This window comes from Pelmatolapia mariae, linkage group LG20, assembly GCF_036321145.2.
Source record: "Pelmatolapia mariae isolate MD_Pm_ZW linkage group LG20, Pm_UMD_F_2, whole genome shotgun sequence".
NCBI classification, from domain to species: Eukaryota; Metazoa; Chordata; class Actinopteri; order Cichliformes; family Cichlidae; genus Pelmatolapia; species Pelmatolapia mariae.
Genome location: NC_086244.1, coordinates 6,067,832 through 6,139,920, shown reverse-complemented (window position 1 = coordinate 6,139,920; position 72,089 = coordinate 6,067,832). Strand labels below are relative to the sequence as shown.

Genomic DNA, 72,089 nt, shown 5'->3' with positions numbered 1-72,089 from the left:
TACCCCTTGGTACCTGGACCTGGTCCTCAGTGCCCTTCAGTGCCATCTTTCAAACAGCTTGAGGACACTGACCTGAAATGTCTGTCCCTGAAATTGCCTTCTTGCTGGCTATAATATCTACCAAAAAGATTAGTGAACTCCATGCTCCGTAGGTCCACAGGCATTGCTGCAGGTGGTTGCCGGACAGGAAAGGGGTGATCCTCCAGCCCAACCATGCATTCATGCCGAAGGCTATGAATAACTCCCAATGAGGGCTTGGAGCAGGGATCAGCGCCAGGCTGCCCTGTGCCCTGTGCCCTGTTTGTGTTTTGGATGTGTATGTCAGGCATACCTGGCCAATTAGGAGGAAACACCAGCTCTTTGTGAGCTCCCACTTTAGGATCCTGGGCAGACATCTGTCTAAGTTCCAGATGTCCCGCTGGGTCGTGGAGGCTACTTGGCAGGCATATGTCTCTTCGAGGGTTCCCCTCCCTGCACCGTCTCTTCGTGGGGTGTCTTAAAGAGTTACAGAGTGGAGAGATAGTCTCAACATGATAGAGAATGTATGATTACTTTGTAACGTTGGTTCTATGAGTGAGAGACTATCTCTCCAGCTTCAGGCCGCTCAGAGACACGTCCCTAGCAAACCATCACCAGTTTCACATCTCACAGCTGTTTTAAATGTAAGCTGAGAAGATTAAAACTGAAAGAATATGAAATATTGTATTAATTAAATTGCATATTTGAAAATATAAAAATACAAGCTTTTTTCAAAAGTCAAAATCAATGTACATGGTCCCATTAGCCACACAGGTTGGACACTGAATTATTATTATTAATAATATCTTCTTGATGCATTCTCAATCATCCAGGAAAGTAAATCTCCAAAAGTTGAATCTGTTCATCTGGACGTAGTGTTTTTTTCTGTGGGAGAAACGTTTCGTCACTCATCCAAGTGACTTCTTCAGTCTCGCTACGTCCAGATGAACAGATTCAACTTTTGGAGATATTATTAATAATAGTAATTAATGTCTACACCTTCATAGCATCTGTTTTCAGCAGCACAAAAACCTGCCTCCTGTTAACATCAGAAAGCCATCCAAGAAGACAGAGTAAAGGGAAATTCTTCTGCCTTAGTTTAGATTGTGTACATATTTTATTTGACTTTGACCTTTGAGTCAAAGAACTGTAAGAGCTCTGTTTTTGTTTAAACTTTCTTCCTATTTTTCATATGCTCTTCATCATATTAGTCTAAACATGATCTAATACCTAACACCAGTGTTGGGTGTAACTCAGTACTTTGTAACACTTTGTAATAAATTTTTTAGTAAAGCAGTAATGTAACATGTTACCAACCAAATTCAGTCATGACATTACAGTTACAATTATGTTATTATTTGTCTTATACTTTGTGTTAAGTTATTGGGGTTTTTTTCCCAGCTGTATCCATAAAGGTTGAGTCGAAAGAAAACAAATCAAACAGGCTTTTTTTTGTCCTGTGAACTCCTCCTCAGCTGATTTCTGTTCCTGAGGGAGAGGAAGATAGTGGAGCAGTCTACAGCGGAGATATGGTCATTGTAACTATATATCAACTATATATTTTTAGTAAACTACCTGCCACAAACCTCACGGTAACTCACAGTTTTGTGTCACTCTTTGATGCAGCAATAGTGCTGTGCTCTTCATGCAAACTGATCCCAGGTGATTACAATATGATAGCAATCTGTCTGTGTTTATAAATTAGATGGTGATTAACTGCAAACCTTCACCACCAGGATCGGTTGCCTCATCCCAGGTGACTTGTGGACTTGCCTTGCCACCATAGTAGTCGCCCAGAGGTTGAGTACGCTGCACGCTCAACCTCTGGGAAGCCAGGTGGTTCCTGCAACTACTAGCTGGGTTACAATCAGTCCCAGATAGCAAAAAGGCCTAAATAAAAATTCTTAATCACTGGCTAGAAACCAAAAGGTAGCATGGAGGAGGATTGAGCGGAGTATATGATGCATTTGAAGAAGTGGTCTCACCATTACACGAAGTGAGAAGTTCTCGGTTTGCAAGTGACGAAGGAAGAGAAGCAGCATTAACTCATCAGAGTCTCTACATGAAAGTCTGTCACACTTTGATCTGCTTCATTGTCCTCAATTTTAATTTTTAATTTCTCTAATTTAGTGTTCTCTTTGTTTCTTGTCATTGTTTGTTGAACGTTGATTGTTGAACTATTTCAGTGATTCTTCATTTTCACCTACCATGAAATTTTTTCTGTGGTTATGACATACATGATGGTCAAAGTTGGAAATGGGTCACTCGATCATGCAGCTCATTGAACCTACACGTTTGCCCCTCAGTATATAAAGCTGTCCAACATCCATTTACATAAATGTTTATGTAAATTGCACTTTTATAGTAATTTTCTCTTAGTTTCATCCAAATTTCCTTGTCAAAAATGATTTTTCTCATTTTTGTTGCATCTTTTATTGTTTTTCATCCTTTCCACACATAGCATTGCCAACTGTCTCTCCATCACTCAGTAATTACTTTAATGCTATCCATTCACTTTCACACTAATTGTAATGAACTTCCTGTTCAACATTTTATAAAACGTATTTATTGAAGCCTTCCTTAGTTTACTTCCTTAGGTTCTATTTGAGGAACATGTCCTAAAGCTACATATTTATTTTCTACCCTGAAATGGTTGGAATGAATTGTGTGGTTTACAGGACCTCCTGAGCAAACTCTTTCAGTTTAGTAATGCAGTTCACTTAGGTACAGCTAATTAAAAAAAGTCCAATGATGAATCCTTTGAAGGTTATAATGTTAAATATCAATAAATATATTGTTAAAACTGTATTTTGAGAGATGAAAGACAGTATTTTTAAGAGAATGTTTGATCTCATCTTTTTCTTTCAGGCTCAAGATTACTTCAAAGTCAGTTGATGATGTCTGCTCTGTGCTACAGATACGTGCCAGCATTTCCTCTCACACCATAGATGCGCCGCCTTTTCTGTACTTGACTTCTGAAAAACATCAGTACTAATGCTGTGGTGAACACACTCTCCTTATTTTTATCTTAATTTTACTTCCTATATTTGAAATTTTACCATTTGTTAGGTTTATGTTGGCACGAACCTATTGCTGGAACAGCCGAGACAATTCTACTACAATGGCAAAAGCAAGACGCAAGTCACCAGAGCTCTTTGTGTGATCTCGTGCACAAGGGAGTTGACCGAGACGAGCGCTGTTCCTGCCGCTCGAACCCCAGTCACTCTCAGTCAGCTCCCCCGTAGCACTGCTCTTTATTGAGGTTACATGAATATGCATAGTCTCATTAACATGTGACATATACGTGAACAAAGAGTACCGTCTGTGTGTACGTGTAGGTATGTGTGTGTGTGTATGTATGTGTGTGTGTATGTGGGTCAAATTATGACCCTGTGAATGACTCCCTAAAGCTGGTGCTAGGAGTCCAGCGGACCACCTACACAAAGGGCTCTTATACTTAAACAGATACAGATTAGGTGTCCTCCCATAGTATAAATCAGGAAGAGAAGGTATGACCTCTCTCATAACCTTAGGATGTGTGTGTATGCCAGAGCACTCTGGAACGCACACAGTCTTTGCAGACTACTAAGGATCAGACATTCTATCATATGCAATCGATTATATAACTCTAAGCATATATGATTATATGTTTCTAAGCATAAATGACAATCCAACAATATAACTGCCAATTACAGTTTAACTTATTTTAAACAATAACTAATACCGGGATATTTTGCTGTTAATATTATTATAGTGATTTTATAGAATAGATTGAATGAATCCTGTGTGTGCCGTGCATACTGAAATAGCTTGCAGTGTTCCATACTTCTCCACAGCGTAGCCCATTATTTTGTTTAGGTGTTACGTTTCCAGAAAGCTGATCTGTAAACAGGTATGGGGGGATAAATATACAGGGCTAGCATCCAGGTAGGCTGTTCTTGGACAGAAAGTCATAAAGTAGTTAGCAAACTGGGTGCCACATAACATATAGTTATAAGCTGTTTGCCTGTTCTGTTTACTGTCAGACATAAGATATAGTGCAGGATTTTAAAATGATATATTAGCTCTACTGTGAGTAAACACCAAAGGAAGTGTGGTAGGCTGCATATCAGTGATGGTGTCATGGTGTGCTGAGTGGCAGGAGATTGGACCCAAATGTAGGACTCGCAGGACACAGAGGGATGAACTTAAAACGGCAGCTTTATTGCTGAAAAAACTTGTCATCAGAAATAAACTTCACAAAAACAAACCAAAACCTTGAACATGAAAACTAGAAAACTAAACTGGACTCAAGAAATTAAAAACTAAGAAGCATGAACTAGAAGTTTGCCAGAAACACAAAGGGAGAAAACACAGAGCAAGGAAAACACAGGGCTTACCTGTGTTTTCCACCGGAGTAATCAGGGAATGGGAGACAGGAGGGAAACACAGCTGGGATTAATTAGGCATAACGAGACAAAGGGAAGCAAAAGTAGACACACTGACATAGCACACGACACTGTCAAAGTAAAACAGGAAATACGACACATACTCACAGACACTCAGCAACACGAGCTTCACACTACAACATAACAGACTCGGTAACAGAGGGAACACAGAGACAAGGGTGACTCGATATGAGACGTGGGATCAGGACAATCATCTCTTTTCTTTTTTTTCCTTTTTTTTTTTTGCCTGTCCTGTTTGATTCTTTAGCCATCAGAATTATTGTCTGAAGCCCAAGAAATATGCCCAACGGATTTACTTTACCAAGTGGATCATCACGGCCTTGCCATATTGGTCCAATACTAAATACTAAATATTGAATGTTATTGTGCAGCACGCAGGACCGACAGCACACAATGTGCTTTGAGGTAGCAGCCAAGAAAGGTGTAGTTTGTGTCTGTGAACACCCGTGTGTACACCTGTGTGCACACCTGTGTGCATGAGCGCGCTAGTATTCAACAGGTTTCTCCATGTAATGATCTATTAGAGGGTGTGGGGAGCCATAGCTCTGCCCCCCAGGGCATGAAGCAGGCATGGAGGAGATCCAGGCCCCAGACATCCAGAGACCCCCAGAGTGTGAGAACCCAAGGAGTACCATCGGAGGGGCAACCGTGCCACCCTCCTGGAAAGAGCTGAGGAGAGCCACGGGCACCAGGCCCCGCCAAGCAGCCACCGGGAGTGTGCCGGTACATACCTTAGCGCCCAGCCCCGGACACCAAATATTCATCAAAGAATATTAACCTATTAACCAAAACACAACTATTGGATCGGAGACCCAGTGCCATGACAGATGGGGTTCATAAAATGTATTTTTATCTACTCTCTGCTGCCACCAGCGTGACAATGTTTGGCGGTTGCCAAGTTGTTGTCAATCAGACACAGATGTTTCTGTGTTCATAATTCCATCAACTTTGACAAGATTCCCAACACCACTGGGTGAAATCAGCCCCCAAACTATTACAGAGCCTCCACTGTGTTTAATGGATGGCTATACCTCTTCCTTACACATTGAGAATCAAAACTTTCAAAGACCTGTTACTGCTTATTTTCACTCCAGTTCTGGTGTAATTTGACATACCTCAGCCTTCCCCCGTTTCCCCTAATAATGGGATAACTGTAAGCCTCAAATAAAGGCAGTTTTCAGTTATCTTCACTTTTGGTTCCTCTGTACAACTGATGATAGAGCATTTAGTGTTTTTTTATCTCTTTATTGTTACTGTTTAAGTTCAGTCTATTGTGCATTTGTCAACTCAACACAATCTGAATAAAAACTGAACAGTACACACAACAGAAAAGTCAATTTAGTAGAGTAAAAACTAAACATTGTACAATACAAAATAATGAATAGCTGTTTGAACACCATCAAACTGGGTAAAAGACATTTCCCAGTGTTTCTATAACGTATTTTGTCAGAGAAAGGGGAAACAAGATGTCTCTCGAAACTTCTCACACCACAAATGCATGGTTCACTTCCTTTTTATGCATACATAATTAGCATATCTTAAACACTTTAAACACACAACTTCTGTTTCTGTCCAGGCTCACTTACTGTTACTGGGTGTATTTACTGTATGTCATCATACAGTAAATACATGTTAAAGCTTCTGCTTTTTTCTTTTAGGCATGCTATTAATTTTGCAAAACCAACGAATTTTTTGTTGCTTTGCACAGCTGGCTGCATTCACCAATCTATATAGCTAAGAGGTGAATCCCCTTGGCTAAGAGGTGAGTGGTTAAGAGGTGGCCATTTGGGGGGCAACCTTAGTAGTGTGCTTTGATTTGTGCTTTGATCGCAAGTGGCTACTACTAGTGAGTAGTTTGTGCCTTCTGTTAGTAGAAGTGTTTTTCTTTGGTCTAAACAAATATGTCTGATGCCATAACCATGGTGGTTTCTGACCACATGTATGTCTTTGATTTACTATCTTCTAACATGACTTTCAGGAAAGCAATGCACCGTGTCACAAAGCAAAAGCTGTCTCGGGCTGGTGCCGTAAACATCTCATTGAACACCTTTAAGATTATGATGAAACTGGAACTACAGTAACTTGTAAAACATAGGCCATTGTAAATTTCAACAATTTAAACATGGATCAAAAAAATGCATTAAAAAAAGACATTAAACATGCTGTCACCAAGAAGTTTGTAGAAAGATTTTAGATGGAAATTCTTGTTACGGCCAGCGGTCTATTTCCTGCAAACAAATCACTTTATGCAAGTTGGGTTTGGCTGCTGAAATCCCATCATTACTGATTATGTGTTGCAGATTTTTTTCTCACTCCATTATATTTTATTCTGTCTCTTGTCTGTGTCTATTAACGCTTCACTTTCTCTATGTGTGTACCAGATTACAGTGTGTACCGGAGGAATTCACTGTATTGATGATTTCCTCTGGCAGTCTGTACCCTGTTTGATGCTAAAGAAAAAGAAATGATGATTGACTTTTCATCTATTTGTGACTTAAAAAGAGTTGACAGACAAAAAATCGTCTGTCAACTCTGTGATAGTTTGTGATAATTTAATGTGTATTTCTTTATGGAATTTAACTCCTTGAAACTTCTGAAAATGGACCCATACTGTTGATTCTGTCTCCTGCATCGGAGTATGTAATGAGACTGGGATTTTGTGCAATTCTTGCAAGGTCATAAATTACATATTGTTATAATTCACAAAATCTGTTCCAAACCCTAAACAGTCCCTGACTACTAGGACCTCCAAGCCTGTGGTCAGCTCTTGCATTGGGTGGGGTGCAGAACCGACAGTGTGATGCATTTGAAGGCGTAACTATACACTGCTGAGAGAAGATAGAAGTTTCTGGTTTGCAAGTGAAGACGGAAAAGAGGCAGCATTAAATATGAAAGTCGGTCACACTTTGAGCTGCTTCATCTTCCTCAGTGAGTAAATTTTCCTATTTCTCTGATTTTCTCAGTGTTAGTTGTTTTCTTTTTTATTTGGAGTTCATTGGTACATTTTGCTCATTGTTGAACAGTTTCCATCTCTCTCCTGTGGTTAAGCATGTTGTTCAGATTCATAAATACACTTACACTGCAGTTTACTGAAAGCACGATAACTCCTTAATATAAACCTGTGTGGAATTTACACAAGCATCTTTTAGCACAACCACAGTTTGCAGCTTATTTTTGTTAGTTTCCTCCCACTTTGCTCCCTAGAAATAATCTTTATAATATATGAAGATGTTTTTCTTCCATACTGTTTCAAAAAGTGCAGTTTAACTTGTACAACCACTTAAACTGCACTGTTTCTTCATAACAAACCAGAGAAAATAGTCTTAAAAGAGACCTCGGCTAAGATTTTATAAGCAGTTAAATGATACCATAATTTTCAAAACTACCCAGAAAGTTGGTTCCTCCTTTTTCTTTCGTTTAGAAAATGTTTACAAAGCAACAATCTTTTTTTGCATGCATATTTATCAACATCAAGGGGAATAACATCGCTCAAGTGTTAAACTTAGAACTTGAAGTGCTAACCAACAGTTTAAAAAATGTCATTTGACAAAGAAACACACTAAAAGGAAATTAAGATGTCATCCCAGACCAATAATTTAAATCCATTTTCTCTCTTGCCGGATCTTAACTAAATCTTCCTCAGTAGATGGTTTGTGTACATGTCAGGAAGAATCAGGAAGTCCATCTCTTTTGAATTTAACGAACATAAAACATATTGCTGTATTTTACAGGAATATAGTGAGTCTATAATATTTATCATTTTCACAGGCCTGCATGGAACCATTGGTCTCTCCAACGCAGAAAGTTCCATCCATACAGGTAAGTGAAAACATCACAAGCGAATGCAGATTTGTAATCCCTTGAAGGAGAATGCTCGTCTGTGTCTCTTAAGACTCATTGGACTGCTAGATGACGAAGTGTGATTTGTCACTCCAGAGATCACGTTAATGCTCTAGAGTCCTCCGACGCTGTGCATTGTGCTTGGTGATCATGGAAAACCCATTCCATGAAGCTCTGTACACACTGTTCTTGAGCTAATCTGAAGGCCACATGAAGTTTGGGGGTCTGTAGCCAATGACTGAACAGAAAGTTGGCAAGCTCTGGGCACTATGCACCTCAGCATCTGCTGATCCCACTCGGTGATTTTACCTGGCCTTCCACTTTGTGGCTGAGTTGCTGTTGCTCCTGATAGCTTCCCGTTTGTTATACTAACACTAACAGTTGACTGTGAAATATTTAGTAGTAAAGAAATTTCATGACTGGATTTGTGGCACAGGTGGCATCCTTTCACGATACCATGCTGGAATTCACTGAGCTCCTGAGAGTGACCCTTACTTTCACAAAAGTTTGTAGCAGCAGTCTGTTTGCCTGGGTGCTTAATTTTATATGTCTGTGGCAATGGAACACCTGAATTCAATGATTTGGATGGGTGAGTGAATACTTTTGGGAATATAATGTATATTAATGCCTAATCAGGGAAAACAATAAGCAGGTGGGAACACAGGTAGAATAATCAGGGAACAGGGGACTAAGGAAGAAAAAGTAAATATAGAGCACAAGAGATAGAAGACTACCAAACTAAAAAAGAAAAAATAAATAAACCAAAAAAAAAATGCATATAACACAGAGACAGGGATCCAATAAAAAGAAAACACTAAGGAGAACAAACAAACTAAGAAGCATAGGAGGATATTTAATATAAATTAGTGCTGTCAGCGTTAATCTCGTTAAAATGACGTTAACGCTATAATCGCATTAAGGCGGCAAATCTTCGTTAGCGAGTTAACGGGAATCGCCCTGTGAGAGGGCTGCACGGAGTCAACGCTTTGGGGTGATTAGCTCGTTAATACGTTTACGCCGTGCAGCCCCCAGTGTGTATGTTAGAAAAGTGCTTGAAGCACAGAATAAAGCGCTGTATGAATATGGGTGAATTTGCCTTGCAGTAAAAAGCCTTTGTCTTTTTTGTCTTTCAGGGATGGACTGCAGTAATTCCCAGTGTGTTGACCCCTGTCATAACTACACTGTACTGAATGATGACTGGCGTTCAACGAATAACACAGATATTCAGGTCCTACACTGTGATAAAAACATTGACTGGCAAGGCTGGTATCGCCTGTTTCTGGGGGAATCTGGTGCTCGTATTCCAGAGAGGTGTCTAGACCCCAACAGGTGTGGAACTCATGCTCCACTGTGGATAACACAACCTCATCCCACACAGTCGGGTGAAATTCTAACTCGCACTGTGTGCAGTTCTTGGGAAGGCAACTGCTGCAAATTTGAGTCACACACCATCCATGTCAAACACTGCTATGGAAACTACTATGTTTACAAACTTGTGAAGCCAGCCACATGCCAGCTTGCATACTGTGCAGGTACTGCTCTGCTTTAAATAAGGTTGCACTGTAAAAAATAATATTTTTTTTCTACCTTGTCCTTAAATTCTGCTGTTTATAACAAAAAATGATTTCAACACCAACGCAGTACTATCTTTTTATTTATTGTAAACAGAGGTGAACATAACAGATCCTGGAGTTCCTTTTACCACACCTGCTCCAACACCACAGACCTCGTCACTCTATCAGGTCCATATCCATGTTACAACAGCAGTGGATAACAGCACAGCAGTTGAGGGGGAGGTCCGCCTGGTTAATGGAGGCAATGACTCCTGCTCTGGCAGGGTGGAGATCTTCCATGGTGGACAGTGGGGGGCGGTGTGTGATGATGCCTGGAGCCTGGGGGAAGCGCAGGTGGTGTGTAGACAATTGGGCTGTGGCAGGCTCCTCTCCATACCAACAAATGAAGAATTTGAACAGGGCAAAAGACACATCTGGTTGGATAATATCACATGCTCAGGCAGCGAAACACAGCTCTCTGAGTGCCATCACTCAGGGTTTGGATCTCACAACTGCAGCCACCATGAGGATGCTGGTGTCATCTGTGAAGGTAAATTTGTGCAGCTGGAGGTCTCTGTTTTACGGTCTGTCTATGGTATGTTTAGTCGAGAGGTTTGCAATCACTAACAATTATAGAAATATTATATTTTTGATTTTTACAGTATTATAACCACATTATTTTAACATAAAATATTTTGTCTTTTCATCATGAATTATTAGAAATAAAGTCTATATTTTTAGTGCCGAATCTAATTTTTCTTTATTTAGTCAATTAATCAATGATCATTTCAATAACTCTTATCTCTTCTTCCTGTGGGGAAACCTCCTGTTCAAGACTCCAGTACCTCACCTGCTCAAGTCTGCCCACCTGTGAATATCGACATGTTATCTCGTTCCACAGCATAATTAAAATAATGACCCCAGAAACATGTGAATTTAAAAATAATCAAATGTATTTTTAACATTGCTCAATAGGTCAGTTAGAATAAAAATGAAATACATAAAAAATGTATTAAGTAATAAAAATTAGTGCTAGTATTTAAATAAAAAATATTGTGCAAATAGGAAATCATTTCTTGTAAGTTCAAATAAAGCTTCAAATTAAATTAAGATTTGATTTTCCAGTCCAAAATAACAAGCTTCCAAAGTTTACAGATGATTCAGTTCATGAATTCACGATTGCAGTGGTCGGATTCAGCTTTGTTTTCTGTGAAATGCTTTCACATTTTTTAAAATCTCTTGTTCCATTTTCTTCCGTCCTCCTGGTCGCACTACATTCTTCTTTGCTAGTATTGAGTGCAGTCTTTGCAGATGACACAGGCGATACTGCCCTGTAACTTCCTGTAATGTATTGCAGATAAAAAACACACTTATGTGCTTTTAGAATATGACGAGTCGACAATAGTGGACACTCTTTGGACTCTTTTGAGATGACGTCCCCAGCTGCTAATAATCACTCTAAAGATGCTCTCTATAATGACTTCAACCGTTTGAGAGGTGCATGAGTCTCTTTTCAGGACAAATTCATTTATATGCATGTGCTTAATACTAGTAAGACAGAACAAAACAGAATTTGAAAAAGACCATTACTAATCACAAATTTGGTTGTATATTATAGTTTCTCCCTTGGTCTTCTCTCAGTGAGCTTCATGATGTAGTCGCCTGAAATGGGTTTCACTTCACAGGTGTTCCTTGTCAGGGTTATTTGTGGAATTTCTTGCCTTCTTAATGTGTTTGAACCCATCAGTTGTGTTGTGCAAAAGTCAAGTTGGTGCAGAGCTGAAGCCCTATTTGACAACTGTTAGAATTCATATTATGGCAAGAACCAATCAGCCAAGTAAAGAGAAACAACAGTCCATCAGTACTGAAGGTTAGTCAGTCTGGAAAATTGCTAAAACTTTAAATGTGTCCACAAGTGCAGTCTCAAAAACCATCAAGCACTATGACAAAACTGGCTCACGTGAGGACCGCCCCAGGAAAGGATGACAAAGAGTCAAGAGTCATCTGAGTCACCAGCCTCAGAAATCACAAGTTAACAGCACCACAGTTTAGAGCCCAGATAAATGCCACACAGAGTTCCAGCATGAAAATGACCCCAAGCACACCTCCAGACTGTGTAGGGACGTGCTGCACCAGATGGCCTGGCCTCCACAGTCACCTGACCTAAACCCAATCAAGATGTTTTGGGATGAGATGGACTGCAAAGTGAAGGCAAAAGGATCAACAAGTGCTCAGCATCTCTGGGAACCCCTTCAAGACTCAATGAAGCTCATGGAGAGAATGTCAAAAGTGTGCAAAGCAGTAATCAACGCACAGGGTGGCTATTTTGAAGAATCTAAAATATTAAACATGTCTTGAGTTATTTGACACCTTTTTATTTACTACATAATTCCCTATGTGTTCATTCATAGTTGTAATGCCTTCAGTGAGAATCTACAATGTAAATGGTTACGGAAATAAAGAAAAAACACTAAATAAGAAGGTGTGTCCAAACTGTTGACTGGTAGTGAGGCTACTCCTGTTTAATGGTTTACTATCACGTTTCTCTCATTAGCTAACAAAACTGAAATTGTGTTTGCTCAGCAAGCATCATCTATTAGATGTTTCCGACAGGTAGGCTAAGATAAACATTACTGTACAAATATTAACATACAATTTACTGTAGAAACATTAAGATAACCATTACTGTACAAACATTAACATAAACAAGGTATCAATGCAACGCACTCTCTAAAACTAATCTATTCAGAGTTGATGTCACAGGTGCTGCCGTGCACTGTAGTAGTGCCGCCGTGGAAGGAAAGCTCCACTTTGTACAGTCTCCATTTAACTTTGTTTGTTTTCTATGAAACACTTTTACATTTTTTTAAAATGTCTTTTTCCAATTTCTTCTGTCCTCCTGGTCGTGCTACGTTCTTCTTGTATTGAGTACAGTCTTGGCAGACGAGAGAGGTGATACTGCCCCGTAGCTTCCTGTAATGTATTACAGTTTCAAAAACACATTTAGGTGGTTTTAAAATATGACGCATCAATAATAAAATTTAACGTCAACGAATTTTTATAGTCAACGTCATTGATTATGTCAACGAATCGTTAGAGCCCTGCCTGCTATGGGTGTAGCCTATTGACCAAGTATTCATACTGATGTAGATGAGACCTTGGTTTCTTTTCTCATAATACAGTATGTATTGAAAAATCGAGACTATGCAACTTAAATTACACCCAGAAAATTAATACAAATTGAGAATACTGCTAACAGGACCTATGCATAAACTCCTAACACCTTATAGCAGTATGCAAATAGTGTTTACTATAAATACACACAGAGTATTTAAACTTAAGAGGGTCAGTTTCCTGATATTAAAATGAAAATAAGAAATATACCAAATTAAAGTCCTTTTTTGTTGCTTAACTGAAAATTCAATGCATTCTTATCAGTTACTGATAACTGTCTTATTATAAGCCGGCAAACCAATATAACAGAAGATAAAAGATGCAGGCCTGAATATGTAGCTGGGGATCGACTTAGCCGTCGCTTCGTGGATTTGGCAGTAGGCAATTTATGGATTTGAGTAATAGTTTTTACCATGACTACTGAAATGTATGTAATTGTTCATTGGGAAGAAGACATTTCACATTTAAAGTATTAATGTTATTATAACACAGCATGTTAAATATTATTGATTATGCATGTCATATAAACAAAGACCGGTTTACAGTTGAGATTATTTCTTTTTTTTTCCTCTCTCTCATCCAGGGTCTCACCCAGATTTCTCCCTGCTTTTGGTTGTTATAATTGTGGTCATGGTAGTACTAATGCTGCTTTCTGTTCTGATGTTGATCTACAAAAGGAGGACCAAGACCTCTTTTGGTGAGTAAACTTCTACCACTATCTGTACCTTTAACAGTTATTCAAATTATTTATCTTCAGACCTTTTATCCAACAGGATAGACACCAACTTCACTCACACTTAATTTAATCTAATGGTGTAAAATATCAATTTTTGTCTTTTTTTTAGATTTGGACAGAAGGAGAAACTCAGACCACAACCAGACTGAGGTGACTCGTCTGTATTTGCTTTACTATTACTCTGTAACAAAACAAAGCACAGTGTGAATTTGTAGTTCAGAAAAAGTCAGGCTTTTGCTTTTTATTTAGTAAATACAGATGTTCTCTCACCTAATGGAACAAATGGTTTTCCACAATTAACATTCAAATTCACTTTCCTAATTGGTGATTTATACCAAGAATGTATCAGATGTATTTGTGTAGTTTGAACATTAACAATCCCTCAGAGGCATATGAATGAAGGATAAGAGGCAGGTCAAGTTTGGAGGAACACCCCATTTAATCAGCATCTACATTTATGACAAAGGATATGGACATGAATCCTCCATTACTCTGAGGATTACTCACAATCCCCTGTAATTGCAGTATGTCAAGAATGGTTATGTCTCTAAATGCATGGAGTGATCTCTGTGGGAAAAGATGGCATCACATCAGAATTAACTAGCTACAGTGCAAATTATTTGATCCCCTGTTAAATTTGTATGTTTGTTCACTTCCAAAGAAATGAACAGTCTCTAAAGTGATTTCATGGTAGTTTCAGTTTATTGAAGATAAATAATCAACCAAAAATCTAGAAAAAACCCTACAAATTACATAAAATCACAACACAATTATAAATACTTATCAGGATGAATTTTGCCCCACTCCCAGTTGATCCCAATTGCCTTCAGTTTATTAACAAACTCATGTGAAGTTTTGGGCTGATACACTATCTTTCTAGTGATTATCCTTACCCCATGAAGCAAGATCTTGCATGGAGCTCCAGACTGAGAATGATTAATGATCATTTTATATTGCTTCCATTTCCAACAGTGCACCAATTGCACCAACAGTGGTGAACTTCTCACCAAGCTTCTTGCTGATGGTCTTGTAGCCATTCCAGTTGTGTTCAGGTCTACCGTGTTATTCCTGACATCCTTTGACAGCTCTTTGGTCTTACCCACAGTGGTGGAGAGATTGGAATGAACAAAAGCATTAAAAATCCACAAAAGCTATTATTTAACAGAGCCAGATGAACTTCTAATTGCATTCATATTTATGTCCATGACACACAAGCACATACCTCTGCATGAATCCCCTGTTACTCTGAAGATTACCCACAGTCCTTTGCAATTCCTAGTCAAAGTAGGGTGACATTTGAGACAGTAGGTGGTAGTATTGGCCCATTAACATTAATCTTTTTTGTGCAACCGCAGACACACGATTCCTTAGTATCTCTTAAAAGGGGCCTTACAGCTGTTATAATTTTTTTTTATAGTTTTTAGTGCTTTTCTTCCCTACCGGAGCACTCAAACCATCAGCTTTGGCAAGGGATATTTGTCATGCAGACTGGAGCAGCCAGGGATTGAACCACCAACCTTCCAATTATTAGACCTGCTCTGTCTTCTGAACTGCAGCCACCCGTGTTATTTTCTATTTTTTCTTTTCTTTTTTTTTTCATTTGAATATTATTTAAATAATTTATTTTGCTTTCTTTTTCCCCAGATTGCCCTCTATGAAAATTTTTGTCCAGTCTCCAGATGTGACGATTCAATCTACCAGAGCCTCGATCCTGCCAGCAGCGACCAAGACCAAACCTACTGCAGTCTCACGCACTCAAAATAGACAGTTTCAGACATGCATTCAGATCATGCCATATGACACAGAAAATGCTTATTTTTATGTGCGTGCACACAAAGTCTGAAGCAGAAATCTTGGCTTTTACAGAGGAAGTTGATAATGTGATACCCGTTATCTCCAAATGAGGTTTTAGTTTTCATCGAGCCAGCTAATTCAAAGAAAGCCTGTCTGTGTTCATAGTGTACCCCTCTGGTCAGACAAAGCTAAACAAGCACTTAACCTAAGGATTTTGCTCATTATCAGTTTAAAAGATGTTGGCTAATTTTTTAAAGTCAGTGTTCCTTTGTACCTTGTAATATGCCCGATGTAGTGAGTTTTTCATGTTCACCTGTAGCTTTGGTAATTCTTCATAACTGAGATCAGACAGTGAGATTCACTGAGCAATTCACACAGCAGCAGTAAACCAAAGTTTATATATTTAGTGAAAAAAGCAAAGTATGTTGTTTAAGGTTAAAATCAATTATTTTTGCAACAGCAAATATGATAGTAAAGGTATCATTTTTAGCGAAAAAAGCGTTTGACATTTTAAAGAAAGTCAATAACATTCAGTAACTTCAAGCAAAATACCTCCTGGTGATGCAAAATGAGCGGGTTGTGAGTTAAACTTCTCATGGCAAGCAACTAAAGCAACTACCAATGAGAGTAGAAATGAAAATATTGATGATTAACCTATGACAGTATAGATTAGGCAACCAGAAGCTGTAATTTCCACTAGGGGCTGAATGTTAGCGGCAAAGTGATGCACAATATGAGTCACTTCCTGTGTGAATGCCCTTTTACTTGTTTTGTAATCACTGCCTACAACAAACTCACAGTTTGAAGTCACCATGCTTCTGCTGCTGATGTTCTCATGGTAGGAGTCTTCTGTGGTCACTGTTTAAGTACCTTGATAACAAAGCAGTCAAGGTTTTATTGCCACATCCTGTCTGACTACTTTTCCTGATGATGTGCGTCAGTTTACCAACTTGTAATGTGACTTCCAGGAGAATAAAGCACCATGCAACAAAGCAAAAGTCATCTTAAACTGGTGTCATTAACACTTTGTTAAGCTTCAATCACCAGAACACTTTAAAGAGTGAAACAGAAATTTCAGTGTGCAGCTGACAAAATCTGAAGAAATTTGATTGCAGGATTCATTATTTTGGTGATTTTCTCTGTGAGAAACATATCTGCTACTCAGAAAAAAGAAAGGATTGAATTTTTCAAGCATTTGTGAATCTTTTTTTTTATTTTTTTTATTTATGTTTTATTGGTTTTTCTTATTTATACAACATGAACAACAATACAACTTAATCACCGTGGGGGGAGGGGAAGAAAAACAACAAACAAACAAAAACAAAACAAAACAACACAAAAATAACACCAGCAAACAGAAACAACAACAAAAAAAAAAAAAAAAAAAAAAAAAAAACACCTACCAACAACCAAAAAATACAATGGGGTTATACAAAATCAGACCTCACATTTTGGATATATTTCATCCATTTGAACCAGTATTCCTCAAATGTGTCCGCCTGCAACTTTAGCCTAAAGGTTGTTCTTTCCATAACAAAAATAGTATATATCACATCAATCCACTCATTTATAGTAGGAGTATCTTCTTTTAACCAATGGCGGGTTATGGCCTTTTTGGCAGCTACCAACAGCACACTACACAAGTATTTATCCGGTTTGCATAGATCAAGACTCTCTAAGTTACCTAGGTACAATACTGCAAAATAGAATTGTATTTTCTTTTGGAAGATTGTTTCCAGGACCTTATGTATTTCCTTCAAAAATGGAACCACTCGAGGACATTCCCAAAAAATGTGGAAATGATTTGCTGCTACATGTCCACACTGCCTCCAGCATGTTGTATTCTGAGAGTAGTTGGATTTTTGCGCCGGAATAATAAAATAACGAATTACATTCTTCCAACTGAATTCCCTCCACAAAGGGGAGCTTGTTACCGACCACTGCTGCCTACAGATCCCATCCCATTCCTCTCTTGTTAAGGATAGATTGCCCTCTATTTCCCATTTTGCTTTAACATATCCTGTATCATGACCCCTTAGGTTGGTCAGTGAACGATATGATTTGGAAATAACTTTTTGATAGGGTGCATCTCTATATGCATTCTCGAATATATAAATAATTTCTTCATTCTCAGTCGATAACTGGGGATGTTTTAACTTTTTATTCAAAAAATCCCTCAGTTGCAAATACCTAAAAAAATCTTGATTTTGCAACCCAAACTTATTCTTAAGATCCTGGAAACTCATCACTTTTCCATCTTTCAACAAAGTACTGTATGTGGTAAGTCCTTTATTAGCCCATGTTTTAAATGTCGAGTCGGTCTTACTCGGCAAAAATTCTGAGTCATATGCAAACCATCTAAGCAATCCGGCCCTCTGTATTAATTGATTCTTTTTAAGTACTCTTTTCCATGTTTTTATTGAGCTTACTATCCAAGGGTTACCCGGGTCTCCCAGGAGTCTTAACTCTGAAGGGTCTCCTATCAGTGCCCTGACAGGGAAATTACCTCCCAAGGAAAATTCCACTTCCTTCCATCTTGAACAGTATCCAGGTTTACACCAGCCCACCAGATTTCTTATTTGAGTTGCCCTATAATAGTCATGTAGGCAAGGGAGGCCTAGTCCTCCTTTATCCTTGGGAAGCTGAAGTGTTTTAAACTTAACTCTTGGCTTTTTACCCGCCCATATAAATCTAGAGAGAATCCTATCCCATTCTACGAAGTATCTATCAGGGTTTTCTATAGAAATAGACTGGAATAAATACAATATCTTTGGGAGCATATTCATTTTTATGATATCTACTCTAGAAGAGATGCTTAAGTAAGGGGTTAATGACCATCTGCTAATATCGACCATGATATTAGCAGATGGCGCGGCCACGTCCAGACTCCTTCCTGACCGCTCCGCTCCGACTATCCACTTTTCTTGTTTTTTACTTATTTTTTGCACTGGTTTACATTCCAAAATCCTCTAGTTTTATAGTCTACAACGGCAGATCACTTGTAAACATTGGTGACAAGGTTGCATATCTAATCTTGGACACTTTTAAACCTGACCCATCCTGGCCGCCAGAGATTCTACGCGGCGCGGAGAACAACAAAGGACGGGCCGCTCATCCGAGGCGTAGAACAAAGAAGCGCCGGGGGAAACGCGCTGGCATTAGGAACAGACTGAGACTGTCAGGGCTCTGTGTGCGGGCAGGCGGAGAGGAGGATCCAAGCGCAGGACTCAGACACTAACTTTAAACTCAAAAACCTCAGCTTTATTGCTGGTACAAAAACAAAACATGAAGTGAACACTGAACATGGAGAACCGGGAACACACAGGCATGATCTGATGGTACGACGCGACACCGAGCATGGGAAAACACAGGGCTTATATACACAGGGTAGTAATGAGGGAATGGACAACAGGAGGGAGACACAGCTGGGAGAGATCAGGGCTGACGAGACTGGGGAACCAAGCTTCACACACTAACATAAGACAAAGACTTTCACAATAAAACAGGAAACATGAATTACCAAACAAGCACGCAGACTTGACACTGAGAGACAGACAGAATGACACATGGAACCTGAACTCACACAAACATGAGAACACAAATCCTAAATATAAATAAACAGAAACATGGAACTCAAATAACAATAATCATCATCATCACCATCACCAAAACACCAAGATAACTGAAACACAGTACCAGAGAAACATAAAGAATAATCCATGATGCAAAAGTAAACCAAAACATCATAAACTCAAAATACTGGGTCCGACGGACCCAGAACCGTGACAGTACCCCCCCTCCAAGGGCTGGCTCCCGACAGCCCTAAACAAAAAGCACAACAGAGCACCAGACCAGGGCGGGTGGAGGGGGTCAAGGACGGAGGGTCCGAAACAAAAAACCAAGGAGCAGAAGAGTCCAGAACACAGGAAAACACATCAAGAAAGGAAACCAAACTAAAGCTCAACAAGAGTCCACGAACAGACCAAAAAACACAAGAACACAGGTCAACACAAAACAAGGCTATTCATGAGTCCACAGTAAAGTCAGGGGGTCGACCCGGAGGTCGACAACACAAGGACCAAGACAGTTCAGGGGGTCGACCCGGAGGTCGGCCATACAGGAACCAAAACAGGTCAGGGGGCCGGCCACGCACACGGCAACGGGCAAACAGTTCAGGGGGCCGACCGTGCACACAGCAACGGCGGCGACGGGCAAACAGTTCTGGTGGCCGACCGTGCACACAGCAACGGCGGCGACGGGCAGACAGTTCTGGGGGCCGGCCACGTGGAAGGCAGTGGCGGCCACTGAGCAGATCCGGAGGTCGGCCGCGATGCCAGCGGCGGCGACGAACTCTTTCTGGAGGCCGTCCTCGACGGCCATGATGCCAACTTAGAGGCCTGGAAAACGGCCGGCAGAGCGGAGGCGGAACAGGACGGACCGGGTCCCATGACGGTGCGGCAACCGCAGGGCCAGACGATGGCAGAGCAGAGGCCGGGCCAGGCGTGGACGAAGGCGGAGCAGAGGCCGGGCCAGGCGTGGACGAAGGCGGAACGGCTGCGGAACCAGAGGGCAGCGAGACGGCTGCGGAACCAGAGGGCAGCGAGACGGCTGCGAAACCAGAGGGCAGCGAGACGGCTGCGGAACCAGAGGGCAGCGAGACGGCTGCGGAACCAGAGGGCAGCGAGACGGCTGCGGAACCAGAGGGCAGCGAGACGGCTGCGGAACCAGAGGGCAGAGAGACGGCTGCGGAACCAGAGGGCAGAGAGACGGCTGCCGGCATGGATGAAGCTGCGGCTGCTGCAGGCGTGGATGAAGCTGCGGCTGCTGCAGGCGTGGATGAAGCTGCGGCTGCTGCAGGCGTGGATGAAGCTGCGGCTGCTGCAGGCGTGGATGAAGCTGCGGCTGCTGCAGGCGGCGATGAAGCTGCGGCTGCTGCAGGCGGCGATGAAGCTGCGGCTGCTGCAGGCGGCGATGAAGCTGCGGCTGCTGCAGGCGGCGATGATGATGATGCTGCAGGCGTGGATGAAGGTGCGGCTGCTGCAGGCGGCGATGATGATGATGCTGCAGGCGGCGATGATGATGATGTGGGTGACGGCTGAACAGCCCTCCCCGGACCGCCAGCAGACGGGAGGATGTGCTGTCTGGGTCCTCCAGGACCCTCAGCTAAAGAGGTGTGGTGCTGGGTGGGCTCCTCGGACCCACCAGCAGACGTGGCATAAGCCTGGACGGGCGACTCCGGCCCTCCAGCTGACGACATTTGAGGCTGGCTGGGTTCTCCCGAACCCCCAGCTGACAACACTTGAGGCTGGCTGGGCTCCTCAGGCCCTCCAGCCGACGAGGCAGGATGCTGTCTGGGTTCACCCGAACCCCCAGCCGACGAGGCAGGATGCTGTCTGGGTTCACCCGAACCCCCAGCTAACGAAACTTGAGGCTGGCTGGGTTCTCCCGAACCCCCAGCTGACGAAACTTGAGGCTGGCTGGGTTCTCCCGAACCCCCAGCTGACGACACTTGAGGCTGGCTGGGTTCTCCCGAACCCCCAGCTGACGACACTTGAGGCTGGCTGGGTTCTCCCGAACCCCCAGCTGACGACACTTGAGGCTGGCTGGGTTCTCCCGAACCCCCAGCTGACGACACTTGAGGCTGGCTGGGTTCTCCCGAACCCCCAGCTGACGACACTTGAGGCTGGCTGGGTTCTCCCGAACCCCCAGCTGACGACACTTGAGGCTGGCTGGGTTCTCCCGAACCCCCAGCTGACGACACTTGAGGCTGGCTGGGTTCTCCCGAACCCCCAGCTGACGACACTTGAGGCTGGACGGGCTCCTCGGACCCTCCAGCTGTTGAGACATGAGGCTGGACGGGCTCCTCGGGCCCTCCAGCTGGAGCAGATGCAGGGCCAGAGGCAATTGGGACCCCTGGCTGAGGGTGAAGATGAGTGGCTGACCGAGCAGTTGACAAAGCTAATGATTCCTTTACTAACTGCGCTACTGACTGGGTTATGGACTGTAACAAAGTTTGTAGTAAGTCTGATTGTGGAAATGACTGAGCTATGGGTAGCGGAGCTGAATGTGGTGGAGGTGGAGACCGAGCTACGGGTGACCGAATTTGAGATGAAAACATTGGTGGAGGTGGAGACCGAGCAACCGGTGGCTGCTGAGCAGGGAACACTGGACACCGAGCAACCGGTGGCTGCTGAGCAGGGAACACTGGACACTGAGCTACAGGTGACTGCTGAGCAGGGAACACTGGACACTGAGCTACAGGTGACTGCTGAGCAGGGAACACTGGACACTGAGCTACAGGTGACTGCTGAGCAGGGAACACTGGACACTGAGCTACAGGTGACTGCTGAGCAGGGAACACTGGACACTGAGCTACAGGTGACTGCTGAGCAGGGAACACTGGACACTGAGCTACAGGTGACTGCTGAGCAGGGAACACTGGACACTGGGCTACAGGTGACTGCTGAGCAGGGAACACTGGACACTGGGCTACAGGTGACTGCTGAGCAGGGAACACTGGACACTGAGCTACAGGTGACTGCTGAGCAGGGAACACTGGACACTGGGCTACAGGTGACTGCTGAGCAGGGAACACTGGACACTGGGCTACAGGTGACTGCTGAGCAGGGAACACTGGACACTGAGCTACAGGTGACTGCTGAGCAGGGAGCACTGGACACTGAGCTACAGGTGACTGCTGAGCAGGGAACACTGGACACTGAGCTACAGGTGACTGCTGATCAGCTAGCTGAGCTGAAGGTGTGGAAATGAAAGCTACACCAGTCCGTACTACAGGAGAGAATGTAAGTGTGGTTGGGTGATGATGGTGAGGGTTGCATTTCTTCTTTAAGGACGGATCAAACGATTTGGCGATAAACCTTGGCAAAAAATGCTGCTGTTGTTGAGAGCACCAAGTTGCGAGGGCCTCCAGGAGAACAACTGAATCCTCTTTCCCTGGGCCGCCCATGCCAAACAGTTCGAAATTTAGCCTCGCTCTTAGAGCTGTTATTATGTGTTTGAGTCCATTTATATTCAGAAAACTGATAGTCGAAGCAGTGGACGACAAAAAATTATCAAAAAATACTACCTCCAACAGCCTCTTCTCGGGGCTCGCTGCGTGGGCTATCCTCCAACAGTAATCCCATAGGTGTGCGAGATTCTCTCCCTTGGAGGCAAAATGTGAGTCCGCTGGATCCATACTGGTCGCGTCGTTCTGTCAGGGCTCTGTGTGCGGGCAGGCGGAGAGGAGGATCCAAGCGCAGGACTCAGACACTAACTTTAAACTCAAAAACCTCAGCTTTATTGCTGGTACAAAAACAAAACATGAAGTGAACACTGAACATGGAGAACCGGGAACACACAGGCATGATCTGATGGTACGACGCGACACCGAGCATGGGAAAACACAGGGCTTATATACACAGGGTAGTAATGAGGGAATGGACAACAGGAGGGAGACACAGCTGGGAGAGATCAGGGCTGACGAGACTGGGGAACCAAGCTTCACACACTAACATAAGACAAAGACTTTCACAATAAAACAGGAAACATGAATTACCAAACAAGCACGCAGACTTGACACTGAGAGACAGACAGAATGACACATGGAACCTGAACTCACACAAACATGAGAACACAAATCCTAAATATAAATAAACAGAAACATGGAACTCAAATAACAATAATCATCATCATCACCATCACCAAAACACCATGTTACGGCCCTAGCAGGGCCGCCTCCTGAATTTGTCTGTGTGGGCGTGTCCCACCACCTCTTCTGCCTGAGGTGCCACCTCTTTTCTTTGACACAGCTGACACTCGTCAGTGATTAAGAGTATTTAAGCACAGGGAAAGGTGAGCTCTGGGCCAGTGTGCCATTAGTGTGGTTACAGCTTGTGAGCTGTGCTGTTGTGGTTTGCAGCTAGTGAGCTGCGTGTCTGTTTGCAGCTAGTGAGCTGAGTGTGTCTTTGCCGTGTTTGCAGTGTTTGCAGCTAGTGAGCTGTTCTCTTTCTTTTTGACTTACTCTTATTTTATTGACCAACGCCTGAGTTTTGTTTGTTCCTTTAAATGGTGATAGCGGCTTGTCCGTCTCTTTTAGTTAGTTTTAATACCAACTTTAATAAAGCTATTTAATTTAACCCTCTTTGCCTTCTTGTCTCCTTTTTCTAACCCGGATACTTTTTGTTACTTCCCCCTCACCGCCTAGACCCCTCAGGGGAACGTAACAAGTGGGGGCTCGTCCGGGATATTTGAAGAGGGAGTTTTGAGTTGGTATGGGTTTTTGATTATCTTGCTTTTTGTCACCTTTAGAGATTCCCAACTTCCCAGTTAAGTTAGGTGAGTGTCCAGCTGAGCTTATTGAGTTCTTCCTTCGGGCACTCTTTTGTTATTTTGCCTTTCTTATTTTTGGAGTAATCCTGGGTGGGGATTAGTTCCCTGTTGGGGGTAGGCAATTCAGGGCTCCGGTCACTGAAGTTCTGCCTTTAAAGTTGCCTCGAGCCCAGCACGCTCCAGAAGATAGGTAGGTATAGTTTGGTGTGCTTAGGAACTGGGTAAGTTATGTGTGTTTAACGTGTGTACTGTATGGGGTAAGTTGGTCAGTTAAAGTAAGTTGTGTAGTTAACTATTACTTGGTTAATTGTTGGGTAGTCTCTAAGTGAGTTGGCAGGTGTGCGGTGCGGTGCGATGGCGTTCAAGTTGAATCAGCTGGAGCTGACGAGCGCTGGGCCTACATCTGTTGGTGAGCAGGTGTCCAGGGGCTCGTTTGTAAGTAATAACATCCACCTGGTTCCAGTTTTCTGTGAAGCCAGTGTTGAGAGCTTCTTCAGTGTATTTGAACGCATAGCAACAGCACTGCAGTGGCCTCAAGACATGTGGGGGGTGATGTTGCTGTGTAAATTCACAGGTAAGGCTCAGGAAGCTTGCTCTGGTCTGTCTAGGCAGGACAGCCTAGTTTATGAAAAGATTAAAAGTGCCGTCCTTCAAGCCTATGAGCTTGTACCTGAGGCCTATAGACAGCATTTCCGAGGTTTGGAGTTGGCACATGGTCAGTGCTACCATGACTTTGCTAGGGAGAAGGCAAAGCTCTTTGATAGGTGGTGCTCTGCAAGCCAGGTTAACAATTTGGGGTCGTTACGTGAGCTTATGCTGGTGGAGGATTTCAAGAACGCGGTGCCTGAGTCTATTGCTTTTTATTTAAGTGAACAGAGGGTTTCCACTTTACAGCAAGCTGCCACCTTGGCAGATGAGTTTAAGCTGACTCATAAAGCCAAGGCTGCAGGACACGATATCCCTTTGTGCCGTAGTACCTCTGGGAGAGGTAAGAGTGGGCCAGCTAACAAGGCTAATGCAGTGGTGGTTTCAAGATCCAGAGCAAAACTGTGTTTCTTCTGCCACAAGCCTGGCCATGTGGTTGCTAATTGTGTGAAACTGGCACTTAAGCGGAAAGCGCATCCAAACGGAAGAAGGCCTGATTTGAAAACAGTCAGTTGTGGTTCCCAAACTGACAAGGTTGTCAGGCCCAGCAAAAGACCACACTTGGGGCATAGTTGTTTAAGGGGCTCCTGTGGTCAGTGTAAGGGGTCAACTAACCCTGAGCTGCCGTTAGTTGACCATTTCTCAGGTCCTCAAAATGACCTGCAGGTGGACAGAGCATGTATAGCACCACCGCTCAGGCCTGCACCCATGACTAACAAACATGCCTGTACCTGTGACCTGAGCAATCGTCTTAAAACTGTTGCAGTAAGGTTTTCTGACTGCCTGCTGTGTTCTCCACAGGTGATGGCTCACAAAAGCCCTGACTATCACACAAGACATTGTTTTGAGGGTCTGGGGCCACTCTCTGTCGATGTTGTGAACCCACTGAGATGGGGGTGGCAGCTTCCGCAGGAAATGCCTAACCGTTGCTATGGGGTTTGGTAGGTGGAAAGCCTGCAATTTGGTGATGAAGCGGTTATGGACTTGTTTTGATTATCGTAATAATTTGACAAACCACGGGTTTGTATTTATGGGAGGGGGTGTTACGGCCCTAGCAGGGCCGCCTCCTGAATTTGTCTGTGTGGGCGTGTCCCACCACCTCTTCTGCCTGAGGTGCCACCTCTTTTCTTTGACACAGCTGACACTCGTCAGTGATTAAGAGTATTTAAGCACAGGGAAAGGTGAGCTCTGGGCCAGTGTGCCATTAGTGTGGTTACAGCTTGTGAGCTGTGCTGTTGTGGTTTGCAGCTAGTGAGCTGCGTGTCTGTTTGCAGCTAGTGAGCTGAGTGTGTCTTTGCCGTGTTTGCAGTGTTTGCAGCTAGTGAGCTGTTCTCTTTCTTTTTGACTTACTCTTATTTTATTGACCAACGCCTGAGTTTTGTTTGTTCCTTTAAATGGTGATAGCGGCTTGTCCGTCTCTTTTAGTTAGTTTTAATACCAACTTTAATAAAGCTATTTAATTTAACCCTCTTTGCCTTCTTGTCTCCTTTTTCTAACCCGGATACTTTTTGTTACTTCCCCCTCACCGCCTAGACCCCTCAGGGGAACGTAACACACCAAGATAACTGAAACACAGTACCAGAGAAACATAAAGAATAATCCATGATGCAAAAGTAAACCAAAACATCATAAACTCAAAATACTGGGTCCGACGGACCCAGAACCGTGACAGTGACAGCAGGCGCATCGCGCACCACTGCCCAGTATCCTACTGGCCAACGTACAATCCATGGAGAACAAGCTCGATGACCTAAGAGCAAGAGTCACCTTCCAACGTGACATGAGGGACTGCAACATTCTGTGCTTCACGGAGACATGGCTGACCCCCACCGTGCCGGACCAGGCCGTAACTCCGTCGGATTCATTCTTTGTGCTCCGCGCAGACAGAACAGCAGAGTCGAACAAAACCAAAGGTGGAGGAGTGTGCTTCATGGTAAACAGAAAGTGGTGTGATGCCAGGAGCATTTCTACTCTTTCCAGCAGCTGCTCGCCACATCTGGAATTCCTGAGCATTAAGTGCCGCCCTTTCTATCTGCCCCGTGAGTTCACCTCGGTCATCGCCACGGTGGTCTACATCCCACCCCAAGCGGACACAGGTATGGCTTTGTCCGAACTACATGATGTGCTGAGTTCGCTTCAAAACAAGGATCCGGGCGCAGCCCTCATTGTAGCAGGAGACTTTAATAAAGCGAACCTCAGACAAGTCATGCCAAACTTTTACCAGCATGTCTCGTGTCCAACGAGGGGGGATCGAATTTTGGATCACTGCTACACGCCATACAAGCAGGGCTACAAAGCTGTCTCACATCCGGCTTTTGGGAAGTCTGACCACAACGCCATCTTCCTCATTCCCCAGTATAAACAAAACATACGGAGGGAAGAAGTAACCACGAGGGAGGTGAAACAGTGGTCTGCCCAATCAGAAGCTACGCTACAGGACGCACTCGACGACGTCGACTGGGACATGTTCAGAGCATGCGCAGTCGACATCAACGAGTTTACGGAAGTAGCAGTATGCTTCGTCAATATGCTAGCGGAGGAGATTATCCCCACTGCGAGAGTCACCACATTCCCAAACCAGAAACTGTGGATGGACAGATCGATCCGCGCTGCAGTAAACGCCAGGACCGCCACCTACAACGCGGGTCTCGCCACTGGCGATATGAGCGCCTACAAAGCGGCCTCATACGGCGTGCGGCGCGCGGTGAGAGATGCTAAACGCCGGTACCGGGAGCGTGTGGAGTCCCGCTTCCTCCAGGGCGACACACGGAGTATGTGGCACGGACTACGCACCATTATGGGCTACAAACCCAGGGACACTGCGTCGATCAACGCCGACTCTGCATTCACCAATGAGCTGAACCAGTTCTACGCCCGTTTCGAGGTTAGCCAGGCGGCTAATGCCATCTACCGCCTGACTACCGAGGACAGTGACGTCATCAGCGAGAGACCGGTGACCAGCATCGCGGAGCATGACGTCCGAGCGGCATTGAGGAGAGTGAACACAAGGAAAGCGGCGGGGCCAGACGGCATCACCGGCCGTCTGCTGCGCTGCTGTGCTGACCAGCTAGCAGGTGTGTTCACTTACATCTTCAACGAGTCCCTGGCGAAGTCTGTGGTCCCCACATGCTTCAAAAGATCCACCATCATCCCTGTGCCCAAGAACAGCAAACCCTCATCCCTGAACGATTACCGGCCAGTTGCGCTGACCTCGGTAGTAATGAAGGTGTTTGAGAGGCTGCTGAAGAACATCATCTCCTCCTCCATCCCAGACACCACAGATCCGCTCCAGTTCGCCTACCGACCCAACAGATCCACTGAGGACGCCATCGCCCACGTCCTGCACACCACCCTCAGCCACGTGGACAAGAAACAGGGTAACTATGTGAGAATGCTGTTTGTTGATTACAGTTCAGCGTTTAACACAATAGTGCCCTGCAGACTGTTCACAAAGCTGAGGGATCTGGGACTCAACAGCCGTCTGTGTGCGTGGGTGTTGGACTTCCTCACTGGCAGAACTCAGGTGGTGAGGGTGGGTAGGTGTGTCTCCGACAGCATCACCATCAACACAGGAGCACCACAGGGATGTGTCCTCTCGCCACTGCTCTACTCCCTCTACACTTCAGACTGTGTGGCCACCCACGGCTCCAACACCATTGTAAACTTTGCTGACGACACAGTGGTGTTGGGTGCCATCTCCAACAGCGATGAGGTGGCCTACATGGACGAAGTGAAGAATCTGGCATCATGGTGCCAGGACAACCACCTCCAGCTGAACGTCGGCAAGACCAAGGAGCTGGTGGTGGACTTCAGAAGGAGTCAGCACAGAGACTACAAGCCCATTAACATTAATGGAGCTCCAGTAGAGAGGGTGCAGTCCTTTAAGTATCTTGGCGTCCACATCTCCTCAGACCTAACATGGGCTGCCCACATTCAGGCCCAGACCAAAAAGGCTAGGCAGCGCCTGTATCACCTACAACAACTGAGGAAGTTCAGGGTCTCTCCAAAGATCCTCAGGATCTTCTATACAGGCGCTGTGGAGAGCATCCTCACACAGAACATGACATCGTGGTTTGGAAACAGCTGTGTGAAGGACCAAAAAGCTCTCCAGAGAGTGATCCGTACAGCAGAACGCTGCTGCAGGATTGCTCTCCCCCCGCTTCAGGACACCTACACCAGGAGATGCCGGACTAGAGCAACGCAGATACTGAAGGACCCGTCCCATCCTGGCAACAAACTGTTCCAACTTCTACAATCTGGTAGAAGGTTCCTCATCATTCGGGTAAGGACAGAGAGACTCAAGAGGAGCTTCTATCCTCAAGCCATCCGGGCCCTAAACCAACCCCCCCCCCCCCACACACACACACACACACACACACACACCCGCCCTCTCACATCATCTATAATTGACTGAGACTCTCCTCCAGACACTCAATTCCTTTAACTTTAAATATGTTTATATTGTCCATTCTGTAAAATAGTCAGATGTCTATTCATATTAATGTACAGAATTCACCTGCTTGCTGTTACTACTGCACATTCACCCAATGTATATACTATATATATATATATTTATAATGTTATTCCTCTACCCCCCCCCCCCCTTTTTGTGCACATGTTGAGGAGCGTGTCAGGATACATTTCACTGTGTGTTATACTTGTATAACTATGCATGTGACAAATAAAGAACCTTGAACCTTGAACCTTGATATCTTTTTTAAGTGGGGAATAGTTGATTTCTTCCAAACTGTTTATATCCATTGATAAGTTGATGCCCAAATATTTGATTGTTTTTTTTATCCCAGCCTAGTTTGTATTTGCTGAGTAAATTTTGAGGGGGGCTATAAAAGCTACTGAGGACTTGTGTTTTTTGTATATTCAATTTATATCCTGAGTAGGACCCATACTCCTTTAACACTGACATAAGCTCCATAAAAGATTCAGTAGGTTGTGATAAATAAACCAAAACATCATCTGCGAACAGGGCCAATTTGTGCTCACTTCCAGCAATTTTAATCCCTTTTATTTTATCATTCTGCCTAATCCTTTGAGCCAAAGGCTCTATAAAAATGGCAAATAATAGTGGACTCAGTGGGCATCCCTGTCTTGTGGACCTTTCGAGCTTAAAAGCATCTGAAAGTTCACCATTGATCTTTATTTTTGCAATTGGACTATTATACAAAGCCCTCAATATTGTAATGACGGACCCATTAAACCCAAATCTATGCATTACTTGGAATAAAAATTCCCATCTCACAGAGTCAAAAGCTTTTTCAGCATCTAGACTCAGTAATATAGCTGATATTTTATTTAAATTAATGTGTCTAATAATTTGCAGAGTTCTCTTAACACTGTCATGGGTTTGGCGCGACCTAACAAATCCAGTTTGATCTAGATTTATTATCCTTGGGATGATCCCTTCAAGTCTCCGTGCTATGATTGACGTAAACAATTTGTAATCTACATTTAATACACTTATTGGCCTATAATTGGAACATTCTAATTTATCTTTACCATCTTTAGGTATAATAGAAATTATGGCTTGTTTCCATGAGGGGGGTGCTTCTCCCTTCATTAGGAACCAATTAAATGTTTTAAGTAAGACCGGTGTCAAAGGTTCCCTTAATTTCGTGTACCACTCCGCAGTAAAACCATCTATACCTGGAGATTTGTTTGCCTTGAGTTTAGCAATTGCCAAGTGAAGTTCTTCCCTTGTAATTTGCTTCACTAACGATTTATTATCTTCTACTGTAAGTTTAGGGAGGTGTAACCTGTCTAACATACTCTCCATTTGATCGTCATTGTTTGTGGGTGGTTGTAAATATAATTTTTCGTAATATCTCTTAAAGCAATACTTAATTTCCTCTATACCCTGCATTTCCATTTTGGTTTCCGGATCCCTTATCCTGTATATTGTTCTGTCTGCTTGTTGCTTCCTTAATCTATATGCCAATTGCTTCATATATTTAGCTCCCCCCTCATAATATCTTTGTTTGGTCCACATTAGTTTCGTTTGTACATCGTGAGTATATATCTCATCAATTAGATTTCTCTTCTTTACCATTTCTGATTTTGTCTTAGTATCAATAGTGTTTTTATGTGTGGCCTCTAATTGTATTGCATTTGTGAATCTTATATACATTATGCCGTGCAAATGGTCCAACCACTGTGTGTCAGTTTGACAGAAACCTTGCAATCTCATCTGTTTTACTGCTTTATGGCAAAAGTTTTGCACGAGAAAAAAACACAAGAGTGTCTGCTTTAAACTTTTGGCATAAACATAATTTCATAAACACAGCATCTCAGATGAGATGCTTTTTAGGCAGAAAATGAAATGAAAATTAGACTATGACACATTTAGAAGAAGGGGAGTACAATAGTGAGTGTACAGTGTGTGTGTGTGTGTGTGTGTGTGTGTGTGTGTGTACAGTGTGTGTGACCTCATTATTGAGAGAAGTTCCTGTTTTGTGAGTTAAGAAGGAAGAGAAACAGCATTTAACCATCAGAGCCTCAAGATGAAAGCCTGTCACACTCTGATCTGCTTCATCATCCTTAGTGAGTAAATCTATTCTTAATTCTCGTGTTCTCTTTCTTTCTTTGTTGTTTGCATCTTTATTTTCTGTTGATTAAAAACAGAAAATGGTGTCTGTTTATTAAAAATTAATCACCAGGTTTGTTTGTTTGTTGGTTGGTTTTTCGTATTGAATCATTGATTTCTGTTGAACCACAAACTGTTTCAATCTTTCTTAATGTTTTTCTCTAACATATTTGTTTTGTGGTGTTTAGAGCTGGAAACATGTAACTTGAACATGCAGGTCACTGAAAATAGAAGTTTTAAAACAATAAAACAAAATCACATAAATAATATTCTTTAAGCTGCATTTTGCTCCTTAGTTCTTGTTAGGTTCATCCTAATCTCATATGCAGAAATGGCTATTCTCATTTTTGTTGTATCTTTTGTGAACGTTGCCCATACTAAAACTCACAGGTGTCTTTTCATGTATAGACAGTCTCACTGTTTTGCCACATACAAATGTATCCAAGCAAAATAGCTAGAAATGTATATTTAGACACAACTAAATTCTACTAGCATTTCCAAAACCCCACATGCACCTGGTTCCTCTTTTTTGAACTAGTGAGGCATCAGTCAGGTTTTTTTTAGGCTCACAAGAAAAAACACAGCATGCGTGTTCAAAAAATGAAAATTTTAATGTTGAGCAACAATTCCAAAACCTTTTCCATGATAGAAACAATGAATATTCAATACACTGTAATAAAAAAAAATATGGAGATGAATACGTCATTAGAAACAAATGACACTCAAGTAACTCTCAGTCAGCAGATGTTTGTGTAGATGTCAGAATCAGGAAGTTTGTTTTTTAAATTTTTGAAATATTTAAATAACAATGCAAAGAATTTAACTGTACACTTAAAGCACACAATGATCCGTCTATATAGGATGATGGTAACTTATGACTGCTAATCTTTTCAGCAGCACAGCAGGATGGTCTTGTCAATGCAGAAACAGCCAGACACAGAAAAATGGAAGGAGAAGACATCACACTTGAATGCAGGTTCTTTATCCGTGGAAGCAGGAAGCTCTTCTGTAAGGAAGAATGTGAAAAGGGAAACATTCTGATTAATACAACTTCTGACACATTTCAGAGTGGCAGATACAGCATTCAATATGTCAAAAAAGGTGTTTCACATACTATGTATGTGAGCATCACACAGCTGAAACAGTCTGACTCAGGACGGTACAAGTGTACTTTGGATCGCACTTTGAAACCAGATTATTTTGAGATAACTGTCACTGAAGGTAAGTCTCTACAAAAATTGTATTCATATTTCTGAAGATGTGGATATATTCACGTCTCACTGGCAGCAACATTTCTTTCAACTGATCTCCATTCAGTCGTTTTTTTGAATATAAGCTTAGCGTTGCCATAAAACACCTGTTAACCCACATTACTCGCATGCAGACATACAAACTGCAGGATTGTTTTTGTACTGATTGTTTCTTTGTTCACAGCTGTAAAAACTTCAACACCAGGCTCTACTCCAAAAGCTTTTTCATCATCAACCTTTCTCCTATCAACCTCAACAACAGCAACAACAACAGCAACAACAGCAGCAACAACAACACAAAGTTTTAACTTCAGTTTAGTAAGCACTACATCTTCATCCTTCTCCACTGAAATCCTGAACCATTCTGAGACACCTGCAGGTCCAGGTACATATTATATGCACATAGATATGGGTTCGTCTGTGTATTTATCAAAAACCTCAACCACATTCATGAGCAGTAGAAACATCGCTCTGACATATTACTGACTACTAAAGTGTAAACATAACGTGTAAACTTTAATTTATTAATGGGTCCTCATCATAACCTTATAATTACTAATGATGCGTTGTCATTTATTTGATTTTGTAATTTTAAGCACAATTTACAAAATGAGTAAAGTTTTCAAACAAATGCAGTGCATAAACCGTGCAAGAGTTACATGAAGAACTCAGGAAATGCACATGAACAGCTGAGTGAGATCACGTTTGACTTCATCAAAGCACCATGACATGAGCTCTAGATGACAGATGTTATAGACTTCCACTTCTGTGTGGTTACCTGTTACTGTGTGGTCATGTCCTAGTGTTTTAAATGTGGTGTCAGGGGATAGAAAAAGGTCAAATGTTATATATATTCTCTCACGTCCATTTTGGAAGTTTCAACATTCTTCTAGGACTTTGCTGACATTTGTGACTCCTTATATTGATCCTATGACTATTATGCCATCAAAAAAGTAGACAAAAATACAGCGAGGAAAAGACAGCACAGAACTGGCCAATCACAATAGCTGTGGGCTACGTCGACCTGACATTGCGTTACATTTCTCACGATGTGCATGCAAGCTTAACGTAAAACATTAAACTTCACAGACATGCACACAGGACAGCTTCATTTGAGGCATGGTTGGTACTGAATGTTTTAACCAGATGGAGGATTCAAGTGCAACAGTAGAAACTGAAACCTTATCTGAAAATAAATTAGGAGGACCTAAAGTAATTTCATACAAATGAAATGTAACTCAGAGTATCTGTGTTTTGTTTGTATAATTTATTGCCTAATATTACGAGTGTGACAGTAAAAAGAAATATGTTCTCTTGAGGTGCAGATAAGCCGCTTTATGTGATTCTGATTCTGGTCATTATGATCACCCTCTTATCAGCCGCTTTGCTGATTTTCTATAAGAAGAGGAAGGTCATTAAACCTAAAGGTGAGTCTGCAGCACAGTGAGAAACCTGTGTTTTTTACCACTTCAGAGCACATCACATCAATGCAAATTTATTTCCTGCAGATTAACCCCAGAGTTAACCTTAATTAAGTTGTTATACTGCACTGCAAAAATTCAAAAACTTACCAAGTATATTTGTCTAATTTCAAGTCAAAAATATCTCATCACAGTTAAAATAAGACACAATCAGCTACACAGTAACATTTCAGTGAGATATATGAACTTGTATTTAGACAGTGCATCTTGGATCTGGAGAATTTTCACTTGTTCCAATTGCAGATTTTTTTCACTTATTTCAAGCAAAAAAAATGTTTCCTTGTATTAAGTGAAAAAATCTGCCCATGGAACAAGTGAAAATTTGGGCGTAGTCAGTGTACAAATTTGATTCAGGTCACAAAGTACAATGTTGTTGTCTACTTTTAGGATCATGGTTAAATGCTTATAGAAAAATAAAATTGTTGTTAAACTGTTTGCTGGCAACAGAAAACAATCAAAAAATAAAGTTGAGTGTAAGAATCTTTATTTCTGATTCACATCAGGCAAACTCAAAGACTTTCAACACAACTGAAAAACATTAGACTCTTATATTCTCTCTGCAGAGGTCTGAGAGAGAGGCTTCTGGAATAATTACAGTATTTTCTGGAGAACTGATTGGTCAGTAGGTGGTGATGTCAAACCTGTTGATTTCTAATCTGGAAAAATCTGCTGTGACAACATCTGATTGTTTGACTGAAAGGTGTTCATCACAGAGTCACATTGACCAGTTTTCATACATTGCTAAACAATCGACTTAGGAAAATTCAAACTCATTAAAAGAAAAATGAAAAATGATGTAGTGACAGAGGTTTTAACTTCAGTAGACCTATCCATGTCTGTGACTCTCAGATGCTTCTAACTAGAAGCTAGAAGTACTAGACTGATACCCACTGGGTTGACTTATTAAGATGTTAGGATATCTGAAAGTTGACAGATGTCCTGGTAAAGCTGGACATGAACCTGGACATTTCAGAAGCACAACATCTGCACAGCTGGAAAAAAAGATGCAAGATGTAGCAGATTACAATAGGCATGAATTAAGTCAAGTGTGACTTGGCTGTGGCACTAAATACGTCTGAAGATTAAGTTGAAAGATATTCAGTTTTCATTCTTCATATTGTTCCCAAGTTTAGTTCCTTTTTTGTAGTTGGTTGTAGTTCCTGGACGGTGTTTAAGGTGTTTGTGTTCTCACCTGCATTTCTCAGGACCTCCTGTGGAAACTGAATACGCCAATATCACACAGGTTAGTTTTAGAAATTATGAGACACACGAGCTTCATTACCTTTTGATTTTTATCATTTGGCCAGTATGTTCTCTTTTTTCCAGAATAACCGATTGTGTGAAGAGATAAGAGACGGCAGTTCGCCTCCTGTGGAAGTGTCTTCAGCTGATGCCTTTCCCAAAACCTGCCAGCGAGCTGGAGTTGAAAACCTTGAACTTTACAGCCTCGTCACCTATTCTCAGAGTAAAGTAAGTAGATGTGTGGTCTGACTGGTCAGAAACCAGAACAAACCTGTTTGAGTAGTGTCATTAGTAATCATTGATAGGATGTTTTCTTTCTGCCAGCTAATAGTAAAAATTAAAAATGTCCAAATTCAGTGAACACACTCTGGTTCAGGGTTATTAGGCTTGGCTAGCTTTTTTTTTAAGTCCAGGACAAATCCTTTGTTCCTAAACGTTATAATTTTCAGCTTCTGTGAGGTGATAATTTAATGCATTAGCTGAGGTTGTAGGTTGTAGTGATTTGTTTAGTTTTAGTAAAGCAAGTTTAGTAAAGCAAACAAGCATTTTGTTCACTCCTGTTTTATCTGCTGGATGGGTTTATTTTTTTAAGTACGTTTAAAATTTAACCTCACTTATCTTTCAGGCTGAAAATCACACAGATGAAGTTGATTACACTGAAGTGGATTTTTCCCACATTTCTGTAACCAACAGCGCCCTCTGTGGTAAATCGGGTGATGTTGTCTACTCCACACCTCAGATACATGCTAGCCCCAGGAACCATGTTAAAGATTCTTCACCTCCTCTGTACTCTATAAAACCGAAACTGAAATAAAATAAAAACTGAAAAGAGGCAACACCTGAAGAGTCTTGCAGTGTCACTGCAAAGAGAATAGAGGTTGCAGAGGGGCGTAACAAAGTGTTTGAGAAGTGTTTTTTTCACAATGATTCAAAGTTTGACTTTGAAGCCACAGCGAATGCAGTGTGAAACAAAAGACTTCACGTGATGTGATGATGGAACAGAATATTTATGTTTTATTTACACTGTGTATGCAGCAAATTTTATCCGACTGGATATTTAGTTTTTTGGAACGAAGCTTGTTCACGGTAAAAGCTGTTTGTTTATGTTGTTTTGCACTGACAGTAGCTGAAAGTACTTTATGAATAGTTATTATAGAGTAAACAAGGATACATTTCTCTTAGCTACTGCATTTGAAAAACGACCTGTACTGTCTTCTTTCAGTTTAGTTCTGTATTCTTATTTCACTGTTCTTATTTCATAGGAAACATATTGTACAGTGGGCTGAATTCAAAAGCCAGTTTATCTGATGGATTATGTTCACTATGTAAAAGATAATCTAAATCTAAAATATGCAGTCATTGTCATCTAAATCTTTCTGTTATAAACCTGTGGTGAGTTATAAATATTTTTAATAACACAGAGTATTGATGTTGACCTTTGTTTCCCTCTGGTGGCTACTTCTTTTAACCTTGCACAGTACACAGTACTTTAATGAATGTTACACTATGTTCCTGAACTTTTGCCTCCTACTAAAGGCCTCTAGTGCAAAAGAGGATTTCCTGTACTACAAAGTTTCTCTTCTTAGCAGGGTATATCACCATGGTAACCGGTATTAAACCTATCCTGCCCTGGAGCAGGTATTCTTCTAGATTGGAGCTGATCAGATATGAAATAATTCCCTAACGACCAGTCAGTTCAACAGATATTGGTTTCACTGTTGCTGAAAGATCCCTCAGACCTCTGTGTGTGGATATTAAAGAGTGTAAAGTTTACCAATACACATTTTTAAATGTCCTCTTTCCCTATAGACTATGCCTTGTTTTATTTCCCCCCCACTGGTTACAAACAATTTTATCTATTTATTTACTTTTTGTTTTTGTGGACTTCAGGGATGTATTGAGAGGTATCCTGTTCTATAAAACAGGAAGCTGATGACTCAGCTAACGTTTGAATTCATAATGGTTGTGACTTTCTCTTTTGATTACTCTGTTATTATTTTTTTTTATTCATATCCATCCATATTTATTTCTACAGCAGCGTGTCACGTTCTTGTGTTGAGCTTGCTAGCCATCTGGCTTGCGGCTTTGTTTAGACTCCAAGCATGTAAATCCAGCCTAATGCAGCTTTAGAAGTGATGAGGCACATTTTTGAAAAGCTAAACCAACACAGAATCCTTCACTCCGCAGTTCAAAAAGTTAAAGCAAAGGGGAGAAGTGTAGAGCTGTATGACATGTATGGGGGAGGGAGTCCATCATTAAGAGAAGTGAGAAGTTCCTGGTTTGTAAGACGAGGAATATTATACGATCAGACGGTCAATATGAAGACAGTATGTGGCACTGTGGTCTGTTTCATCTTTCTCAGTGAGTAAATTTTTGTATTATTTCTCCTTCTTGTATATCATTGCCTTATGTGGTTAAATATGTTTATTGGAACATGAAGTTTGTTAAAAATATGAGGTAACTTCCCCAAATATAAACCATGCAGGAACCTTTTTTAAGCATGGCTCCATTTTTTATTACCTAAGATTATCTTTTTTTCCAAAAGTCTCCAGATTCTCCATTGTAGTTCAATATTTAATAAAATATCCACGTATATACTTTTTTTTTTTTAAAGAGTAGTGTTATAGTTGAGATTTTTTTATGGGGAACAGACAGTTTACAGTATCACTGTTTTGCAACACACTGGAAAACTAAAAAAACTAGGATTAACATTTGGACTTTACAGCTGTTTTTCACCTTTGATGAACAATTGTAAAGTTAAACAGTGTTCTCATAGTGTTTGTGGTTAAACATGTTCAGAGGTGTAAGTGCCTCTGAAAGTACAAGTTAACTTCCTCATTTTTATTTAAACACGACTTCAGTTTATTTTGTTTTTCAATAATTTCACTTCAGTTTTCTTTAAAGAAATTATCCTGATTTTCTTGCATTGTTGTTGAATACACAGCCAAATATCTGCCTATACTTGTTTTTTATTTATTTTATTTTAAGGATGCATTTATAGTTGACAAGTACACACTGTTGTTTCTTCAACCTCACTGCTTTGCAACACAAAGGAAGGAAACAAGGGAAACTGGTCTTAACGTTTGTTTGTGTGTTATTCTAGTCTGTGTGTGTGTGTGTGTGTGTGTGTGTGTGTGTGTGTGTGTGTGTGTGTGTGTGTGTGTGTGTGTGTGTGTGCACGACAGTCAGGGGTAGGACATAACAAATAAATACATGTAGCTTTGCTTAAGTGGCTGCTAATCAGTCAAGATGACAGAAAGATTATCTGTCAGACAACAACTGTGATTTTTAGAAGAAGGAAGATTTGAAGATGATGAAGAAAAAGTAATCCACCTGAAGTCTGGCGTCAAGTCTTTATGACATCAGACTCTGCTGGACCGGTTATATCAGCACTACTTTATTAGAGTCTTACAGCAAGTTTGAAGGTGAAGATGCGATGCCCGTAAACAAGCACGTCAGTAACTGGTAAATACAAAACAATGCATGTCAAAAAACTGAATTTCCTGCTCAAAGAAGGAAGAAACCACTCTGCGTTGCTGCAAACATGGCATAATCAGGGTTAACACAAATGACTGTTACTGTTGTGTAGGACATAAAATCATATTTCTTTTCAACCCAGATGCCACCTATTGGGAAGGGTTCCCTGATCTAATTTTTTTCTTGATAAAGTAGCTACAAAAAGAAGTGCTGCAAAATGTGTGTATCCTTTTCAGTTTGCCTACAGGCCAAACAGAACCACAGACAATGCAATAGTGCTTGCTATGCACACTGCCCATAAGAACACATGTGCGGATGCTGTTTATTGAGCAGAGCTCCACTTTCAACACTATAATTCCATCCAGGTTCATCATGAAGCTTTGGAATCTGTGGTTCAATATGCAACTGGATCCTGGACTTTCTGACAGACAGACCACAGGTGGTACAAATCGGCAGTGCTGCATCATCTCCACTGACGCTCAACACCGATGCCCCACCAGGGATGTGTGCTCAGCCCCCTGCTATACACCTTCATTACCTACAACTGTGCAGACACACACAGCTCCAACACTATCATCTATATCGAAGGGACTGAGGTAGAGAGAGTCAGATGCGTCAGATTCCTGGGGATTAACATCAGTGATGATCTGAGCTGATCACATCATGTGGATGTGATCACAAAAGCAGCAAGACAGCGGCTCCTTTTTCTGCAGTGGTTTGGCATGGACCCCGGAATTCTCACCAACTTGTATCGATGCACCATCGAGAGTATTCTGTCTGGCTATATCATGGTCTGGCAGGCGGTTGTAATGTCCTGGACAGCAAGCTCTATGGAGGGTGGTCAGATAAGCACAACATATAACCAGGTCTAAACTGCCAGCCATCCAGGACTTCTACAGACAGCGTTTTAGGAGAAAGGCCCAGAAGATATTCTCTGATACCAGCTACCCCAGCCATACACATCCATCAGGACCGTTTTTGCCCAGAACCAATCGGGCTACTGAACAGAATAGAATAGAATAGCTCTTAATTGTCATTACACATTGTAGGATTCTGACCCAACACAACGTGTTTGTTTGGTTTGAGCTTTTTATTGAACACACAGTGATCTCCACACTCATCTACCCTCTTGTCTCTGACATCACTGAATAAGGGAAATCCTTGCCAGCCAGCACAATCACATCCACCTGTCCCTCCAGCCTCCCTGGCACCGCCCCTTGAGCTCACTGCACCACCCCTCCCCTGCAGCTGAGCTAAGGATCACACCTCCACCACATACATGTGCAACGAAATTGTGGCTGCTCCACACCAACTGTACAGGTATTAATTGTGTTGTCCTCGGGATTCCCATATACTTGTTTGCCTTTCACCTAGGGACCATTTTTGGCCCGAGGACAACACAAGGGTTACATATAAATAGTAAGACAGCATGAATAAATAACAAACAGACGAAAAATAAAAAAAACAAGATGACACAAATAGAAAAAACATCCGTTAGAGAACAGGTTGCAAAGTGCTTGGAAGTAGAGTCTGTGAGTGAGTGGCCTGAGTGATAAAGGCTACTCAGACCATGGCTCAGACTGGTGCATGGGTGTTAAACCCATGGGTGGGGTGTGTGTGTGTGTGTGTGTGTGTGGGGGGGGTAGTGCTTGTTAACAGTCTGAATGGCCCACGGGAAGAAGCTGTTTGTGAGTGTAGTGTTGTGGGACCTGATTGACCTGAGGCGCCGTCCAAAGGGTAGTGGGTCAAACAGATGGCGGGCAGGCATCAAGGGGTCACCTGTGATGGCCCTGGATTTTGTGAGACAGGAGGAGCTGGCATGGCCTTTAGGGGTGGCGGATGAAAGTTGTCTCTCAGTTGTGGCCCCTATGTAGAGCACGCTCTCCAGACGAGTGTTACAAGGCCAGCAGCAGGACACAAAGAAAGTGCAGCCACTGCTCGGCCTTCTTCACCTGAGCGTTGGTGTTGTGGGTCCAGGTGAGATCCACGGGGATGTGGGTTCCCAGAATGGGGGAGACAGATTCTCCCCATTCAACATTTATAATCAAAGGGAGTGGACCTGTCTGTGCCTCCTGAAGTCCATTCTGAGTTCTTTTGCTGTAAGGAATTACAGCTTCAGGTTATTTTCTGAGCATCAGCAGGAAAAATTCTCTACCTCCACCCTGTTTCATCTCCATTACAGATGAGCCTGTTCATGGTGGTGTCATCAGCATACTTGAAGATGATGTTCATTGGGTGGTTTGATGCACAATTATGTGTGTACAGGGCGTGAATTAGGGGGCTGAGAATACAGCCCTGTGGAGATTTGATGCTGAGTGACATTTGGGGGAATAGGTGGAAGCAGTCTGACTGACTGAGGTCGGTTTGTGAGTAAATCTTTGATTGAGGAGCATTTGGCAAGGGGAACACGAAGGTGGACCAGTTTGGTGGTAAATTATGTTTATCCATTCTTTGTTCGAAGATGATGCAACAGCAATGTTTTATGTTTCATATTTGTTAAATATGAAACATAAAAGGAACAACACTGCGTGAGTGTTGACATCCTTAAGTCTCTGAATGTTCAGCAACACATCTTCATTTTACGTGTGAAGGTTGGAAAAGCGGATGGAGATGGATTCTGAAACAAGTAAAACTCAAGATGATTTTCTACCTTTTACACAAAACTTTAACTCCGAGTCTTCTTCAGCTGATGATTTGTGTAGATACTAGGAAAAAACATGATATTTGCTGTTTATAAAATTAGTTTACTTCACAAGTAAAGTAAGAATTTAGTGAATTCAACTAAACATTTATGGCTTTTCACATAAAGTGAATAAATTCAATTAAATTAAATGTACAAAAATATATTTTTGAAAACATATTACAGGGTACATATTAACTATTGATTGTTCTTCATTTCTACAGTACTGCACAATGGAAGTTCTGGTAAAGTCAATAAAGGAATTCCCACCTATAGAAGAATGGAAGGAGAAAACATCAGAGTTGAATGCAAATTTCCTTACTCTGGAACCAACAAGTTCTTCTGTAAGGGAAAATGTGAAAAACAAAATATCCTAATTGAAACAACAGAGAATGTAGCTAAAAATGGCAGATACAGCATTCAGTATGTAAAAAAAGGTTTTCTGTCATCTGATATTCTGTATGTGAGCATCGCAAAGCTGAAAAGGTCGGACACGGGAACATACATGTGTCATTTGACCAAAACTTGGGATGGAAATCTGAGCCATGAGTTTTACATTCTTGTCACAGAAGGTGAGTTCCAGCAAAAATAATTTTTTATGTCATTGCTTTACATAAACTTCATGGTCTAAAATTTAGTTTTTATAAATTATGCTGATGACCACAAACTAAACCTTACATGCAAACACTGAATCTGCTTTAAGCATAATTATTAAGATTTAATCTCATTGTTTCATTGTTCATGTTGTTTGTATACTTCAACTTTAACATTTCTGTCATCAGGCTCAACAACAAAAATAGAAACAGCAACAACAACAGCAACAACAACAACAACAGCAACAACAACAACAACAGAGACTTCAGTCTTCAGTTCAGAAAGTGCTGGAGTTTCATCAGTGTCCATTGAAACCTCAAAACAGCCCGAGAGATCGCCTGCAAGTTCAGGTACATTATACATTTTATGTTTAATATGTAATATGTCGATGTAGCTATGATCTTGGTTATTCAGACCCTTTTCCATTAGTACCTGCACAGACTGACTTGTTACGGTTCGTTTACCAGTTACTAAAATAGTACCTGTTCGGCCGGGTTTCCAAGAGATCCGAACTTGGCATCACCCGATGAGTCATGACAGCACCTTGTTCACAAAAATCAAAACCACCATTTTTGAAACCCGACATTGAGGGAAATGGCTTCAAAAAATGACGCCGTGTTCCCCGAGTCTGGCAAAAAGCCACAGACCAAGCAGCAGGTGTGTCGATGTCCAATGTTGCTTCATGTTGCATAATTACCTCATAGGATGCTCGTGTCACGTTGCTATAACTGCACATTAGGCAGTACTTGATTGTAATGGAAAACCAGTCAATCTGAGTCAAGTTTTTGCAAGACATTCTGAGTCAATCCGAGTAGATAATGAAAACATCGTTAGATTCTCTGAGTAAAACAAATGTGTTCTTTTAAGCTACTGCAGGTATGCTTCCTTATGTGGGTCTGTTTCTGGCCATTATGATCATCCTCTTCTCGGCAGCTTTGCTGATTTTCTGCAAGAAGAAGAGGGCCAGTAAACACAAAGGTGCACACACACACACACACACACACACACACACACACACACACACACACACACACACACACACACACACACACACACACACACACACACACAGAAAACTGTGTTTTGGAAGTTACTGAAAAACATGCATTATTTATCTACCTCGGAGATGTCTGTGTGTGGAAGAAAGAAAAAAAGTTTTTAAAAGCGAAAATGAATAAAAATAACAGAGTTTCTGGTTTAATTCTTCAGATGTGGCTTATTTTTTGACCTGCATGTTTTTCAGGACCTTTGGAAAATGAAAATGGTGACATCACACAGGTGAATTACAGGAATTCTGAGATACCTGAGCTTCATTACTGCTTGATTTGTATGAATAAGATGGGTTCTTCTTTCTCTACAGGTGAACCAGCTCTATGAAGAGATCAGAGAAAGGGACAATTTACCTCCCATAGGTGTGTCCTCAGCTTGCATGTACCCCAAATATTCCCAATCACATGGATTTGAAAACATAGACCTCCGCAGCCTCAGCACCCCTCCTCAGAACACAGTAAGTAAAATTATGGTCTGATTTTAAGCTTTGAGGTCAGAAATCTGGATCTTTATAAGATAGGATAAGATAAGATAAGATAAAACTTAAGATAAGATAATATTTATATTAAATTTGATAACAGTTTGACTAATAAAGCAATGAGGACCTCAGGTTATGGCTGGGCAAGTACAGTGATAACCATCAAATTAGAAATATAATGTGATGGGAGGCTACAAGGGCCTTGGAAAATCCACTATAAAATCATTAAGTCAAATCTCAAATTAACACGTCACCAGTGAAGAGAAGCTAAAACAGGGTTCATGTGTTCTCTATTTTTGGTTTTAGTAAGAAGTCTGACTGTTGCATTTAGGATCAGCTGTAGTTTCTGTAAACTTTTTTCGCCATTTAATGTCTTTAAATGGGTCATTCACTGCACTGAGTTTAAGAATGTCAGTGGGAAAGAGATGTGCAGCTGATGAAACCTTCACTGATGAAATTATGTTCACTATTTGTTCAAAATGTATTTCGAGAGATGATGAATCAATTTTACAAAGATTTTAGAGGAAGTAGTTAGTGTTCCTGTTGATTTGTTTTGCATCAGTAAAGTAGCTATAGCTTGTTTTGTACACTCCTTTTTTATATATTCAACAAGGTCGAGAATAACTGAGGATGTTAGAAAGATTTGGGACACAAAATGTGGATTTTTAATAAATTTGTAATCTCTCTGGATATAGCTCTATAAAAAATTATTTTATTTAAAAAAATACTTTTAAGAGACTAAAGTTTGTTCTCACTTTTCTTTCAGGCTGAAGACAACTCAAATAATCTTCATTACTCTGAAGTCGATTTTTCCCACATTCCTGCCACCAACAGCGCTCCATCTCGTAATGCAACTGATGTTGTTTACTCCACACCTGTGGTACATACCAGCCCTTTCAACCACACCAAAGATTCTTCATCTCCTCTGTACTCTGTAGTTAAAAAACGGTATTAATGCTGCCGATGGCACCTTCCCTCTCACAAAGATCAACAGGTGATCGTAATTCATACAAAATGAGGTTCTTTTCTGCTTATTTAAGCGAACTGAATGTTCAAACTATTAGCCTCAGATTAATTTATTTAATTATTTAGTTATATCTACTTTAACTTAACAGATAACTGGTTGCATGCATACATTTTGCAAACTGGAGTATTTTCCATTAACAAATACAGGAAAACCCAACTGACTTGGAACATCCATTGCTGTATGAGAGCATGCAGTGGTCTCAGGTCAGTCAGCAGGTTTTTCTTGGAGGGACATCTATGAATTGAGTTAGCGAAATGTGTTACGGTCCTGGGTCGGTTCGACCCAGCATTTTGAGTTCCTTAGGTTTTGGTTTATCTCTGCATTATGGATTAGTTCTTATTCTCGGGTGATGCTGTTTTGATTGTGATTGTATTCTGTTTCTTTAAGCTATCTGGGGATGATGATGATTATTTCTGGTTTGGGTTTCGTTATCCTGCCCTCATGTTTAGTTTAGGTTGCCTGTGCTTAGTCTTCTCTGTCTGTCCATGATGTCCTTATGCCTGCTTATGAGTCTGCGTCTGTGTCTCTGTCTGTCGTGTGCTTCCTGTTTTATTCTGTAGGTCTGTGTCCTATGTCAGTGCGTTCAGCTTTGTGCTCTCCCTGTCTCGTCAGTGTAATCAGCGTCAGCCGTGTCTCCCAGCTGTTTCCTCTTCGCTCCGTTCACCTCTTGTATTTAGTGTCTGTGTCTTCCCCTACTCGGTGTCGCGTCGTCAACGTCTACTCACCCTCAGTTTCTGCTGTGTGTCCTGTTACCTGTTTTTGCCTGCCTGTTAGTTTATATTTTCCAGTTTAGTTAGTCTTCTGTTTGGTAAGCAGCCTGCAATAAAGCAGTTCATTCTGAGTTACTTTCGCTTCCGTGAGTCCTGCGTTTTGGGTCCTTCCTCTCTGCCTGCCTGCACACAGCCATGACAGAACGACGCGACCAGTACACGGACCCAGCGGACTCACGGTGGAAGCGCAGCTCCCGTTTTGACGGGACCCGGCTAGCGCTTGGAGGGCCTCCGTGCTGCCTTTCCTCGCTAGCAGCCTACACTTCGGCCCGCTCATCTGCTTCCTCCCCTCGGACGCCCCGGTCTCGCAGAAAACGCTCTAGCCGGTCCCGGGAGGATTACTACGAGCCCGCAAGCAACCAGCTTACGCCGGCTCAGGCATTCTATAAGATGTTAGGGATTATTATTGTGCCACCCGACTCACCCAGCGTTTCCACATCACAGCAGGAGCAGCCTCAGCCGAGTCATCCCTCGTCGCATTCTGCCAGCGCTGCTCCCTCTTCTACGAGTAAGCGGCGAACGCGCCGCCAGCACTCACCGCTCCAGCAGGAGCCTGGGACTCTTTTCGAACAACCGCCTAGGGTGAGTGACAAAGTCTCGCTACATTCGCCTTCTGTGTCAAGGGATAAACACACTGTTTCCCCCAAGGCCGCTAACGTCGGCTTCATGAACTCTGGGACTCGTGTTTCTCCTGTTGGGGAAAATGAAAGTATTCGTTTTGAGAGTGATCGTTTTCCTGTTGAGTCAAAAGACTGTGCGCCTAAAGCTCCTTCGGACCCAGGAGTTAAGACTGGAGGTATTTATCCTGGGGCTATGGCTGTTCAGTTAGCCGCCCGGCCCGAAACTCAGTTAGCCGCCCGGCCCGAAACTCAGTTAGCCGCCCGGCCCGAAACTCAGTTAGCCGCCCGGCCCGAAACTCAGTTAGCCGCCCGGCCCGAAACTCAGTTAGCCGCCCGGCCCGAAACTCAGTTAGCCGCCCGGCCCGAAACTCAGTCGCCACCTCCACCACATTCAGCCTCATTACCCATAGCACAGTCACAACCACAGCTAGACTCACTACAAGCCTTATTACAATCCATAACCCAGTCAGTAGCTCGGTTAGCAGAAGAGTCACTAGCCTTATCATCCGGTCAGTCTCCAGTGTCCTCATTACCTGTTGTTCAACCATCTTCTCCACCGCTAGTTTCATCCTCTCCTCATCCGATACTTCAGCCTGTAGCAGCCCAGTCCCCTGTAGCTCAGTCATTCTCTCAATCACCAGTTCCACCTTTACCACAACCACCACTACAACCTGTTCTTCAGTCAGTTCAGTCTCGTCCTGTTCTCCAGTCTGTTCAGTCGAGTTCAGTGCACTCTCTTGTATTGCCAGCACCTCAGCCATTAGCACTGCCCGCTCCTCAGCCACCATCTCCACCCACTCAGTTGCAGGAGGAGGATAGCCCCACACCGACTTTTGCTGCTCCTCAAGACCTGGCTAAATCAGAGACTTTTACTCTTTCCAGGGCCTCCCCAGAGGTTAAATATCAGCGTTCAGTTAACTCTGGCCCCCTGGACATAAAGAAGCCAGCTGAGGACTGCAAGCGGCAGTCACTACCTGAGCGGAATCAATGCTCCGTGCAGCTGCAGTCTGCTGTGTGTTTGCCAGAGGCCCGTGTGCCTGCTGGTTCTGTTCCGTCCCTGCCAGAGGCCCGTGTGCCTGCTGGTTCTGTTCCGTCCCTGCCAGAGGCCCGTGTGCCTGCTGGTTCTGTTCCGTCCCTGCCAGAGGCCCGTGTGCCTGCTGGTTCTGTTCCGTCCCTGCCAGAGGCCCCCGCGCCTGCTGGTTCTGTTCTGTGCCTGCCAGAGGTCCCCGCGCCTGCTGGTTCCGTTCTGTCCCTGCCAGGGGCCCCTGTGCCCGCTGGTTTTGTGACTGTCTCCGCTGGAGGGCCCGAGGAGCCCGTCCAGCCTCCTGTCTCCGCTGGAGGGCCCGAGGAGCCCGTCCAGCCTCCTGTCTCCGCTGGGGGGCCCGAGGAGCCCGTCCAGCCTCCTGTCTCCGCTGGGGGGCCCGAGGAGCCCGTCCAGCCTCCTGTCTCCGCTGGGGGGCCCGAGGAGCCCGTCCAGCCTCCTGCCTCGTCAGCTGGGGGGCCCGAGGAGCCCGTCCAGCCACCTGCCTCGTCAGCTGGGGGGCCCGAGGAGCCCGTCCAGCCACCTGCCTCGTCAGCTGGGGGGCCCGAGGAGCCCGTCCAGCCACCTGCCTCGTCAGCTGGGGGGCCCGAGGAGCCCGTCCAGCCACCTGCCTCGTCAGCTGGGGGGCCCGAGGAGCCCGTCCAGCCACCTGCCTCGTCAGCTGGGGGGCCCGAGGAGCCCGTCCAGCCACCTGCCTCGTCAGCTGGGGGGCCCGAGGAGCCCGTCCAGCCACCTGCCTCGTCAGCTGGGGGGCCCGAGGAGCCCGTCCAGCCACCTGCCTCGTCAGCTGGGGGGCCCGAGGAGCCCGTCCAGCCACCTGCCTCATTCACGCCGCCTGCAGCGGCCTCCTCATCTGCTTCAGCGCCGCCGGCGGCAGCAGCCACATCGGCGTCACCTGCTGCAGCGCCTCCGTCTCCGGCTTCCACGCCGCCACCAGCTGCAGCCTCAGAGTCTCCACCCTCGCCAGCTGCAGCCTCCTCATCACCTGCATCACCCACGCCGTCGTCTGGTCCAGCTCCAGCTTCACCCACGCCGTCGCCTGGTCCAGCCTCCGAGTCTGCGTCGCCGTCGCCTGGTCCAGCCTCCGAGTCTGCGTCGCCGTCGCCTGGTCCAGCCTCCGAGTCTGCGTCGCCGTCGCCTGGTCCAGCCTCCGAGTCTGCGTCGCCATCGCCTGGTCCAGCCTCCGAGTCTGCGTCGCCATCGCCTGGTCCAGCTGCGGCCTCATCCTCATCTGCAGCGCCACCGTCTCCGGCTTCCACGCCGTCGCCTGCAGCGCCACCGTCTCCGGCTTCCACGCCGTCGCCTGCAGCGCCACCGTCTCCGGCTTCCACGCCGTCGCCTGCAGCGCCATTCTCGTCTGGTCCAGGCTCCGAGCCTCCGGCTTCGCCTGGCCCAGATTCAGCATCAGCTCCAGCGTCGCCTGCAGCAGCAGCCTCCTCGTCGCCAGCTCCAGCGTCGCCAGCACCAGCACCTGCTTCGGCTTCGGCTACGGCTTCGTCCTCGCCTGGTCCAGCCTCTGCTTCGGCTTCAGCTTCTCCTGTCCGGCCGCTTTCCAGGCCTATGACTGGACGTCCTTGCCGTCGTGGACGGTCCCCTTCCGGGCCGATGGTTGGGCGTCGCCGCCACTGCTTTCCGCGTGGCCGGCCTCCAGACTGCCTTCGTTTGCCTCGCCGCCGTTGCCGCCAGCACGGTCGGCCTCCTGAACTGATTTCTCGCCGCCGCCGTTGCCGTCCGCACGGTCGGCCCCCTGAACTGTCTCCTCGCCACTGCCTACTGCGTGGCTCACCTTCGGACCTGCCCCGCTACCGCTGCTTTTCGCATGGTCGGCCTCCGGAACTGAACTGTTTTGGCCTCCGGTGCTGTCGGCCTCCGGGTCGGCCCCTTGAACTTGGCCGTCTGGGCCTTTTGGACTCTGTCCCTCCGTCCTGGACCCCCACCGCCCGCCCTGGTCGGGTCGTTTTCTGTTTTTTGGGTTTTGGGGTTGAATTCTGTTTTGTGGTCGGGTTTTGTGTTTCTGTTGGGCTGTCTGGGGCCAGCCCTTGAGGGGGGGGTACTGTTACGGTCCTGGGTCGGTTCGACCCAGCATTTTGAGTTCCTTAGGTTTTGGTTTATCTCTGCATTATGGATTAGTTCTTATTCTCGGGTGATGCTGTTTTGATTGTGATTGTATTCTGTTTCTTTAAGCTATCTGGGGATGATGATGATTATTTCTGGTTTGGGTTTCGTTATCCTGCCCTCATGTTTAGTTTAGGTTGCCTGTGCTTAGTCTTCTCTGTCTGTCCATGATGTCCTTATGCCTGCTTATGAGTCTGCGTCTGTGTCTCTGTCTGTCGTGTGCTTCCTGTTTTATTCTGTAGGTCTGTGTCCTATGTCAGTGCGTTCAGCTTTGTGCTCTCCCTGTCTCGTCAGTGTAATCAGCGTCAGCCGTGTCTCCCAGCTGTTTCCTCTTCGCTCCGTTCACCTCTTGTATTTAGTGTCTGTGTCTTCCCCTACTCGGTGTCGCGTCGTCAACGTCTACTCACCCTCAGTTTCTGCTGTGTGTCCTGTTACCTGTTTTTGCCTGCCTGATTAGTTTATATTTTCCAGTTTAGTTAGTCTTCTGTTTGGTAAGCAGCCTGCAATAAAGCAGTTCATTCTGAGTTACTTTCGCTTCCGTGAGTCCTGCGTTTTGGGTCCTTCCTCTCTGCCTGCCTGCACACAGCCATGACAGAAATGGCTTCTTTCACATGTAGAAATTTACCTCAAGTGGTTTCTTTCTTGCCCAAACTTAACAAAACTGAGACTGAAAAGTGAATAATGGCATGAAAAGCTGCAGAAAACTCAAAAACATTCTGTCAGAAAACCCTAAAGACAAGTTCCACTAGAGACAGTTTCCATATACTTTCTGTTGGCAATGTAAACAAGCAAAAAAAATAAATAAATAAATGGGCACAACACCAAATTGAATTATAGGCCCCTAGCATTGCTCACAAACCTGCTTGTTTGTGTAATTTTGTACTAACACAGACACTGAAAGTACTGTGTTAATTGTTTTTATAATCTTAACAATATCACAGTTCTGTGGGTTATTGGATTTGCACAAGGATCTTTATGTTCTTATTTTAGTTTGCTTCATTGTGCTCAACCTGATTTTTAAATCTTAATTAAAATAAACATGAACATCGACAGATTTAACTGTATGGTCTTGATTGTTGGCAAAATATTTTTATAAATAAAGGCAGATGGACTGGTTCTTATATTGCAATTTTCTACTCTATTTGAACACTCAAAGTGCTTTATACAACATGCCTCGTTCACCCATTCACAGACATTCATTCTTTTTTCTACATTTAAATGGTTTCCATCCAACATTTACACACATTTATACTTATGCATGTTTCTGCTATTAATTCACTGAGATACAAACTGTCCTCTCGTGCAAATGTAGTAGTACATGTCCTGTTGTGCCTGATGATTTTCCCCTCTGCAGCTGTACTGTAACACATGGTAAAGTTTTTATTGCTATTGTAAGCTTATTTATGGTATAGCGTCTGGTTCTGTGTTAAGTCAGATGGAAGAGGACTGTGCAGTGTTGTACTGCAAGACCTCCCTGTTCTATGTGGTGATGACCCAGCTATAAACCTTACCAGCATCTACAACGCTGGTATTTTTCCCAGTGAGGAAGCACTACATCATAGTCGACTGATCAAAAACTGATCAAGTCAAAGGCACTACCTAGTGGCGATGTATGAGAACTCAGAAACTGTGGTGTCGTAAAACAAATTTTCACTTCCATCTTTATTCATGAATGGATGCAAACACACCTTTGCTGCATTCATAATTTTAACATAAAATGAACTGTCTGCACCACAAGTTTGACTGAACGAGACCAGCAAAGTTGGAAAAGAGAATATGTGTTTGGTGCAGGTAATCTAATTTCTAAAATCAAAAAGAGGAGGGAAAAAAATCAAGCTTTCAAATTTGCGTAGAAAAAACAAGAGAAAAAAAAAGGTTTGCCTTCAAATGTCAAACTACAAACTGCATCACAAAGCCACAGCACTGTCTAATAATAGTACAGACAACAAGACAGTAAAAATAATTATAAACTGTGTTGTTTGCAATGACTTTTATACTTGAGTAATTTTGTTCACATAAGTTTGTGACTTTAATATCAGAGAATTTCTGTTTTGTTCCACATATTTTTCGTTTTTCCTTAGAGTAATATTTTCACTTCATGCAAATTTTTAGATGACTGCTTATTCAAACTTCCTGCAATTGTTTTTATGCAACTTTCCTTGTGAAATCCAATGAAAATATAGTTATATCAACATAAGAAGAATGTGACAACTCGAAGGCAAAAAAGCCTTTTTGATAAAAAGGTTACATTTGGTTTTGACTTTTATCAGATTCTATCATGATGTTTTTTTTATTTTTTTTATTTTAAGTAACGCTTCATCTGGTGAACAAAACAAAAGCTCACTGGCACTAAAATAAGTTTCTCTGAAACCCAACGATTAATTTGTGAAGCAGGATTTCATCTCATCCAGGTTAGCCCTGGGTTCACTTTTCAGAAAAGCAAATTATTGATGAGAGCTAAGGACTAATCAAAGCTCACCGTCGCATCGCTACTTTTTTGTACTACAGCGTAATCAGCTGATTCTGTGCTATTTCCACCTAGTCACGTTTATCTTCACAACCACATCAGTCCTTCCATTGTTAACTTATTTTTCTTTAGAATTTTTAACTTAATAGTTTAAAAATTTTTCACCATTTACTTAACTACATTTGTTTTTGTCATTGCACTATTTTCATCTACATTTGACACACAAACTACCCTGTGTAGTGTCTTTAAGTGTCCATGATATTTCCATGAGATGACACATAAGCCAAGGGACGTAACATTGTGCATTGGCCTCAATATACAGAAACAGAGATGTATTTTTGAATAGCAAAATGCACACAAATGAAGGGTTTGTATTTTTCTAAAATATCACTGATGACATTTGTTTCCTATGGATATAATTACCATTATAGTTAAAACAGTAATATGTACTCTGTACTGTACATATACAGTCAATTTCTAGTTTTCAGCACTCAGGTACATGTGTGATTTTGGATGAGGATAACAACGTGAGATCTTTTCAGGGGATAGAAACATGAGATACAATATAAATAAATAAGTAGAAATGTAGAGCTGAAGAATGGGCCTCATCATTAAGAGAAGAGAAAGGTTCCTGGTTTACAAGTGAAGAAGGAAGACAACAGCATTAAACCATCAGAACCTCGACATGAGAGCCTGTCACTTTTTGTTCTGCTTCATCGCTGTCTGTGAGTAAATTCATGTCTTGTAATTTTGTGCTTTCTGGGTGTTACTTGTCTTTGTTTTCTTTTAATTAATCATTAAGTTTTCCATGGTTGATGAAACATTTTAATGGTAAACTGTTTTAATATATTTCTTATATAGTTTTAAATACATTATTATATATTCTGTTTCTTATATATATTGTTATTTCTGTGGTTCACGTTAAGCCACTCAAACATGCAGTTGATTGATAGTTCAAATTAACTTCCCCAAATAAAAACCATGATAAATATTTTAGTTTCAGCATGACCTTCACCTCAGGTTTAGCTCGTTTTTCTGCTGAGAAATGGTCAACTTGTTGTTGAATATCCAATGAAATATCCACCCCTGTACTTGGCTTTTTGTTCCACTGAAATACAGACCTTAGAAACTAGTCTTAAAAACAAGGATTAAAATAGATTTAGAAAATATATTTAAAGAAACTAAATGTTAATGTCATTTGCTCAGTTTGTCAAACCGGTTCCTGCTTGGAGCTGATGCAGCAACAATGTTACTTTTTTTAAAATGTGAATGATAATGAGAGAAATAGCACTGCATAGATGTTGACACACTGAAGTCTCTAAATATTAAGCAACACATCCTCATTTCACATGCAAAGCTCTGCTGTAAAACACACATTACCTCCCATTGCTCTCATGTAGACACACAAAGATAATGACAAAGATGATATTTTCTTTGTTCACAGCTTCAATCATTTCGACATCAAACAACACTTCGCAACTTTTTCAACATCAGTATTTCTGTTTTCAGTCTCCACAACAACAACAACACAGAATTTGAACTTCCATGACTCAACCATGACAGAGAGTCGTTCATCAGGCTCAGGTAGTTAGGTGTGATGTGAGCGTGGATCCATCCACGTGTTTATCAAAGCAACTTGTCCCTGTCCACCTTCAAAGTAAAGTAAGAAATTGTGAATTCAACTGAACTAATTTGAACAAGTTATGACTTTTCACATAAAGTGAATTAATTGTACACAAAAGGGTACATATTAACTATTGATTGTTCATCATTTCTACAGCACTGCACAGTGGAAACTTTGGTCAAGTCAATAGAGGAATTCCCACTTATAGAATAATGGAAGGAGAAAACAGAGTTAAATGCAAATTTTCTTATTCTGGAACCAACAAGTTCTCCTGTAAGAGAAAATGTGAAAAACGAAATATCCTAATTGCAACAACAGAGAGAACACAGCTAAAAATGGCAGATACAGCATTCAGTATGTAAAAAAAATGTATTCTGTCATCTGATATTCTGTATGTGAGGATCGCACAGCTGAAAAAGTCTGACACGGGACCATACATGTGTCATTTGAGACAGACTGCAGGCTATAATATATGTACACAATAACCTCACTAATATTTGGTAGGATTGAGGTCAGGGTCATTTGAGAAGCGTAATGTTAGCTTGGTTTTTTCCAAAACTTGTTTTGAATTGTGTTGGGGATCACGGTCCTGATTCACCCCAGTTTAATCTAAGTTTAAACTGTCAAGCTGTTGATTTGGGGTGAAGCTGAAATATTTGGATGTAGTCATTCGTCTTCATTATTCGATCCACTTTGTGCGATGTATAGTACCACAGCAAAACAGCCCCAGACAATGATGCTACTTGGCAAAGTGCTGACACATCCAAATAACTTTTACTTACATACAGTTATTTGAACTGATGATCTTGGAATCTGCAGTTGTTTAGGAATGGTTCCAAGAGATCTTCCCAGTTTGTCTAAATGTACATTTCTCCTTCTTGGATCTTTACTGAGTATTGGTCAGTCCAGTCAGTGCTCTCAAACGAACCCTTTTTAATGGTGGCAAAAAGAGGAATTAACTGTTGAAGTCAGTCATGATCACCAACTAGAAATTAATAGGCTTTGTCCTTGTGTAGTCAAAAAACACTGTAGATCCTCCAGAACCACTTGGTAAAAAATTAAAGTCAGTGTAAGTATATATTTGAGTCTGTATGTATACTTTTGATGTTGTGTAGAAAATCCAGAATAAATTCAAACTTGTTTACCCGGTTCTATTTTCTTTCTTTCCTGTATGAAGGCAGTAATTTCTTTTCTCAGATTTAACTGGATATTCTGTTCATGTCCAATGATTCCAAATAACTGCCCAAATTGCCCAAACTGCCCATCTAAGTACCCAGATATGTTTCAGTATGGCTGCCGAGTAAAAGGGCTTTCTCCTGGAGAAACCTCTGAAATTTGAATGTAAATACTGATCCATAAGAACGTAAAGTTCCTGCCACAAAGTTGTGCTACTGAGTAAATGAGGAAAGTTCTCAAGCAGAAGTGTCACAAAAGAAGGAAGTGTCCTTATTCTTACCTGCTGCATGCAGTTAAATCAGGGTAAGCCAACACATGTTGCTCAAAGTTCTGTTAAAAAATAAAAGTAGTGTAATTTGCACAGCTCCACAGTGTCGGCCTAATCTCTGGCTGGTACGGGCAGCAGTCAAGAGGCTGCTGCTGGTAGTGTTGCAGTTGTGGGAAGGTTGGCCTACTTGCTTAAGTCATGGTTTTAATGTCACAGCCTGTCTTAGTATTCTTCTTGACCACATGCATGCCTGTCTGCCTGTGGTGCACCGTGTCGCAAAGCAAGTCATCTCAAACTAGCAATAAGTTTTGCAATAAGGAAATTCATATCTTGAACAAACAAAGAATTTCGTTAAAACTATATCAGAGGTAATTTTCTCTGTGCAGAACCCTTTGCTTCTAAGAAATGTTTGACTGAATTGAAATCCATTAGTGCTGAACAGTATAAATATCAGAATTTTATATCCTACAGCACAGTTCAGGAACTGTGTGTTGAGACTCACAGAAATCCAGCTGAGAACGGCTTTAGAATAACTTTGATTGTAGAGTGAAAACAGATGCTAGGCAGTGTTTGCAGTTTGATGGGTTTGTGTTCATTGTTTGACCCGATGAAACTACAATACTGCCATCCAGTAAATTAATACATGTAATTTAATTAAACCCAAACAGCTTGTGTCAGTAGAAACTAAATAAAGCTATGTAACCCAATAGGATAAATAAATGGATTCTGTAGGACCACATTTTTTTAAATGAAGAAGGGAAGAGTGTGTATCTGTGTGTGATGTGTTTGAAGGAGGAGTGTCATTATTTTAGAAAAACCCAAAAAACACAAGTTCCTGTTTGTGAGTGAAAAAGGAAGAGAAGCAGCATGAACCCACCAAAGCCTCGATATGAAAGTCTGTCAAACTTTGGTTTGTTTCATCTTCCTCTGTGAGTAAATTAACCTCACATTTCTCTCATTTCTCTGTTCTCGCCGTGCTGGTCTTTATCTTTGTTTTTTAGGCGATCATCTGTAAGTTTTGTTCCTCATAAACCGTTTTGTTCACATACTGTTTCATCACTCACACGTTTGTTTCAATGTTTCAACGTGGTGTTTAAACATCCTCCTGAGATCCAGAAGAAAAAATGTTTTGATATTTTGATTTTAAAAAATGTAAGCATTGTGTATTTCTTCTCAAAATCATTATTTATCTATTTATTTATTATTTTCTGTCCCTTGAAGTGGAGATCAGGTGTTGTTTGATCACACAGTGATATGATGGCTCTGAAGTGTGCAAGTGGAGTAATACTATCCGGAGATGAAGAGAACTGTGCTTGGACAGTAGAGCAAGAAGTTTAGACGGAGGACATATCAGCTTTTAAGGGGTCTGAGAAGGAGCAAAACAACAACACCCAACATCCATTATGAATAAGAAGTATTGTATAAACTAAGGCTCTGAAACTGTGGGCTTTCATATCTGAACTGCCATACAGGACACTAACCTATGAAGGGAAACATCTTTCCAAGGCAGCCTTGTTGAATTCTGTTAAATTTTTCTTCTTGTTATTTCTCTGGACTGCCCAATCTTGAAGAACCTGTCTCAACTCATTGAATTGGCTATAAATAGGAACCAGTGGACTCAGATCCTAGTCTCTCTAAGGCCACAGATATGTTGAAGAATGTTATTGTTCCAGAATGTTTTCACTTGTAATGCTGACTTCAGAAATAACCATCTCCCTCTTATTTGTGTACTGATTTTGTTTTCTAAAACCTGGTTGCCTGTTTTCTTTTTGGCGTAGTGAGAGGACCACCTGTTCTGCAGTTGCAGGCAGCTTTGTTCTGTTTTCATATTTCATCCTGAAAATAAGTTCAAGCCAGTTGCAGCATGGTTACAAATGAAATAATAAAGGCAAGAGGCACACAGTTTAATGCACTTTTAGCATATATATTATGAATAACGTAAATGATCATTCAAATTAAAGTGGACTTAAAACAGAATTTTTAAATAACTAAATGCTAAAAGTATTTTACAGAACTTCAAAGTTTTTTGAACGACTCACCATTTAGAGCATATGAAGCCTTAAAAAAATTCATGTTTTTTTAAGTCAATGTGTCAACAATTTTTTCAAGCTAAAGAGGAACAGCACAGCCTAAGTGCTGACAAACTGAAAACTTTACAACATGTGTTAAACAACAATTTCAAAAACCTCATCTGATAGACAAATACACAAAAAGCAAATAAAGAAGTCATCACAAACAGTTTAAAATATTTATTCAGACTGCAGGTAACTGTTCATATTTTCAACAGACCTGCAGGATGGAAATACTGGACTTGCCAGCGCTGAAACTCTCCTGTATGAAGGAGTGGAAGGAGGAAACATCACAGTTGAATGCAAATTTGTGATACTTGGAAGAAAAACATTGTTCTGCAAAGACAAATGTGAAAAAGGAGACGTTCTCATTGAAACAGCTGATTACACAGCTCAGAGCGGCAGATACAGCATTAAATATGAAAAAAATTATTTCTCAAAGGATATTGTGCATGTGAGCATCACACAGCTGAACAAGTCTGACTCAGGATGGTACAGATGCACACTGGACACAAGTTTACAACCATGTGATTTTCAGCTTGTCATCACAGGAGGTGAGTCTCTACCAAAAAATCTTCTTCATGTTTCTGAACCAACATTTACTTCTCAATAGTAGATTGTTTTCTATTTAAATAAACTCCATATCTCATATTTAATGTTCAGTTTAATGAGTTCTGCTGTAAAACTGCCATTACCCCATTATTACTCGCATGCAGACAAACAAACAAGGAAAAAATCAGACAAAAAACTTGCTTGTTCACAGCTTCAATCATTTCAACAACAAACATAACTTCACAACTTTCTTCAACATCAGCATTTCTCTTTTCAGGCTCCACAAAAACAAGAAAGAATTTGAACTTCCACGACACAACCACAATGCAGTGAAACTAGTCTTAAAAATGAGGATTAAAATAGATTTACAAAATATATTTAAACAAACTAAATTTAAACATTGTTTTCTCAGCATTTTTAAAATATCTGTGATAATAAGAGAGCTGCATGGATGTTGACACACTGAAGTCTCTGAATGTTAAGCAACACATCCTCATTTCACATGCAAAGCTCTGCTGCAAAACACACATTAACCCCCATTACTCTCATGCAAAACTCTTCAAGCAGGAATCTTATGGTTCTGATTGTTTCTGTGTTTGCAGCTTTAATCACTTCACCATCAAACAACACTTCACCACCTTTTCCAACCTCAGTATTTCTCTTTTCAGTCTCCATGACAACAACAAGAACAACAACAACACAGAATTTTAACTTCCATGACACAACCGTGATAGAGTCTCATTCAGCTGGCTCAGGTACGTCATGTGTGCATGTCTGTGTGAATGGAGTGGGCATCCATCCATATGTCTGTCAAATAACCTCATCCATGTTCATGAATGAAACATCAACAGCTGTGTAAGATAAGATAAGATAAGGTAACCTTTATTAGTCCCACACGTGGGAAATTTGTTAGCACTGGTCTGATTTATTACTGAAAGTGCAGAAATACACAACTTTGTTAGAAGAAAAAAAAAAGAAACTATTGGCACTAAAACAGAATGATCAAAGTAAAAATATAATTTATTTCATAAACATTATATTTTTTGGATTTTAACTTTAACGTCTGTTAACTGTAAAATGGGCTTACTACTAATTTTATAGGATATATCATTGTGGGATTAAGTTACATTTTGTAAGATTAAGCTGAAACTATAGAAGAAGAAAAGTTATGACATAGATGTAATGAAGTGAACAGCACAACAGTTAAATGAAATGTCAACAGCTTTGAGGGACTTTCTCAGAGCATCACTACATGTGGTCTTGATAAAAGATAAAGATTAATTTAATCTTTATACATGTTTCACTACAACAGTCACAGACAAAGGAAAAGCTCAAGTGAGTGAGTGTGGGTCTGAGTCCTGTCAAGGCTATATGGATCTACAGCTAGAAAATCTTCTTGTATTGTGGCAATTTCTATCATGCTGTTGGTGTTGAAACAGTGACTATACTTAATTTATTTTTGGCTGTATTTTCAAGCATGAACCCAAAAGCAGAAGAGAATTTGAAGCATCATCCTGCTGATAGACAGCACCACTTTCAAGCACAACTGCTTCTTATACACATGAAAATGTATTTTGAAGTTTAGATACAGTTACTTATTTGGTTTCTTTGTTTTTTATGGTTTTGTTTTGGGGGGGTTTTTTTTGTTTGTTTTTTTTGCAAAAGCTGCCTTCAGAGGAATCATATTCTGTCACAAATCCTTAGAAGGTTTTCTTTGTAGATAAAACTAAAGCATATAAGTGCCATTTTATTTCACTTCAACTCATATTGATACTGAATTTGCAAAAACCTAAAATAAAATGTGGTCTTTCTGTTTTGTTTTGTTCTTTAAATCTAGACTCTACTATAAAAAAAAATACTTTAGCTGTTTACATGGATTTACTCCTACTGAATTGCAGCACTTGATTACGCTCTGCCTCTCATACATCTAGCTGGGTGAGGATTCAGAACATTTATTCTGATTAGCGCTCAGTTCTAAAACATGAAAGTGTCAAGAAAGAGCTCTTTTTGTACACCGAAAATTCACCGAACTTCAATGATAGTATTTCAACATGAAAAATCATTTGTGTCTACAAACATGTGTCAAACACGAAAAGTTCACGAGCTTCTGTAGGACTGTGTTGCAGTTTATATTTTATAGATTCTTTCCTGTAGTGTATTTCTGTTTCCTAGCGGTAACCTGCACCGAACATGCTTCACCTCAGTGACTTCATTCTATTCCTAAGAAATGCCAAAAGAATTCAAGACATATAGCAGCAATTTATTTGCTTGACAGATGATCCATACACAGAACAATAAACGTTTGTACTGAACTGTGCTCTTCCTTAAAAAGAGTAAAAGGAAAGTAAATTTCTCTAACAGAAGCTCTTAACCAGTAAACATGAGGCCTCTCACTTCTACCAGTCTGCAACAGCTTATGATCAGTGTGTACAATTTACTATTTACAAAGACTGTTTATAATAACATCACTGCTAGCAGCAAGGAGAGGGGAGAGGTAGTCATCCATCCAAAAACACCAACGCAGCATCAAATGCACACACACACAAATGCTACACATGTGATCAGGGATGATAGTATTTCACTTTATATTTCACCAGGATTTACCAGGATCTGTGCATCTCCACCTGTCTTGTCTTTCATCCAGGTTTCCCCTTGCATTTGGTTATATGTATAACTGTGGTGGTGGTTCTGCTGCCTGTTGTTCTGCTGCTCATCTATAGAAAAAAGGCTGGTGGCTGTTTCGGTGAGTTACCTTCCAACATTACCTGCATATTTGATATTCATTAATTCAAAATATTTCTTTTGGCACTGATTGGTTGCTGACACACTCAGGTCACGTCACAGTTTATATCCAACAGGCAAAAGCACTCACATAACACTTTGCTGAAAATGTTTTAGACTCTGAAAAAACATGTAAGAATTCAGAATTCAGTGAATAAAGTTAATAGTAACTTTCTGTCTTTTCTACAGGTCTAAACAGCAGGAGACACTCAGAACAAGGCCAGCCTGAGGTGACTTATCTATTACTTGTTTACTCTCTTTGTCATCTTTAAAAGAAACTGTACTATTGAGCTGGAAAGAAACAAAAGTTCAGGATTTCCAATTTATGTTCATGTGCTGATCTAATGGGAAACTTAAGTAATATTGCACTTCAGCATGTGCCTAACATGCATTAACATTATACGACACTAAAAAACTGTTTGTTTGTAATTTGAACATTAATAATCCAAAAGAATCATCACCTGATTTTTTAAATCCCGCTCAGTTTATCTCGGTCTTTTGTGCCTTGCAGCTTAGTGTTTTAGTCACAATGTTGCTGTTTCCATCAACCCAAGTAAGAAATCAGACAGCAACCGCACACTACAAGAAAGTCAAATATTTAGTAGTTTCAGAAGCAGATGTGTTTTTTCTGGATATGTATGAAACTAAACTCAAGATAAAAACAGAGAAATTAAGACTTCACTGTTTTTCACTACTTACATTTTTGGTTGTATAAATATTTGTCCACCACAGGGGCAGCAGTGATCAGCTTTCATTCAAATAGTGACATTTTCCATCTTATACTTTTACATTTGAAATAGATTTTTTTGGTCTGGTTGGTAAAACAAAAGCAGCGTTTCAATGACTCTGCTGTGTTACAATAAATTCATTTTATGAAGCTGAGCAAACTGAGAAACTGCTAATAAATAAATAAATAAATAACTCCACTTACACCACTTCTCTTTACACTCAGCAAGTATAAAACACACAGCTTCTGTTTCCATCGTGACACTAAAAACCTGTAGTATGTCATCAACTTTAGATCTGTTGTGTCACTGCTATTGTTGTGTTTCTGTCTTTTCTTCTCAGTTCAGTTAATTTATTGTTTTGTTTTCCCAGATTGGTCTCAGTGAACTCTATCATCCAGTCTCCTCATGTGAAGACTCGATCTACCAAAGCCTCAATATAGCCAGCAGAGATCACGACCAAATCTACTCTACACTCAGACACAATAAGCAGTTTTCAGACATGAGCTCCTGTCAGACTGAATGACTGCATGAAATATGGCAATAGTACTTCTATTGTTTACATTACCAAGCTCAGTGACGTGGATTTTGTCGTCAGACTTTGAGCTCAAGGTTTTGTGCAGATGTCCACGTGCCTGCCAACTTTTAATGATGGCAGATATGAGTCATTTGCAGAGGACAGGAAACTCCTCTACAGTGCACCAACTATGAGTTCAAGGAAATGTATCGTGATAGTGTCAGAGTCTATCTTGGTTTATTTTCATACACTTGATTTATTCCTAGTTTTTTAAGGATGTACCTGCAGCCTTAGCCTGCATTCCAAATGTTTTCTATTTAAAATCCGGGTAACTTTCCTCCAGATAGAAAAACATAAACATAATGGACAAATCTGAACCTCAAGGGAGTGACTTTATACTCTCTAATATCAAAAAGGACAAAGATATTGAAAATGAAATAACATAAAATAAAACATGTAATATCATGAAAATTTTGGATGTAATTCATTCATTGGTTCTAGGATGCTGGAGCCTCGCATCTCCCACAGGGTGAGAGGTGGGTAAAACCTGGACAGGTCACTATGGGCGTTTATCAATATGCGTACTTGTGCGTACTTGCGTTCTCGTGTACTCGTGATACGTCATCAGTCGGAGACCAAGTACTGTTCCAATTCGAAGTATGCATCAAGCCGAGAACGCGAAAAAGTCCCGGATGTGTTCTCGATCCGCCCGTTTTATCGAGCATGCATCGGTGTGGACTTGGGACAGCTATATATCCCAGAATGCATTTCGTCCAAAACTCAACAGCGGACTGCCGGCACATCGGCTGTGTCCCAATTCAGGGTCTGCACGCTTGAAGTACGCACACTACGCGTACTACGGACGGTGCGTACTATAAGTACGGGAAGTGCGGAAGTGAGAGGCTTGTGAAATGGGACGGTCTAGCCTTCGTCGCGCTGTTCAGGTTGCCTAGCAACCATGATACTAACCGCGAGAAACGTGTCATACAGCTTTGTGTGACAGAAATGAAGGAGAAAAAATGTTCTGTCGGTCCTACATTTTTGTCATGACATCACTTTGATTAGTTGAGTATCTGAGGCTGAGACCACGGGACTGTAAAACATGATAGTTGGGCTTCATTTCTGTACTGAAGTCATTTCAATATTAGTTAGTAAATAACAATCAGCTAATGTTGTTCATAAGACTAAAATCATCTCACTGTGGTAATGTAAATATAATATGGCCAATATTACACACACATATATATATATACATATATATATATTACAGGATATATTACAGCAGTGAGCTTGATCTCTGGGTCAAAGATTAAAGTTGCAGTTATTTATATTTCCTATCACCTTAAATCTTCACTCAAAGACAAGTATCTTTGACAGTGTATATATAGGTGTATTATATATAAGAGACAAATATTGTTCGTTTAATATGTTGGCATTATTACATTTGGCTCAATGCTTACATATATGTGTAAAAACAAAATGTACGAGCTGTGATAACTGTTGCTGATAGAATGAAGAGTAGACTGATATATTAAATATTCCTTTATTGGGTGAGAAAATCAGACCATGTCATAACTGCTTTAAGTCATACAGAATAGATATCAGAGCCTTAAACAGGCTGACTTCTGCTAAATGGGTCAAACTGGGCAGAAAGTATACAAACACATAACATCCTTATAGAATATGATGTAACACTATAGATCAACTTACCTCAGAATATATAAAGCATATAAACAATTACAGCAATATGATGCAACAAACACAGCAGTACTACTAATCCAAAATACTCAAAGCTTCATAGAACTGAAACAAACATTTATTTTTAGCTCCATTCTGCTGCTGATACATACTTTAGGTTTCTGAATATTAAACTTGTTGCTGCCTTTCATAGTGTGTAACTTGAAGGCCCTGAGTACTTTCTCCCACACTGAAAACACTGGAATGATAACATTATTTGAATATTACCTAATAAGACTGATTCAGGACAGACAATTAGTTATTTAAAAATTTCCTAGCAGTCCTTCACAAACAGGGAACCGTCTGTCTATTCTCTCCATCTGTCAGCTGCTGCTGGCTCTTCCTCCTCCTCTTCCTCACACACTGCTGAGTTTGTCCTGGTGGATCATCAGGGGTGCAAAGCCTCACAGATGATGTGCAGCAGTGGGTCCCTCAGTCTGTCCTCACTCTGGACACTTGCAGTTGTCACACATGGAAATCAAATGTGTGATAAGCTGCAGGATTCAAACACAAGTGTAACTTATAAATACATGTTCATACTTTTATTCCACAATCAGAGAGAAAGAAAAAGAGAGAGAGTGCAGGACAGACAGACAGGTGACAGTCTCAGGTGTATACACTGCTACAAAACAGCACAAGAGAAGGAGGATTTAGTGTTTGTGTTATTACGAGTGCTAAACAAGAAGAGTTCCCAGATGGTACAGTGGACACATGTGTGACTCCTGTGATTAAAGCATCTTTCTTTCAGCTTAACGAGTGAACCATCAGCTCGTTCAAACACACGTTAAAGTCCGTTTGGCTCGACACCACCGAACAGAGGCAGCAATATAACATAGCTAACATTAACAGTGCAGTGAATCCTGCTTGTGCCGTGATATTCAGGACTGCAAACCGAGCAGCATCACTGACTTTCAGCTTGTTGTGTTTGTGGATATATGACTGACTTTAATTATCCATAAAATCATCACATTCTCTGTAAGATTAAGGTCGACTATTGAATGGCGTATATTTGAAAGTAAAGACTTTAAAACAGTCTTTCTTTTCTTTTTTGTGTATGACGTCAGTTAGAGGGGATATTTTAGATGTTGCAATCTTTGACACACAGCTCTGGAAGCTCCACCCACCTCCTTTTGGTAGAGACAAAAAGGAGCTCTAAAGACCAAAAGAGTAATTTTTTGGAGGACAACTTAAATGGAAACAGACACTTATCATGTCTCTGTGGTAGAAAAACTGCAGACAGGAGGAGTGTTTATTTTAAGGAAGGGGCACATTAATAAGAGAAGTGACAAGTTCCTAGTTTGTAAATAGAGAAGGAAGAGAATCAGCTTGAACTCTTCAGAGCCTCAATATGAAGGTTTGTCACATTTTGTTCTGCGTCATCTTCCTCTGTAAGTAAATTTTCTTCTTCTTCATATTTAATTTTCTCTCTTCTCAGTGTTTATTTGGTTGCTTCCTTATAAATGAAAGTTGACCCATAAATTTTGTTCCCTGTTGAACCGTTTTAACCACAAACTATTTCTGTCTTTCTGTGTTCCTGTGGTTAATGATAGTGTAAGATCACTCAAATTTTGTTTCTTCTCACTGCCTTGCCCAGAAATGTTTTATCTCACTTTGTTTCCAGTCAAATGTTTCTTCTATAATGTCTAAAAAAAAATTAACTTAAGCTTGCCTTTTCTCGCACAGACAGTTAAAATGCAGACTGTAGTCTTAGAATAATATATCTGTATGAAAGTAAATAGTGCCGCTTCCTTCTTTCTGAATTATTCAGAGCTTGTAATGCAACAATCATTTTTCCATGACGTTTTTATTAAGCTAGTTAAGAACAACAGGGCAACACTTACGCAGCATTGTCAAAATGCCATAAACTCACAAACAAATAAAAGGTTGGTTTTCAAGAGATTAATTCTGAGTCTTTCTCAGCAGATGGTCTGTGTAAATGTGTACAAATTCTAATGACAAGTAAAAATGTGATTTAACTGATGTACTTTTAAATGTTGCACTCAAATAAAGTGTATAACTATCTGTTTCCAGTTTTATTTAATAAAATATTTTATCATTGGACTGCAGTGTTTTACATGAAGGTAAGAACTGATTCTTTTGTTTTCTACAGACCTGCAGGATGGAAACACTGGACTTGCCAGCGCTGAAACTCTCGTCTATGAAGGAGTGGAAGGAGGAAACATAACATTTGAATGCAAATTTGTGATCCTTGGAGGAAAGACATTGTTCTGTAAAGACAAATGTGAAAAAGGAAACGTTCTCATTGAAACAGCTGATTACACAGCTCAGAGCGGCAGATACAGCATTAAATATGAAAAAAATTATTTCTCAAAGGATATTGTGCATGCGAGCATCACACAGCTGAAAAAGTCAGATTCAGGATGGTACAGCTGCACACTGGACACAAGTTTACAACCATGTGATTTTCAGCTCGTCATCACAGGAGGTGAGTAAAAAAAATCTTCTTAATGTCCCTAAAGATGTGAACTTCTCAATGATCACAGTTGCATATCTTTCAAATAACCTACATGTGTCATATTTACACCACACGTTTAGTTTCATGAGTTGTGCTGTAAACACACATTAACACCTATTATTAACGTGCAGACAGAAAACCTGCTTCAAGCAGGATTGTTATTATTCTGATTGTTTCTTTGTTCACAGCTTCAGACACTCCAACATCTCATGAGCCTTTATCAACATCAACATTTCTCTTATCAGCTTCCACAATAACAACAACAACACACTTCAGTTCAGGAAGCGTCACACCTTCATCAACCTCTCCTGAAACACCGTCATCAGGCTCAGGTACATCATATATGCATGTGTGAATGTGTGAGTGTGAATCAGTCTCGTGTTTATCAAACAACCTTCATCCATGTTCATTAATGACACATCAGCAGGAGTGGAAGAAGCACTTTGATTTATTCCTGAAGTATAATTAAAAACAGTCACGGTGCAGAAATACACAACTCTGTTAGAAGTTGTTGCGTTCCCCTAAAAGGGTCAAGGCAATGAGGGAAAGTAACAAAAAGTGTCCGGGTCAGAGAAAGGAGACAAGGAGGCAAAAGGATTAAATTAAAGAGTTTATTTAAAGTAGCTAAATTAAAAGAGACGGACAAGCTGCTATCACCATTTAACAAAACAAACAAAACTCAAGCGTTGATCAATAAACTAAAAAGTAAGTCAAAAAAGAGCAGCTCATTAGCTGCAACCACACAAACACACAGCTCACTAGCTGCAACCACACAAATGGCACGCTGGCCCAGAGCTCACTTTTCCCTGGGCTTAAATACTTTTATTTACTGATGTGAGTCAGCTGTGTAAAAGAGAAAGGTGGCACCTCAGGCAGAAGAGATTGTAGGACACGCCCACACAGGCACCTTCAGGAGGAAGCCCTGCTGCTAGGGCCGTAACAGAAGTAAAAGAAAAAAAAATTCACATTAAAGTAGAATTAAAGTACCGAAAGTAAAGTACAAGAGTCATTTTATTTCAAGCTAAACTTCAAAGTTATCAAATAAAAGTAGTGCAGTATGGCACAACATCTGAATGAAGAACTCAAGAAGTTTAAAAGCTGAGTGAGAACATGCCTGACTTCATTAAAGTTTTACTACATGAGTTCTTAATGGCAGACAAAGATGTGATTGGTCTATCAGTCAGCAGTTTCTCAGATTTCTTTCCATGAATTTATACAAGTATCAGTGCAACAGTCACACATACAGTAAAGCTTCATGTAGGTTTTTTACCAAATATTTTAAAAACAATGAGAAGGCACTCGAGTATTACAAGTGAGTACTACAAAGATCTTTGTTTCAAAAACAAAACACTTCATATACTACTTCACATTTTAATGAACTTCCTTGAATTACAACATCATAGAGATAATTTTGCACAAACTGAATTTTAAGTCAAAGTGTTTTGTTTTGTTTAGTTTGTGTGTCTTTAGTTGCATCAGTTAACCTTTATTGCTAAAATGTATTTATTACATATCACATATTAAGAGAGTAACAGTAAAAATCTGTTGTGTTGAGGTGCAGATAAGCTGCTTTACATGATTCTGACTCTGGTTCTTATGATCATCATCTTATCAGCAACTTTGCTGATTTTCTACAAGAACAGGAAGGCCATTAAACCCAAAGGTGAGCCTACAATAAACACACAGCAGTGATTCATCTTTACAGCGCACATCATACTGATGTACATTAATTTCCTGGAGTTTAACCCGACATTACAGTTATTCTAAACTTATGCTGCAGACCTAGTCATCAGGTATGAACTCACCACCCACTGATCTCTGCTGCTGACGGAATAAAAACTAAAATTGACTCATGTACATTTTGTTGAAATTTATTGTGTCTTAACTGTGATACTCAGTAAATTATCTTACAAAGTCAGTAGTTTTCCAGCCTGGTGTTAAACGGGTTTGACTATCAATTATGTTAAATGATGTTTATTTTATGACCTGCATTTTCAGGACCTCCTGTGGAAACAGAGTATGCCAACATTACACGGGTGAGTTTTAGGAACTGTGAGACACCTGAGCTTCATTATCGCTTTATTTGTATCAACCAGCTGGTTTATTCTCCTTCTGCAGGCCAAGCAAGAAATAAGAGAGGGGGCCCCACAGAGGAAGGTGGAAATGTCTTCAATTTATACCACTTCAAAAGGCCCCCAACCAGATCGAGCTGAAAACATCGACCTCTACAACCTCACCACCTGTTCTCAGAACAAAGTACTTACAACTCTGGTCTAACTTTAAGCTCTGATGTCCAAATCCAGGACAAACCAGTCTGAGTAATGAAGTAATTCATCAGTAATCATGGATGGATATTATACTATTATTATGCCCTGTGGATATAACATTACAAAGCTGTGGTTTGTAGTTTGAATGCAATAGTATAACAGATACTTCTTTTATTCTGTTGTAGTTTTTCAAAAGGCTGAGTGTTATGTTTTTAAAGATTTCACACTCAAAATGTGGGTACAGTTTATGTGTACAAGAATGATGTCTCAGGCTGTAGCTCCATAAACCTTTATTTAAATTACAAACACATTTTTAAGGGTCTGAAGGTTGATCTCACTTTTCTTTCAGGCTGAAGACGACATGAATAAAGTTTATTACACTGAAGTGGATTTTTCCCACTTTCCTGCCACCAACAGCGCCTCCTGTGGTAAAACGGATGAAGTTGTCTACTCCACACCTCTGGTACATACCAGCCCTTCCAACCACACCACAGATGCTTCACCTCCTCTGTACTCTGCAGTTAAGAAACAGTATTAATGCTGTTGATGGCACTTTACCTCTCACAAAGATCAACAGGTGATCATAATTCAGACAAAACTGAATGTTGTTTTCTGTTTATTGCAACTATTAATGTGCTTTCAATTAGTTAATCTCAGATTAAAGATGTTTCTTTATCACAGCCGTTGATAGTTTAGTTTAACTTAACATAAAACTAATCCTGCTATTCCCATTAATATTTCTATAGAAACTCTGTAGGACAGATTTAATGAAACAGTTGCATAAAGCTCTGCAAACTGACTAGTAACACTCTATACCTGTCCCTTGAGTAGTACATTGCATTTAGCTGTTGGATTTCCAGATATTAATCCTATAACCAATCCTGTGTCTGTAATTATGCAGCGTTATTAGAGATCCCTTATTGTAGTTATCAAGAAGGCCATTTTTATTGTGGCTAACACTCTGAATAGAGGTTAACCTCAAGACCATTCTGCCTCAACTCATGCTCCATAACTCTGGCTAACGGTGTGCATGGTTGATCATTTTAAAAGCAATAGTCGTTTGTTTGTTTTTTAATAGACCTGAAAAAAATCTGATACTAAAAAGAAACAAATTAAGGAAGCTGCAAAACAAAACAAAAAACAAAGAAACTGTTATTATATTATGTTATTATTCCAGTTTACTCTCACCAAAGCCATCCTGGTCCTAAACAACTTTTACCTGTATATAAAATCACAGCAGAAATAAACCGTGACCTGCTACAAGCAGGTGGTTAACAAGCTGTCATGGTGGCTACATCCATCTTTCATATACATTCTTTAACCTCCTAGGACCTGGCATCCACTTAAGTGGACAATACATTTTGGGTTGTCGACACCAAAATACCCAATTTTGCTCTACAAGGGCCAGAGACCCACTTATGAGGACATTATACTGCCATTGTTCTATCAAAATTTAAAACGAATGTCCTCTTATGTGGATCTCATTTTTCTCAGAAACAAAAATCAGGTATAAAAAAAAAAATCAGGCAATTCTTTGTTTTTACATTCATCAGGTCCCAATCAGTCCAAATAAGTCTCACATATCATTCACTCATTTGTATACTGAGGGTAACTAAATATGTATTACTATATAATCTTAATAATATTACATTATTATTTTGCTGAGATATTTCATTTGCACAAATTTGTTCTTATTTAAAATTGGTTTTATATTTATGTTTTATTGAACAATGTTAATGTATTTTTACAGTGTTGCTGTAAAATAATATTTCCCTAGAAGGATTATACTATTTAAATAAATATAATCTAAGAATATTTTGATGTGTTTCAAGGAAATGAACAGTCAAAAGAAGTACATAACACGTGTTTTCTCAATAATAATACTCCAAGTCTGGAAACACATTTTTTCATTGTCTGCACTAAAAGGCAATTTATTCTCCGATGTAGCTGTTGGAACTACAGGACCTGTTATCATACTGTAGAACTACAATACAACACAAGTGTGTGTGTGTGTGTGTGTGTGTGTGTGTGTGTGTGTGTGTGTGTGTGTGTGTTTATCACATTTGTATGGCATGCAAGTATTGTTTAACCCAACATGTTAAATAAAAACTTTGATAAAAAAAAGTTTCTATGTTGACCGCTCTATTGACCTGTTGCAACATTTCTAGACAGAGAACAAGAAGAAAACCAAATATGGAAAATAGTCTTCAGTTGGATTTGCAGTTTTTAAAAAAATGGTGGATGATGAGATGTTCTCAGGGCAGAAATTTTGAGGTAATCCCTCCAGTGGAATTTAGGTCTATACCGGGTTCTGCTCCAAGTTTGGTGTGCCTAGAAAGTCTCCAAAGCAGAAATGGGCAATTCATTTTTCCAATGGGCCACATGAGAAACTGGGACTGCTGTGGAGGATCCCACCAATATCCAAAGGAGTTTGCAAAGAAAAGCGACTGGACTTCTTTAAGTTGCTTGAAGACGTTTCACCTCTCATCCGAGAAGCTTCTTCAGTTCTAAGGTCAAATGGCCGAGAGTCCCAGATTTAAACCCAGTGGGAGTATATCCCCCCAAAGAGGGACAAAGGACCTCCTGGTGATCCTCTAATCACATGAGCCAAGGTGTGAAAACGGGTGTGGGACTACAAGCAACTTAAACTTCTTCAAGCAACTTAAAGAAGTCCAGTCGCTTTTCTTTGCAAACTCCTTTGACTACTCCTTTGACTGAGAACCTTCACAGACATCCCACCAATATGTTGAACTCAATTCTGCTCAATATTAATGTGTCTCTTTATAGCCCTATGAGCTCACACTGGCTACACCTTGAGATCCCATCAAAAAGAGGATCAGAGACAAGAGGCAACCCTGGCAAAGTCCAACATCTAACTTTGTCAAGGTCAAGGTCAAAATTTACCTTAAAACAGTGGTTCCCAAAGTGGAGTGCATGCCCTCTAGGGGGCCACAGAGCATTTGCAGGGGGGGCACGGTATGAATAAATAAACGAATGCTTGGACTCTAGCATAATGGACGAGTTTTTTTGACGGGGCTCCCACATAAACGCAAAGCAGAAGATGAAGCGTCGCCAAATATGCTTCCAAACACCTTTCTTTCTAGAAACTATGATGAAGCATCTCTTGACTTTGGCTCCACCTGCAGGAAGGTGGTGCCAAGTAGGGGTGGATTTCAATAATCGATTTTCCGATCGACTTATTAAATCCTGAATAGATTTTTAGATATAAATGTATTTTGCAAGAAACGCCAGGATCTCAGGTTAAAGCTCACAAAACTATTTCAACAACCATCAAACAGCTAAAACAGTAAATGAGAGCAGATAAATGGATTCCACCCACAGAAGTAAACACAAAGCGTGGACCTGACGCATCACACGCATCTGTGAGATGTCGGCTTTCTCACCCGACGGCGTATCTGTGTACATGGTGTCGGGTGACAAAGCCGACATCTCACAGATGCGTGTGATGAGTCAGGTCCACGCATGTAATCACACTTCCAGCACAGCTCCCTCTCTCTCTCCCAGTGAAGAACAGTTTCCAATCTAAAAATCTCTGGTTTTTGCATTATTTGTTCTCTTATTATGAACAATTCATGTACAGGAATTAATCAGAGGTCAGTACTGCAGAAATTTAAACTGTTTTTAAATTATGCCAAATTGCAAAACGCTTAGCTGTGTCTCTAATAAAGCCTCTCTAACTTTGCTCTGCTTCACTTCAGCAGCATCAGGTAATGTTCATGTGTTATAATGACCAACTACTCCTGACATTTTGGAGATGTTAGCTTCTTATACAGTGTAGTTACTGTAGGATGCAAATAATATCAGGCAGATCCTCTCGCAATTTGTTCCCCCTGTCCAAATCACAGACAAACAGTATCCCACGGTTGTTTATGTTTTTAAACCCATTTTGCACAGAGAGACATCTTTTAAAATAGAATTGATAGCAATGTTGAATATTATTATATAGTAAAAAAAAACCTACACATATAATAATTACACTATAAAGATGGTTTGTTTTTGTTATTCACAAGAGATAGTAGTTTTTTTTTATTGCAACCTGTAATTTATTGCAGTTTACTTTTATTTGTTTTATTGTTAACAAAAGGTTTGAGGTGTGAAATAAACTGCAATGGAGTTTGAAAACAAATCAAAACCACTGTTTAGCCACAGTGTAAATAAAGGATGTACATGGATGTGCAGTCTGCCCAAGTCACGTATTAGAAGGTCTGTTTTTTAATTGAAATAAAAGCAATTTCAAAGTTTCTAATTTTTTTTGGAAACTCACTCGTCTCATTCTTTGTTTAAAAGATGTTGTCATGTCACATTTGTGTGTTAGGAAGAGCTTGGACCCAAATGCAGGACTCAGCAGAAAGATTAAAACTCAAAACACAGCCTATTAGCTAACAAATGGCAAACTTAACAACACATAAAGCTGAGTAAAACAGAGGCGAACAGACTGAAAACTAA

General features: G+C 41.2%; 2 protein-coding genes across 6 annotated transcripts; both read left to right on the top strand.

Annotated features, from left to right (window-relative positions):
* The first annotated feature begins 37,399 nt into the window (after positions 1 to 37,399).
* Positions 37,400 to 50,063, top strand: LOC134619147 (basic proline-rich protein-like). 5 transcript variants are annotated; one of them, XM_063464908.1, is made up of 7 exons: positions 37,400 to 37,471; positions 41,492 to 41,839; positions 42,050 to 42,211; positions 42,729 to 42,839; positions 43,105 to 43,139; positions 43,222 to 43,368; positions 44,156 to 50,063. In XM_063464908.1, the coding sequence occupies exon 7, from the start codon at positions 45,322 to 45,324 to the stop codon at positions 48,889 to 48,891; it is 3,570 nt and encodes a 1,189-aa protein (XP_063320978.1). In that variant the 5' UTR covers positions 37,400 to 37,471; positions 41,492 to 41,839; positions 42,050 to 42,211; positions 42,729 to 42,839; positions 43,105 to 43,139; positions 43,222 to 43,368; positions 44,156 to 45,321; the 3' UTR covers positions 48,892 to 50,063. The 5 variants fall into 5 exon arrangements, with proteins under 5 accessions (XP_063320978.1, XP_063320979.1, XP_063320977.1 ...); XM_063464909.2 differs by lacking the exon at positions 37,400 to 37,471 and adding an exon at positions 39,013 to 39,907 and having other exon boundaries at positions 42,738 to 42,839; XM_063464907.2 differs by lacking the exon at positions 37,400 to 37,471 and adding an exon at positions 39,013 to 39,907.
* A 5,288-nt stretch (positions 50,064 to 55,351) lies between these two features.
* LOC134618879 (uncharacterized) lies at positions 55,352 to 61,556 on the top strand. The gene is made up of 6 exons (XM_063464479.1): positions 55,352 to 55,427; positions 56,786 to 57,121; positions 57,788 to 57,874; positions 59,764 to 59,862; positions 60,090 to 60,130; positions 60,999 to 61,556. The coding sequence occupies exons 1-6, from the start codon at positions 55,388 to 55,390 to the stop codon at positions 61,149 to 61,151; spliced, it is 756 nt and encodes a 251-aa protein (XP_063320549.1). The 5' UTR covers positions 55,352 to 55,387; the 3' UTR covers positions 61,152 to 61,556.
* The last annotated feature ends 10,533 nt before the right edge of the window (positions 61,557 to 72,089 follow it).

Coding starts and splice junctions, on each gene's coding strand:
- LOC134619147 (XM_063464908.1), top strand. CDS start 45,322: ATGACAGAACGACGCGACCAGTACACGGACCCAGCGGACTCACGGTGG.
- LOC134618879 (XM_063464479.1), top strand. CDS start 55,388: ATGAAAGTCTGTCAAACTTTGGTTTGTTTCATCTTCCTCT. Junction 59,863..60,089: donor AAAGGCTGGTGGCTGTTTCG/GTGAGTTACCTT, acceptor TCTTTTCTACAG/GTCTAAACAGCAGGAGACAC. Junction 60,131..60,998: donor CAGAACAAGGCCAGCCTGAG/GTGACTTATCTA, acceptor TTGTTTTCCCAG/ATTGGTCTCAGTGAACTCTA.